The sequence below is a fragment of the Bufo gargarizans genome, chromosome 7, assembly GCF_014858855.1.
Source record: "Bufo gargarizans isolate SCDJY-AF-19 chromosome 7, ASM1485885v1, whole genome shotgun sequence".
Lineage (NCBI taxonomy): Eukaryota > Metazoa > Chordata > Amphibia > Anura > Bufonidae > Bufo > Bufo gargarizans.
Window position 1 is genome coordinate 164,667,269 of NC_058086.1, and position 72,089 is coordinate 164,739,357.

Consider the following 72,089-nt stretch of genomic DNA (forward strand, 5'->3'; position numbering starts at 1 on the left):
TGAAATGAGCAGCATAAGCGCAGGAGAGAAATCGCCAGGGACAACGTAAACCTGACACCGCCGACACCATTCACGGTACACTTGTGAGCCGCGTTGGGTGCATGTCCTGCTCATTACTTATTATCTCGGATTACCAGTGACTCTACTGAAAAAGTAAATATTTATGTCACTCACGGGCGCATTAACCCTTTGTTTATCGGTCAAACCAGTTTCTATATTCCACATACTGTATCTATTCAAAGCAAAACATACAGAGTAACATACAACGGATACAAAGTATCAGGCAAGAACTATAGAGGATCAAGTCAGCGTCACCTGCATATTCAGTTAGGAATGTCCTGCTCCTTTCTGGCCGGGTGACCACATTAGTCTGGGGGGGCAGGTCAGGCTGCAAGTTTGTCTTACGTATTTAATTAAAACTTCAGGAAAAGCAGATATATTGTGTAGGGTCCGAGAAGAGGTACAACACTAAAGACATGAGTCATGCTCTGTCCTCTCAGGCCCCACACTAAGCGTCTATCAGTTTTTCCTGGAGTGTTCCTTTAATTGTTCTCTTGACAATTAAATTCTCTATTTAAAGGGGGTTCTTTAAGACCTGAGAACTCCTTCTAAGGACTCGTTCACACATCCGTATGACTTTTTCAGTGTTTTGCGGGCCGTTTTTAACAGATCCGTTTTTCCGTTTCAGTACTGTTTCTGGTTCCGTTCCGTCTTTCCGTATGGCATATACAGTATACAGTAATTACGTAGAAAAAATTGGGCTGGCCATAAAATTTTCAATAGATGGTTCCGCAAAAAACGGAACAGATACGGAAGATATACGGAGTACATTCTGTTTATTTTTTTTTTGCAGACCTATTGACTTGAATGGAGCCACAGAACGTGATTTGCGGGCAATAATAGGACCTGTTCTATCTTTGAACGGAACGGAAAATGGAAACAGAATGCATACGGAGTACATTCAGTTTTTTTTTGTGGAATCATTGAAATTAATTCTCAAAAAACGGCCAGTAAACGGAACGCAAAAAACGTTTGCGTGAACGAGCCCTAATACTGTTAGGCAAGGTGCAGAAATAAAAAATAAAAATAAAATAAAAACGCCCAAAAAACTCACTCACCTGTCACCGATGATACGATTCCAGCGCTGGGCTCCTTCTCCTCCCAACTTATTTTTTTTTATCATGCATAAATTAGCCTTTGAAGACCAGGAAAAATGTAGCAATTGCATAACATGCAATTATGGAGCATTTAGGTTTAATTTGATTGAAGTTCTCTGACTGCCTGTAGAGTAGACTGTAGAGTAGTCACCGGGGAATACGTCTGAAACCCAATAAGGGCTGTGAAGTAGACTACGATTAACAAGTATACATTTTCACATGCCTCGTTGCATGGACTTAGTCAGATGGACTTTATTTCTGCTCTGATAATTCAGTCTCACACCACTGGAGCAGAAACTGACAGTACCAGGGAATGCTGGTCTAGAAATAGCTTTATTCCTGCACTCAACTATGGAAAACAGTACACAAGGCTGAGTAGGTTTATAGGTCCAGATAGGGCTGAATGCACTCATTCATTAAAGACCGCTGACAATGCCCCTACCTTTCCATGACTGCCTGATTTACAACAGGTAAAGGTCTGCAGTTCATGGGTATCATCCACCTACATACAATAAGACATGGTGGAATTTCAAGCTTCTATGTAAAAGAATTAAAATGAGGGTCAGTCTCCAGAAAATACAGATCTATGATTTGATAATAAGTGTGTTTAAAAGGGTTCTCTGAGAATAGGAACCCCTTTTAACCCCTTAACAGTTTTGCCCAAGCACTGTTTGATCTTTGAGAAAAGGACTCCACAGTTCAGCCTGAGCAGCAGGGTGAGGGGGGTAGAACTGCTTAAACCCCTAATATCTCAGGATGGGTAGCAGCTAGAAATATGATCTTCAGGCTTGTCTGAATCATAACAGCTGAAAGTAAAAGCAGGTTTCAGCTTCTTTCACTCCCAACCTGATTTCTAACAGTTATATCTTCCTATATAGTAGATATACTGGTATCATTTTAAAACTTAGATTGTCAGCTTTCAAACAAGACCATATCTGTAGCAGCTATGAAGAGATAAAGCAGCCCTCCTCCTTCAGCTGGCTTTGATCTCAGGCAGCCAAGAGGAGGAAGGGAGGGGGCAGTGGGTGAGCTGTAAGGCTGCAGGGAGAAGAGAAAAATTGTTTTAAAATAAAAAATTAATAATTTGGCAACATCATAATCATAATCGTAGTGTCCCACAGAATAAAGATATGTTATTTATACCACAGATTGAACACTGTAAACAAATAAAATAAATTAGAATGCTAAAATTGCAGGGGGGGGGGGTGTTCCCTCCTAAAAATAAAAGTTATTTAATACAGTATATTACAGTTATTTAATATAATACATTCACCCCAAAATGGTTCCTAAAAACACCTACAACTTCTCCCACAAAATTCAAGGTCTCATAAAACTAAATTAAAGAAAAAATAAAACAGGCGGGGTGGAGTGAATCGTTACTGGTCCTTAAGGCTACAAATTAGTTATGTCACTAAGGGGTTAAAATACGCTTGTGACCCCTGAGTTGTGTGCCAGCTATATTTACATAAATTACAAACCTACAATTAAAAAAGTGACATTTTTAGGATTCATCACCGCTGGCAGGCAATAAATGGCTTCAGTGGAGACATGTGCAGCACGTCACACTTCCAGTCCAGCGGAGACTGGAAGTGGTGGAAAAGGGAGTAGGCGCCATAGCGTCAGTGACAGTTGGACTATATATAAAAAAAAATAATAATTCCTGCCCCCTGCCTGGCAACAATATTACATGGGTGATCAGTAAGCATCATTTACATGCAACGATCATCCCCTCTTTATGGGAATAAGAGATCACTACTGCAATAGTTTGTCCCCATAATCACTTTTTGCTGCCGGCAGATCCCTGATGACACAGGGTGATATATTACCTTCAAAAAATAATTTTTACGTGCCACATTAAAGTTGGGATCCCCAGATGAACAATCATTTTCTATTAGATTTCCCTATCCAAATCTGTTCATGCATCTTCTGTCTCCGGACGCCTCTCCCATAAACATGCATGCTTGGCCTGTCTGCATGTCTTCTGCTGTCAGGTTCCTCTGACAGAGGCTTATCCTCATTCTTCTCTTCCCTGACATCTGAGTAAGGGCTCCTTAACACGACCGTATGTCTTTTTCAGTGTTTTGTGGGACGTTTTTCCCGGATCCAATTTTCCATTTTTTAAAGTAGTGTTTCCGGTTCCGTTCCGTTTTTCCGTATGGCATATACAGTATACATTAATTACATAGAAACAATTGGGCTGGGCATAACATTTTCAATAGATGGTTCTGCAAAAACGGAACGGAAACTGAATGCATACGGAGTACATTCCGGTTTATTTTTGTGGAACCATTGAAATGAATGGTTTCGTATACGGATCGTATACGGAACGCAGAAAAAAGGCCCATATACGGAATGCAAAAAAAGGTTTGTGTTAACGAGCCGTTAAAGTGTAAGGCCCCCTTCACAAGGGGGTCACGTTTTGGCTCCGGAGGCGTCCCGGGTGCAATGCGGCAAACCTGCGCGAGTAGGTACCCAATTACAGTTAGTTTTGACTGTGATTGCGTTCCGTTGTTCAGTTTTTATCGCGCGGGTGCAATGCGTTTTGCACGTGCGTGATAAAAAAACTGAATGTGGTACCCAGACCCGAACTTCTTCACAGAAATTCAGGTTTGGGTTCAAGGTTGTGTAGATTGTATTATTTTACCTTATAACATGGTTATAAGGGAAAATAATAGCATTCTGAATACAGAATGCATAGTACAATAGCGCTGGAGGGGTTAAAAAAAAAAATACAAATAATTTAACTCACATTAATCCACTTGCTCGCGCAGCCGGCATCTCCTTCTGTCTTCTTCTTTGAGGAATAGGACCTTTGATGACATCACTGCGCTCATCACATGGTCCATCACATGATCTTTTACCATTGTGATGGATCATGTGACGGATCATGTGATGAGCGTAGTGACGTCACCACAGGTCCTTTTCCTGTGCACAGAAGAGAAGCCGGGCTGCGCGAGCAGGTGGATTAAGGTGAGTTAAATTATTTTTTGTGTTTTTTTAACCCCTCCAGCCCTATTGTAATATGCATTCTGTATTCAGAATGCTATTATTTTCCCTTATAACCATGTTATAAGGGAAAATAATAATGATCGGGTCTCCATCCCGATCGTCTCCTAGCAACCGTGCACGAAAATCGCACCGCATCCGCACTTGCTTGTGGATGCTTGTGATTTTCACGCAGCCCCATTCACTTCTGGGGCCTGCGTTGCGTGGAAAACGCACAAAGAGGAGCATGCTGCTATTTTCACGCAACGCACAAGTGATGTGTGAAAATCGCTGCTCATGTGCACAGCCCCATAGAAATGAATGGGTCCGGATTCAGTGCGGGTGCAATGCGTTCACCCCACGCATTGCACCCGCGCGGAAATCTCGCCCGTGTGAAAGGGGCCTAACTGTCATATTTTTTTATTAGAGCTAGGCACCTGAGTTAGGCCTCATTCACACGACAGTATGGCTTTTTCAGTATTTTTCAGTGCGCAAAAAAAGGATCCGCCAAAAATATGGTTAAACATTTTTTTGCCCTTATTTTCCTCCTCAAAAACCTAGGTGCATCTTATGGGCCGGTGCGTCTTATAGGGGGAAAAATATGGTACTTTTTTTTCCATCTAAATTAATGGATCTCAGACAGAAATGGCAAAAACAGATGCAAAATGAGCATAACGGATGCTCTAAATAAACTATCTATTTTTTTGTTGTTTTCCTGACGGGTCAGAAGAATGGAAAACGAAACGCTGATGTGAACCCGGCCTTATCTGTACATCTGTGGCCGGCATTCGATTTTGCAATGCCAGCACTGAATCTGAATCTAAGGTAGATGCAAAGTTACACAGAGACAAAATGTTTCAAAGATCTGCCTTCTTTAGGTGTGAAACCTCATTTTTAGAGTATATAATATGTCTATTATTACGACATCTTTCAGCAAACAGAGTCCTGACAAAAGATTACATTGCAGGATTTTATCTTGTCAACTGTGAAAAACAGGCGTGAAGTATACAGTCTCCTGACCCTGTCACAGTGTCACAATTACAGCCGGACCAGCGGAGTCTGCCGCACCCTGTGATCTCTGGCCCGCAGTGCGCATCACGGGGTCTCCTGTATCAGAGAAGACAGCAGTAGATTGGTGCAATAACCTAACAGCAGTATGGCCACCTCTCTGCTTCAGTCTTATAGTCGGTGCCAGAGGATCACCAACTATGGTCCTAAACCCGACTCCAAGAAATTCCACAAAACTGAATATTTTTACTGATCAAAATGGCAAAAGTCTTATTATAATATCACCGCACAGCGGAAAAGGAGCCGGACATTTAGTCACAATTATAGCTAGTCAGTAAAAAATAGGGACAGCCATTAGAAGGCTGGACATTTACCTTATGGGTGGAAGTTCAAAGGGATATAAACACTGAAAAAAATAATACTTTGGTGTAATCGATAGACCCCCTAACATCACAGAGGAGATAGATGCTCAACTGTATAACCAAATAGAGCGGCTGAACAGGCTGATAGAGGTCATAATGGGAGATTTTAACTTCCCAGACATAGGGGTCATGGTTCTAGAAGATTCCTCAACTTGCATCAGGACCACTTTGTAGAAGCTCCCACTGGGGGTGATGCTCTGTTGGATCTGGTAATTTCTAATGATGCAAAGCTTGTTGGAAATGTTACTGTTCGAGAAACACTAGGTAATAGTGACTACAATATAATTATATTCCCCCTAAACTATAAGAAGCAAACTCTCGGGCAGAGCAAAGACACTGAATTATAAAAAGGCTAATTTCCCCGGCAGCATTTCAGGGCACAAACTGGGAGCAGCTACTGTCACATAAGGGCTCATGCACACGACCGTTGTTGTTTTACGGTCCGTTTTTCACAGATCCGTTGTTCCCTATCTGAGGTTTTTTTCTCTCTGATTTAAGTCCTCTTCCGTTATTCCACAAAACATATCCGTATGGTTTCCATATGCGATCGTTTTTTTGCGGATTGGAAACGGAAACAGTAACTTATTAATCACCAAACACATGAGCAATATGGTCTGGGCATAGAATTTCTACAGTATGGATCCGCAAAATACGGACAAAATACGGATGTGTTCCGTATTTTTTGCCTTGACTTGAATGAGGCCTCGGACCGTGATTTGTGGACGATAATTAGGACATGCACTACTTTTTGGTGGAACTGAAATACGGAAACGGAATTCACACCTGCCATTGTTTTTGCGGACCCATTGATGTGAATGGTTCCGCATACAGTAGCGGAAAGAAAATACGTTCATGCGCATGAGCCCTAATACTGAGGATAAATGGGAGTAATTGCACTAAAAAGTTTATTCCTTTAGGTAACAAGTATAAACGGCTAAAATTAAACCCCCCATGGCTTAAAGCTACTGTAAAAAGAGCAATAAAACCCCCAAAAAGGGCATATAAAAAATACAAATCTGAGGGCTCAGATGTAGCGTTTGAAGATTACAAAGGACTTAATAAAGTCTGTAAAAAGGAGATAAAATTAGCAAAAATACAAAACGAACAGCAGGTGGCAAAATAGAGCAAAACCAATCCCAAAAATGTCTTTAAATATATAAATCCTAAAAAACCAAGGTCCGAGCAGGTAGCTCCCCTAAATAATCGTAAAGGGGGGGTAGTCACTGAAGATAAGGAAAAGGCTTTCCTAAATAGGTTTTTTAGCTCTGTATATACAAAAGAAGAGAAAGGAGCTGATATCTGTGGTGCTGGGGCTGTTAGTACATCCAGTAATATACTCAACTGGATAACTGTAGATATGGTCCAAGAGAAGATAAATAAGGTAAATGTGAACAAGGCTCCGGGTCCAGATGGATTACACCCAAGAGTGCTTAAATAGCTCAGTTCAGTCATTGCTGTGTCCCTGTTTATAATTTTTTAAGATTCTCTCGGTACTGGTACAGCGCCAAGTGATTGGCGCAAGGCAAATGTGGTGCCCATATTCAAAAAAGGATCTAGGTCCTCCACATGTAATTATAGACCAGTTAGTTTAACTTCTGTAGTGGGAAAAATGTTTGAAGGACTCTTAGGCCCCTTTCACACGGGCGAGTATTCCGCGCGGATGTGATGTGCGAGTTGAACGCATTGCACCCGCACTGAATCCTGACCCATTCATTTCTATGGGGCTGTTCACATGAGCGGTGATTTTCACGCATCACTTATGCGTTGCGTGAAAATCGCAGCATGTTCTATATTCAGCGTTTTTCACGTAACGCAGGCCCCATAGAAATGAATGGGGTTGCGTGAAAATCGCAAGCATCCGCAAACAAGTGCGGATGCGGTGCGATTTCCACGCATGGGTTCTAGGTGACAGTCTATTCACTGTATTATTTTCCCTTATAACATGGTTATAAGGGAAAATAATAGCATTCTGAATACAGAATGCATAGTACAATAGGGCTGGAGGGGTTAAAAAAAATAAAAAAAGTTAACTCACCTTATCCCCATGATCGCCTAGTTCCCGGTCGGTCTGTTCTTTAGCTGTGGCTAAAGGACCTGTGGTGATGTCAGATCACATGCTCCATCACCATGGTGATGGACCATGTGATTGGAGCATGTGATCTGACATCACCAAAGGTCATTCAGCAGACAGCTAAAGAACAGACCGGGATCTACACGATCATGGGGATAAGGTGAGTTAACTTTTTTATTTTTTTAACCCTTCCAGCGCTATTATACTAAGCATTCTGTATTCAGAATGCTATTATTTTCCCTTATAACCATGTTATAAGGGAAAATAATACAATCTTCAGAACATCAATCCCAAGCCCGAACTTCTGTGAAGAAGTTCGGGTTTGGATACCAAACATGCGCGATTTTTCTCACGCGAGTGCAAAACGCATTACAATGTTTTGCACTCGCGCGGAAAAATCGCGGGTGTTTCCGCAACGCACCCGCACATTTTTCCGCAACGCCCGTGTGAAACCAGCCTTAAGCAGAATGGAGACTGAACTGATGCATTCTGAGCGGATCCTTTCCATTCAGAACGCAGGAAAATGAAAACTGATCCGTTTTGGACCGCGTGTGAGAGCCCTGAATGGATCTCACAAATGGAAAGCAAAAACGCGAGTGTGAAAGTAGACTAACCTGATTTGTTTTTATGAGGAGGTGAGTAGAAGCCTGGAGGGAGGGGCGGCTGTGGATGTAGGGTTTTTGGATTTTGCAAAGGCTTTCGATACCTTCCCTCATAGACGTTTAATAGGTAAGGTAAGGTCTATAGGCTTGGAAAGTATAGTTTATAATTGGATTGAAAACCGGCTGAAGGACCGAGTCCAGATTGTTGTAGTCAATGATTCCTATTCAGAATGGTCCAGTGTTATAAGTGGTGACCCCGAGGTTGAGTGCTGGGCCCTCTATTATTTAATCTATTTATTAATGATATTGAGGACGGGATTAATAGCACCATCTCTATTTTTGCAGATGACACTAAGCTGTGTAGAGCTGTACAGTCTATGGAAGATGTCCATAAACTACAAGCTGACTTGGACACTCTGAGTGATTGGGCATCAACTTGGCAAATGAGGTTCAATGTGGACAAATGTAAAGTTCTGCATCTCGGTAGTAATAATCTCCGTGCTTCATATGTCCTAGGTGATGTAACACTGGGGGAGTCACTTATAGCGAAGTATTTGGGTGTCCTTGTAGATGGAAGATTAAATAACAGCATACAATGTCAATCAGCTGCCTCTAAGGCCACCAGGATATAGTCATGCATTAAACGAGGCATGGACTCGCGGGGCAGGGATGTAATATTACCACTTTACAAAGCGCTGGTGCGGCCTCATCTGGAATATGCAGTCCAGTTCTGGGCACCAGTCCATAGAAAGGACGCACCGCAGCTAGAAAAAGTACAGAGGAGAGCGACTAAACTGATAAGGGGCATGGAGGGTCTTAGTTATGAAGAAAGATTAAAATAATTTAATTTATTTAGTCTTGAGAAGAGACGTCCAAGGGGGGACATGATTAATCTATACAAGTATATAAATGGGCCATACAAAAAATAAGGTGAAAAACTGTTCCATGTAAAATACCCTCAAAAGACAAGGGGGCGCTGCCTCCGACTGGAGAGGAAAATGTCTTTTTTCAACCGTATCAACTATGTAACATTATGGTCCTCCTGGATGTTTTCCTGTGGTTTCTGTGGCTGGAGCTGTAGTAATGCAGTCCCTGACCACCATGGGGTAAGATGGTGGCACAGCCCATAGCACTGCAGTCCTAGGTCCAAAACCAAGAAATGAAGCAATTACATAGAGTGTGCATGCTCTCCCTGTGTTTGTGTGGGGTACCTCCCAAAAAATACAGATAAATTAGAGTCCTTCAACACGGGAGGTAAAATGGAAAAATGATTGACAATATAAGTGAGTCATTAACATTTGCAAGACATGCATTTACATGGTCGAGTCCCATTATTCTGACCACTTCCCACTTTCGATGTCAGCAGCACGCAGCTCATGAAGAAAGTCATGTGTGCAGAGCTGGCTAAGTAGGTATATAAGTTGTGGTGAACTGGCTCTGTGGGTATAAAAGATGTGGTGAGCTGGCTTGATGGGTATATAAGATGTGGTGAGCTGGCTCAGAGGGTATATAAGTTGGGGTGAACTGGCTTAGTGGGTATATAAGATGTGGTGAGCTTTCTTGGTGGGTATATAAGATGTGGTGAGCTGGCTCGGTGGGTATATAAGATGTGGTGAGCTGGCTCAGTGGGTATATAAGTTGTGGTGAACTGGCTCGTGGGTATAAAAGATGTGGTGAGCTTTCTTGGTGGGTATAAAAGATGTGGTGAGCTTGCTTGGTGGGTATATAAGATGTGGTGAGCTGGCTCGGTGGGTATATAAGATGTGGTAAGCTGGCTCAGTGGGTATATAAGTTGTGGTGAACTGGCTCGGTGGGTATAAAAGATGTGGTGAGCTGGCTCGGTGGGTATATAAGATGTGGTGAGCTGGCTCAGTGAGTATATAAGATGTGGTGAGCTGGCTTGGTCGGTATATAAGATGTGCGATAGACTGTCTGCACACATATGCTTCGTTGTTGTCATGAGTAAAAGGAGCGATTTATCATATTTGCAAGAAGGTATAATTGGGTGGAGGTATTTCTGAACCTGCGGAATCTGAACAGTTTTCTGCGGCTGTGGTGAAAGTGTACAGTGAGTGGAAAAATGGCGCCATTGTGAATAAGCGAAGCGCAAACTGCAGAGCACCAGGTGCCATTGATGTCAGAAGTGAACATTGGCTATGAAGGTGCTCGAGGGCGGAGGACTACCTACAGTGGATCAGCTCACTGCCAAAATGAACCCAGGGGCACCAGACGTGCGTCTAACACAACAGTTCAGAGAACCTACTGCTTCTGGGGCTCCGGAGTAGACGGACGGTCACTTCTGCTAATGAAGTGGCATTGGCAGAAAAGGCTTCAATTTTTTCGGCAGTATTGCAGTTGGACCTCGGCTGATTGGCAAAGGGTTGTCTTCTCTGAGTCACGTTTTCTGCTTCATGGAACAGAAGGACGTTGGCATGTAAGGAGAGAAACATCAGAGAGGGAACGCCCTGCAGCCATTGCTGGAAGAACACAAGCTGGTGGTGGCAGCGTTCTGGTCGGGGGAAGGTTTTTGTGGCATTCTCTGGGCCACTCATCCATGTGGAGGGTACTCTCACCCAATTTGGGTATGACGCCATCCTTGCAGATCACGTACACCCCTACATGCTGATTGTCTTCCTTCGGGCGGATGGGATGTTTCAGCAAGACAATGCGACATGTCACACGGCTAGAAATGTTCAACATGACCAAGATATCCCAGTACTACCCTGCCCCCCTAATTCCCCAGAATTGAACCCAATTGATCATCTGTGGGACCACCTCGCTGGTCGTGTCCACTCTATGGATCCCCCTCCGGCAGCTGTGGGATGCTCTGCAGTCAGCATGGCTCCAGATACCTGTGACAACTGACCAGGACCTTATGGAGTCACTCCGGACCCGTCTACTGCTGTCCGTGCTGCACACGGCAGTTAGTCTGGATATTAGCTGCTGCTCAGAATAACAGGACTCGACTGTGTATATGTTCCCATAATCATGTTTTTGTTTTTTAGATCTCTGACCTTTCTTCCTGTGTGCTTGCAGATTCCTGTTAGGGGACATTAACTTTTAGATCATAAGAACACGGAACAGATGACTTCGATCGCTGCACATATCTACAATGGACAACATTTGGGAAGTTTTGCTCGATCTAAAGATTGTTCGGACAATAATCACCCTGTGTAAAAAGCCCTTTAGTGTGTGTGTCTGTGATAGGAAATGTAGATTGTGACCCCCAATCGGGAAGCGGGACTAATGGGAATGCCTATATTCTGTACACTGCTGTGGAATATGTTTGTGCTAAATAAGCACCATAAATAAGATAGTAAATGAATTTGAGGAGGGTCATGTAAACACGGATTGGACATCATCACTACTAGTCCAACAGAGACCAGGGTACAAGAGCCTCACACTGGAATACTGGTGCTTTCAATATTTCGTTTTTTACAGTTTCCTACTGGTCACATTTTTTTTTAGAGTTAGAGGTCAGAGGACCCCTTTATGTACATGCAAAGCTCAAGTTTTTATTTATCTTTGTGTAAGAAAAAAAATACATATTACTTGTCCAGCAGTGCCATGTGAGATATAGGATGGCGGTGACGTGCCATGTGAGATATAGGATGGCGCTGACGTGCCATGCGAGATATAGGATGGCGCTGACGTGCCATGCGAGATATAGGATGGCGCTGACGTGCCATGTGAGATATAGGATGGCGCTGACGTGCCATGCGAGATATAGGATGGCGCTGACGTGCCATGTGAGATATAGGATGGCGCTGACGTGCCATGTGAGATATAGGATGGCGGTGACGTGCCATGTGAGATATAGGATGGCGCTGACGTGCCATGTGAGATATAGGATGGCGCTGACGTGCCATGTGAGATATAGGATGGCGCTGACGTGCCATGCTGTAAAAGGAAAAGCATTTCTTTATTGAATGGGTTACTGCATGTAAAATCTCAGAAGGAAATGTGGAAGCCATTTCCACACTTAGTCATGCTGTATAAGTAACATAACATGACCCCTTTGCTCCATAATGTCTGCACTCAGCCGCCCGCCCCGCATCCTCTGCCGGCATTGTTCTCTTGTGTTGTCAATCCAAACAAACCGAGCCTTACCCCGCTCCCCGAACCCGCTCGGCATTCATCCCCATCTCCTATAAAATGAGTCTGTCAATTTTACACTAATCCGGTTCTAATGTAAACAGGATTAAGGCTTCCCTCGCCCCTCCTCTGCGCTTAAACTGTATCAAATTCATCAAAGCCCCAGTAAATGATATCACCTTTGGCCTCACGGAGTTCAGCAAAGGGCATTAACCACTCGCTGGTGGGACAGGCGCTGAAAGTCGATGACTCTCTGGGACAAGAAGAGGTTGTGTTACGAAAAAGCGGCGCAGCAAAGCATAACGTTCAGACTGGCACATGCCCGTAGATATAAAGGCTTTTTGGTAATCAGGCTCTCATCCTTGTGGTAGACTAGGACTTGTGCGGATAAATACTTACCACTCTGCCTCCTAGGCTCTAAGACACGGCAGGAATAACCCGGGCACTGAACCCAGGGTCTTATCTTCATTAGCTGTCTACTGCTCCCTGTTATCAGCCATTTCTGGAGTGTTCTTCAATGACACCATTAATAGTAAGTCCAGAAACTCAATGTCCCCCCCCCCCCCCCCATGAACATTGCTTCATGTTACATATCTCCAAAGCTGAGAACCCTTAAAGGGGGCGTTTCGGTTACGTAACGTTATCCTAAACAAATATTAGAATGGCGGGGTCCTACCACTTGATCCCCCACGGTCACAAAAATGGGGACCCTATAACCCGTGGAGCCCCCCCCCCCGGTCGGTCATACAATGTGTGGCTGCTCTATTCATTTCTATGCGAGTTACTAGTGGAGCGCTGTACTCGGCTACTCCCTTAAAAATAAATGGAGCGGATACACATGTCCGACAGGCTGCTCTGATCATTTGCAGGACCCCCACTGATGTAATAGTTATCCCCCTACCAAGTGGATAGGGAATAACGTTACATAACTGCCCTTTAAGCTGCAAACAGATATGGCTGGCAGTACATTCTAGATAGCCATAGCGTTTGACTGATAGCTACCTCGACCTCCCCCCTATACATGGTGTGCATGTATTTTCAATAGGAAGAGGGGAGAGAGTCTCTGCAAGACTCCTCCGGTGGCTGCTGATCTCCAAAGAACAAAAGGATTGGGCATGCCGAAATCCAACATGTCTGATCCTTTTCTTTACTAACATTTGCTGTGAGGCCTCCCATACATGAAATGATTGGTCACTCCTGCCCAAATCGGTGGGTTCCGCCGACATACATTAGACCATTGTGAGTGACAGAGACATTGCGAGAAAATCTGGGTGCTGTACTAACTTCTAGTACAATGTCTCCCTGTGTCACCCACAAAAGGACACTGGAAGTTCAGCTGCTTATTAAAACCTAGTAATCATAGGAACAATATAAAGGGACAATACACACAAAAATACCCCTGCACAAAAGGCACGCTGAATCAATACGCACTGGACGACACATAAAGGTCACGTATGATGTGCCAGCATGTAATGCCTATTTGTAAATGCCAGCGGACTAAGTTTAGGGACATCCTAGAAGTGGCCCACAGATCCTTTTCCTTAGGTGTTTTGTGTCTTACAAACAAGACTGAGGATGTCTGGTTTATAAACCCCATTTTTAATGACCCCATTAGGGGATTATGAGCCAATAAAGTAAGGACCCCCATCTATTAGAGCGGGGAGCAGCCACTATGGTGTGTTTGCTCTTGGAGGCCCCGGTATGTCCATGTTAGTACACATACACCATCCACTGATTTAAGGCAGGGGCTAAACGTCAACCATGGACGTGACAGGTGTTATGAGACCAAGTCACAAAGAGACTCACAAGTCGGCTGTTATAGCGACCGTAGAATTGCAAAAAATTCAGCAGTTTTTGTTTTTTTTTATATTCTAGGGTTGCAGTCGTGGCAAATGTGGGAGTCGTGCTGCGACCCCATTCATTTCTATGTGACAGAGATCATTGCATGTAAATGCAAAAATCTCCTTCCGTAAACGAGCAGCCGACTGCCGGGAAGAAACGCTTCCTTCCACCGCCCCATCTAACCCCGTCTTAAGGATTTTATCTGAATCCGTACACTTGTAGAGTGAAGAGAAGTGAAGGGGCCCCGCTGAGAGTTTCTGGCCCCTCGTTTAAGTGAGGGTCTCAGCACCAACACGTCAATCAAAACCTCGGACAGGTCACTGAGACAGGGCAGCAGTAATAGGTATCCTCTAATATTGTAAGGTGCAATGGGTGGGCTCTGGTTCTGTTCTACTGGCAGATGGATATTTCGGTAGGTGACATCCTCTATACTGTCCTGTGATTGTACAGCGCTGCAGAATATGCTGGTGCTATACCAATCAAGGTTATTATTAGGACTCACGAGTCCCTTACAATGTTTCCCTCTTGCAGTTGTACAGTATTCACCGTAGATCTAATATTCTATGCATTTTAGGGATCACTGCCGGCACTTTTATCATTTCAATGTTAACTTTGATGACTCTAGGCCATGAAAAGTCATTCGTCTCACCAGAACATAATCATTCCCTCCCTGGCCTACTTTCCTTTAATGGGAATAGTTTGGGTTTTTTGATCATCTGCGGGGAGGTTTTTGCAATACCAACCTTCCACCCTCCTGTACGAGAAAACGTCTGTTACAAAGAGTGACATAAAAAATAATAATATATCTATATCATAAAAAAAATCCTTTTTCCTGTTTGCCTAAATTCCTCATGTTTGGTTAGGTCAGAAAATACTATAAGCTGTGGTGTATATATCATATCATTTATATCATGTGTATGGCCAGCTTTAACGCTGGGTTCACACCTGAGCGTTTTACAGCGCGTTCCTACGCGCTGTAAAACGCACAACAGGTAAGAACCAATAATTCCCTATGGGAAGGGTTCACACCTGGGCGTTTTACAGCGCGTACGATCGCGCTGTAAAACGCCCGACGCTCAAACAAGTACAGGAGCTTTTTTTGGCGTGTTTGACGCGCGTTTGGGCCATAGACTCTTTGGACAACACTGCTGTCAATCACCCAAACGCGCGTCAAACGCGCGTTCACTATTAAAAAAAAACGCGCATAAAACGCGCGACAAAAACGCGCATAGAAACGCGCGTTTGAGAAACGCCTAGGTGTGAACCCAGCGTAAGGGAGTGTATCACCAGAAATTCACGGTTACACCAGACACACTGCCTTGTAGGGCTAGCTCAGCTTAATATAATGATACCTTTCTGTTGCTTCATTGTGGAGACAATGTTTATCTTTTAATCCAAATGCAAATGGGAGGTTAAGTGCAACGGGGGCGGGTCCAAGCCACTGTTGCTCCTCCTTCTTGATTGATCGAGCCAGGTTTCTGAAAGGTCAAGTAAAGTTAGTCCTGTCAATCAAAGAAAGGGAAGGGCTGGCAGAGGAAGCAGGGGGAACAAAGGTGCGCAGAGTATCTTGGGACTGCCCTCAGTGCACTTACCTGCTCAATTGCATATGGATTAAAGGGGTTTTCTGGGAATTAAATGTTGATGACTAGGGATGAGCGAATTGACTTCGGATGAAACATCCGAAGTCGATTTGCATAAAACTTTGTTCTAATATTGTACGGAGCAGGAGGTCCGTACGGTATTAGAATGTATTGGCTCAGATGAGCCGAAGTTATTGCTTCACGAAATCTCGCGAGACTTTGCGCAATAACTTCATAAATTAATTTGTACTGTAAAAAACCATTTCCAAGTGGTAACAATAACTTTGGCTCATCGCAGCCAATACATTCTAATACTGTACGGACCTCCTGCTCTGTACAGTATTAGAACAAGGTTTTATGTGAATTTTATGCGAAAAAGTCGATTCGCTCATCCCTATTGATGACCTACCCTAAGGATAGGATATCAATAGGAGATTGGTGGTGGTCTGACTCCCGGGACCCTGCCGATCAGCTCTACGAAGAGGCCACAGCGCTTAGGCTTCTTCCTAGGCCCTGTGAAATCACATTTATCAGTTACGTGGCCTAGGCGTAGGTCAGCCCTATTTAAGAGAATGAGGCTGAGCTGTGATACCAAGCACAGCCGCTATACAATGAACAGCGCTGAGCTCAGGTGAAGGCTGCGGCTTACTGAAACAGCAAATCGTCGGGGTTCCTGGTGATCTCATATCGATGATGTATCCTGAGGATAGGTCATCAATATGTAAATCCTGGAGAACCCCTTTAAAAATATTTTTTCTCCAGAATGAAGAAAGGCGTAGCTGAAGGTATCATTACACTCAGCTGAGCTAGCCCTTCAAGTGCCTGGAGTAAGGCTAGGTCTACACGACGACATTTGTTGCGCGACAGATAGGGCGCAACATTTGTCGCACAACATTTTGTTGCACTAATGTCGCGCGACAATTTTTATAATGGCAGTCTATGGTGTCGCACTGCAACATGCGACATGCTGCAACTGCGACGCAACAGTCGCAGAATAATCCATCTCAAATGGATTTTCAGCAAATGTTGCGTCGCAGTCGCAGCATGTTGCAGTGCGACACCATAGACTGCCATTATAAAAATTGTTGCGCGACAAATGTCGTCGTGTAGACCTAGCCTAACACTGAATTTTCAGTATATACAGGTATAGATTATCAAGTTGCCTAAACAATGATGGGACTCTTCTGCAAGGTGATGAAATCATGAATTCCTAGACCTCTTTTTTTTTGTAAGTCGACTCTGAATGTGATTTAGATCCTTTTTTTTTTGTTTTGCAAACCTTCCACTCACCAAAGACAGACTTCCTTCTGCAAACAGGATGCAGAAACTCCATGTGGAGGTCTCAGCGAGGAGACATTCACAGCAGCTATTTACACAACCGTGTCTGCACTATTATTAGTAGGTTTACTTACCACATACGTTGCAGTGGAGGTTTTCATTCTATACACGCACATTACGCTACATCTACATCGCAACCATTGCATTTGTGACATCAAGATAATCCCTGATATCGTCCTTCTCTAAATGCTACAATTCCTTCCTACACAACTGACTTTGACTACTACGCTTGCATCCCCAGCCCATGATAATGCAGGTGATGGAAATGGTAAAGCGTTTCTGACACAATGTGAAATAACAGTTGGGAGCACGATGAACGCCAAGGTTTTAGTGGAGAACACTCCTCCATAGCAACAGGCAGCATTTACGGCTTGGTCCTACGTTACATTCAGATGCTGCCAATATAAAGAGTCCACAACTCATCTAAGGGCTCCTCGGGGAACAGCAAAACCCCAAACTAAAGCATTAATCAAATGCATCATTTGTTCACTGTGAGAAAGGAAGCCAAAAAAGCATCTCTCAGTGTCTGGGGTCAATGAAATGTATCTCTCAAATCACTGAACATCGCTCTTATCACTGATGGCCTCATGATTTGGGCTTTACTTAAATGGAACACACAGATAACACGTTTTATTTCCCACACAGGACGGCCTCTGCTAAAAATCTCAGCTCCCACCTGTTGACGCTGATTCTCTGCATCAGGTGCAATGTCCGAATGAGAGCAGAAATGAGCTGGACTTTGGTCAAAAATAAAAAAAATTATAATACATCAAATCCTTATATTGGTACATCATGCAGAATTTATGATGGCCGATACAACCGCTGCACGTGGGGTTGTATCATCTAATACATTCTGCAGAATGGAGCCCGCAAAGTGAAGGAGGGCACACTGCACATTTCTATGGGAGTATCGAAAATAGCCGAGTTTGGGTATTTTTAGCAGTCCCATTGATATGAACAGGAAGCGCACCGCGCCAAACACGGCCATCACTCGATTTACTTCTATGGGGCTGCTGCCGGAAACCATTTTTGGCAGTCCCATATAAATTAATGGAGGGGACTGCGTGTGTGTGTGTGCGCCCTCCTGCACTGTGCGGACTCTGTTCTAAAGATAAGTGCAGGTCTCAGAGGTGGGACCAGCAACTTTCATACATTTGGGGCATATCCTAGCGATATGCCCCCAATGTATGAGGTGATACAACCCCTTTAAAGAGGTTTTCCGGGACTTTAGGATATGACATCAAACTTTGATCTGTGGAGTACCCTCATCAGTCAGCAATCTCTACATCTCCTCAATCCAATTCAAGGGGTTTATTTCACAGTTTTGTTATGGGGTTTTTAGGGGCTTAAAGGAGTTGTCTCATTATGGACAATGGGGGCATATCGCTAGGATATGCCCCCATTGTCTTAAAGGTGCAGGTCCCACCTATATTAAGAACGAAGTCCCGCAAGTGAAGGAGGGCGCACTGCCCATGTGCAGCAGCCCTCCATTCATTTTCTATAGGGCTGGCGAAAATAGCCAAGCACTGGCTCAGCTATTTCAATGAATGGGAGCGAGGGCCGCGCATGCACGGTACGCTCCCATTCACTTCTATGGGGAGCCGGCTTGGTGGTGGCCGGACTGGAGTCCTCCAGCCACCACCTTGCAGGGCTTTGTTCTTGATATAGGTGCGGGTCTTAGCGGTGGGAACCGCACCTATAAGACAATGGGGGCATATCCTAACGATATGCCCCCATTGTCCATGATGAGACAACCCCTTTAAACAGATTGCCCCTATCCATAGGACAGTTGTTCTATGTATGATCACTGGGGTTCTAAATGGTGGGACGTCCACCAATCATAAAACTTGGGGGTTCATTATTCCCCTGTGTAAATGGAGAGGCATTGACTACTTCTCCATTCACTGTTGTAGGGACTACTGAGTACAGTGCTCAACTATGTTCCGCAGTCCCACCCAAGTGACTAGAGCTATGACCACACATGAGAACTACTACTCCATTCACACAGGGCACTCAGGGTCTCAGCAGTTGGACCTGCAGCGATCATCCATTTATCACCTATCCACAGAATAGATGAAACATGCTGCTCTTGGGACAACTCCTTTAAGTACCGGAAAACCCTATAACAATTCATATGACATTGAATAGTCAAACTAGTTTATTTAGTAGTGGAAACGCTGAGTTTGCATCATGGTCACAGTCAATGTGCGGCCCTAACTCCTAATACAGAACTAAACAGGACAAGAGAGGAACAGCACAACACAGAGCCGTAAGAATGGATGCTCTATAAGCAAATAGTTACTAAAACAATCATGTCAAGATAGGTGACAGCCGCTCTTTAAAGGGGTTGTGCAATAATGGGAAGGTTATTTTGCACAAAACACACACACTTACTTTACCAGACCTGTAAAGGGAAGATGACCCACCTGTTTCCTGGCGCCAGCCTGCAATGCTCTGCTAGGCTCCCTTGATGGAAACATCCAGTTTGACATCGCTGCAGCCAATCACTGGCCAAGAATCCACTTACATCATGACAAATGGTCACATGACGCAAGAGGAAACAGTCAACGCTGCCACCAGTGATTGGCTGTGGCGATGTCAACCCGAATGTGAGGGAGCCCAGCGAAGCTTTGAAGACCGGGAGGAGAAGGAGCGGGGAGCCGGGAAGCTTCCCATTACAGATCCAGTATAGTGACCTACTCCCCCTTTATTCTTGCACTACCCCTTTAAGCTTCATGCTCTTCCAGTGTTCTCTTTTATAAATAAAACAAGGCCCCGTTCAATCAAGTTCAATTTTATTATTTTCCTGCCTATTGTCTTCTATATTTTCTTTCATGATGCAGATTTGCCTTTTTTAAGTATTTCACGTGTGATATGGATCTACTCTGTTATGTGTGGTTGATGGGAGAAACCACTCATTGTTTATCCTGTGGGTCCCTCTCCTTTGAAGTGGATGATAGGACTGATGACATCATCACACTGTTGAACAAGGATGTTAAGTGACATCACACAGTGATCAAAGTCAGAAAGACTTCCTGTCAGCGGTCGTCTTCCCTCATGTCCTACATAATGCTGCACTGAGCTTCGTGTTGGCCTGAACTATGAGAGGCCAAATGATATAATAGGAACAATATACACATCGCAGGGGAGATTTACAGAACTCTACAGTGACTTCCACACTCCCCTTGTAGAGCACATGCATGCTTGGCTGAATTGACTTAGAAGTATGGGGGAGGGGTTGCAACCAAACTTGCAACCATGGTAAGACATCAGACACGGTTGGATACCCGGAGATGGTTGCAATATTTCCACAGGAAAACATTTAAAGGGCATCTGTCAGCAGTTTTGTACCAATGACACCGGCTGACCTGTTACATGTGCACTTGGCAGCTGAAGACATCTGTGTTGGTCCCATGTGCCTGTATTGCTGAGAAAAATGAGGTTTTAATATATGCAAATGATCCTCTAGGAGCAACGGGGGCGTTGCCATTACACTTAGAGGCTCTGCTCTCTCTGCAACTGTCGTGTCCTCTGTCCTTTGATGTGTAAATGTTGCCACAATCAAAGTACAGAGGGCGCGGCAGTTACAGAGAGAGCAGAGCCTCCAGGTGTAACGGTAACGCCCACATTGCTCCTAGAGGCTCATTTGCATATATTAAAACTTAATTTTTATCAGCAATGAGGGCACATATGAACATAGGACCAACACAGATGCCTTCAGCTGCCAAGCGCACATGTAACAGGTCAGCCAATGTCATAGGTACAAAACTGCTGACAGATGCCCTTTAAATTGCAACATGGCCTCAGTGATCCTGCGGTTTTACTCTGATTCGTGGGTGACGTATTGCTGTGGGGCCCTAATATAGGCAGAAGAGCTGCAGAAGAGACCCCTAATGTAATGATATATCCTAGTGATATGCTCCTAGATTATATAACGTGAAGGAATACTTCTTTGATCACTACCGCTCAACGCGAATCACTATTGCACCTTGCAGGAGTGACATCACTACTCACCTATTACAAGCGTACATTAGCCGTTTATTTTTGGGATTACTTTCATTGTATTCCTGCAATTACTCTGGCTACAAACCTGATTATTTTACCATGGTGGCACATAAAGCAGCCACACAGTGAAATAGCTATTCACATGTAGATGGTTGGAAATGAGAACATGTTATATTGTTACAGGGATACAGATAAAGGGTTAGACCCTCCAAATCTCCCGGGCCCCCTAGGGAAGCTGTTCCGGTTTTAATAACTCTTTCCCATCCCTGTCAGGCATGGTTCCTCCCAGCAGCTTGGTAATCTCTCTGTGGCAGGCTCCCATGCTGGTCGCAGCCCGTAGGTAATGTGTGTGAAACATATTTATGATTCCCATTGTACAATGAAGGGGCGGGAGCGGTGGTCTTGATTGCTTTCTAACACAATGGGACCACCATCAAGATAATGGTTCTCAAGGCAGAATCACTGCAACCTGCAGATAACCAAGATCACATCCAGGGTCTGAGATGATGAAGATTAAGAGCTGGCTGAAGGCCCAAAGGAAAACTGATGGGGATTTTCATGAACACTACCTTCAAGATGACATCTAGATAACGGGATAACTAGCAGAAGTGACCTACTCAGCCGGGCTCTCAATGATGAGACAAAGATGTGTTTACCCACAAAGGTCTGCAAAGCGGGATAAATATGTTATAATGGTCACCACTTATCAGTAGAGTATATGCAAATGCCTCACTGACACACAATTATAGAACTATTCATTAGCCTAATCTGATACGTTATAAAGCCACTGATACCTTGGTCCAAAGAGAAAATGTCATGTCCTAGAGCAGCCAACATCCGCTCATCACTTACACTTTACTTACCCGATTTTGACGTTTTTATGTTTTGTTGCTGCCGCCATTTTTGCTACAGGAAAAAGAAGAAGTTCAACCACAACAGATGTCACCATTACTGTTGGCAAGACTGGAACTCTGTCATCACTAAGGCTACTTTCACACTGGCGTTTTGGCTTTCCGTTTGTGAGATCCGTTCGGGGCTCAGCGGTCCAAAACAGATCAGTTTGCATTCTAATGCATACTGAATGGAAAAGGATCCGCTCAGAATGCATCAGTTCCGTCTCCATTCCGCTTTGCCTGCAGCGTTTTGGTGTCTGATGAAACTGAGCCAAATGGATCCGTCCTGACACACAATGTATGCATTATCTGACGGATGACGGATCAGCACAAAATGCGAATGTGAAAGTAGCCTTAACTCTATAACACATTTATTATCAGTGTCTGGGAAGCTATTTCAAAGATAGACGGAGAGACAGGTACATGATAAATAGATATAAAGACAGATAGATAGAAGAAAGACGTGATGAATGGATGCTAGATGGACAGATAGATAGGGGAAATAACAATATGAGATAGATGATGATTGATAGATAGATAGATAGATAGAGACGGATGGATGAATAGATGGATGGATAGACAGACAGATATAGGATAAGATCAGAAGAAGAAAGCAGCACACCTTGTTGGGTGCCATCACTCCAAGACCCAAGGCCAATGTCTTGCTAGCAACTCTGCAAAAAATGAGGCAGGAATATAGATAGATATTAGATAGATAGATTGATACAGATAGATGATAAATAGATACATTGATACAGATAGATACAGACAGATCGATAAATAGATAGATAGATTCATTTTGAATAGTGAAAAGGGGTGATCTTAAGTACACTTGAGTATCACTGAAACCCCTGAGGATGAGGAGCTCTTCACACATCTCTTGCACTCTTATGTATACAGCATTAAAAAGCAAAGCTTGTCCTATGACACTGGTGTTGACTGCCGTTTGTAATGCTTTTGCTACTTATCAGCTTGGAAAGAGGACAAAAGACATTTTAGCAGGCACCGAGAGCAGACATAATTGTTGGTCAAGTGTAGTCAAGCCTGGGTGTAGATGGGGCAATGTGCAGACAATCAGCAGCCTGTCATATCATGTACATTGCCGGCTGCAGCAGCGTCTGGATCAGTTCACAATGTCATGTTACAATACTGTCTTTCAGTAGTGATGGTTTCCACATAACTAGGAGCTAACAATATTTATTTTTATTTCACTCACTTACGTATATAGCGCTGACATATTCCGCAGCGCTTTACAGACATTATCATTGCTTGCTGTCTCCAATGAAGCTCACAATCCATATTCCTTATCCGTATGTCTGGAGTATTGGAGGAAACTACACAAACACGGGCATAACATACAAACTCCATGCAGAACCTAGGACCCCAGCGCTGCACCAGTGCTAACCACTGAGCCACTGTGCGACCCTATCAGGTCTTTGAAAATCTCCTTATATCATATCCATATACAACACAGCGCCCTGGGAATAGTGCTGCCTGGACACAACACACCGTCTCGGCTCTGCGTGCCCTTTTATTGACTTTTTTATGCTTTCCGCTGTGATTCCTTATTGTATCCCTTGGAGACTGCATGGTTCTATAAACTGCCTCGGTTTTCCCTTACAGGAAGTGAGGGTTTTCCACATCTGCTTTTTAAGAGAGAAATAAAAACAGAGGTTTGCTAAATATTTATAAGACGACTTTGATTCCCTTTGTTTTCTCAAACACGTTTTTTTGGATGGATTTTGCCTTAATGTCTGTTCCTTCTTCCTGTTTCCTCGTTACTTCCCAAATTAAGTAGCCATCACATTCGCAGTGTAAACAGAGCCCAGCGTCAGGACTGACAGATATAAACGACCTCGCTGTGAACCTTCTCAGTTTACCCGTGGAAGCTTTTTCCTTCTATGTCTACTTGCCCTCTCCTGCGAGACAGACGTGGTTTTTATTATTCCCTAATAAAAGCCTTCCGTACATTCCATGTGTCCTGTCACATCCAATGCACTGATTTATTTTTATACCGAGGTAAAAAGGGAAATCCAAGAAAGATGAAGCTTTATTACGAATTATTGCTGCCCTTGGACAGAAAATGTTTCTTTTATGTCTCGCTTCCTTATCGTTGTGTTCAGATGTAAAGATGTCTGACACAACAGACTGTCACTGTTACAAGGGGCACACGTCGTCATCTCATCTATGGCCAGGTATACCAACCGAATGGCATACGTGCCGCATCCCCAATGCAAATTCTGTGGCAGGACTCTGTCTCATAATATGGATTTATTGGGGTGCAATGTAAGCTCTGCCCTTCCATTCCCAGGACCACCAAGAGAACGACATGGAAAGCTACCTCTCTGCAAACCCATATATAAAACAGTCCCACAAAACCAGGACTGTTGCGTGGTACTGATCAAGTGGTAGTGTTTCCATATAAACCCGTCTTGTACATGTCATGTATCCACTGCTATGATACCTCTGTCACTATTGGTCCCTTTTTCTTAAATTTTTCTACAATGACCTTCCTTTACGTGCTTTTTGCTGCTTTAATGCAATTTATGGAGACATTTTGAAGCCTATTTCCTACAAATGTGGGGTATTAGTGGGGGTCTCAGCGCTGAGACTCCCACTGGTCTCTAGATCGAGGGGAAATAAGCGCTCACTTACCGCGTTCTCTCTTCTCACGGCACGTGACAGACTTTCTATTGAGTCCGTCTCACTTTCTATCCTGCGGTGAGGAGAGAGAATGTGCTAAGCGAGTGCTTCTCTCCCCTCATTCTCGGGATCATGGGGGTCTCAGCACATTTGATATGTCCCTACGAACGTACAGTGCCACTTTAAAGAGACCCTGTCACCTCTCCTGACATGTCTGTTTTAGTAACTACTTGCATTCCCATTTATTTTTATGCTTTTATGTTGTACGGTTCCTTTATTATTCCTGCTAGAAGCTATGCAGCAATAACTAGCAGTTTGCAATGAAGGTCTATCTGCGTACTACCAGTTCGGGTTGCATAGTCTGCCACTGTCCAATCTTTGCTGCCAGTGTGAGACTCCACAGGGACACGCCTCCAACTGGTAACACCCAGCTGGACCCTCACTATAAACTGCTAGCAATTCATTCATACATTTCTAACTTCTAGAAGGAATAATAAAGTAATAATACAACATACAATTATAAGAATAGATGCTCCAGACCTGCTATTATATGAGGAATGCAAGTAATTATTCAAACAGACATGTCAGGAGAAGGGAGAGGTCCTCTTTAACTAGACCTTTAGGCCTATTTCAGACGGGTGTTGCGGGAAAATGTGCGGGTGCATTGCGGAAACACCCGCGATTTTTCCGCGCGAGTGCAAAACATTGTAATGCGTTTTTCACTCGCGTGAGAAAAATTGCGCATGTTTGGTACCCAAACCCGAACTTCTTCACAGAAGTTCGGGTCTGGGATCGGTGTTCTGTAGATTGTATTATTTTCCCTTATAACATGGTTATAAGGGAAAATAATAGCATTATGAATACAGAATGCATAGTAAAATAGCGCTGGAGGGGTTAAAAAAAAACAAAAAACTAATTTAACTCACCTTAGTCCACTTGATCGCGTAGCCGTCATCTCTTCTGTCTCCTTTGTTGAACAGGACCTGTGATGAGCATTCATTGCAGGAACAGGACCTGTGGTGACGTCACTCCGGCCATCACATGATCCATCACCATGGTAAAAGATCATGTGATGGAACATGTGATGACCGGAATGACGTCACCACAGGTCCTGTTCAGCAAAGGAGACAGACGAGATGCCGGGCAGCGCGATCAAGGTGAGTTAAATTATTATTTTTATTTTATTTTTTAACCCCTGCAGCGCTATTGTACTATGCATTCTATATTCAGAATGCTATTATTTTCCCTTATAACCATGTTATAAGGGAAAATAATAATGATCGGGTCTCCATCCCGATCGTCTCATAGCAACCATGTGTGGAAATCACACCGCATCTGCACTTGCTTGCGGATGCTTGCGATTTTCACGCAACCCCATTCATTTCTATGGGGCCTGCGTTACGCGAAAAACGCACAAAATAGAGCATGCTGCGATTTTCACGCAACGCACAAGTGATGCGTGAAAATCACCGCTCATGTGAACAGCCCCATAGAAATGAATGGGTCGGTATTCAGTGCGGGTGCAATGCGTTCCACTCACGTATCGCATCCGCGCAGAATACTCGCCCGTGTGAAAGGGGCCTTAGACTTTAAAGGGAACCTGTCATCTGTGTTGCCATCACAGGCAGCATGAAATCCCGGCATGCTCCCTCAATGTTTTACTATGAATTGCTGAGAATTGACGGATGTATTTCAGGTTTATGGGGGTACAAAAGCCAAGTGGCATTTTGTGCAAAACATTGCAACTTCTTCTTCTATTTTATGCCTCTCTCGACACTTTCATAAAAGCTGTGTGGGTCATAGCAGAGGTAAGGCCTCCCACAGCCGGACAGATTTACTATCATTTACACCAGAAATTGGCATAAATTACAGCGCAAATCAATGGCAGCTGCCATATATTTGCTTTTCTGGTGCGTGGTCTGCCAGAAAATGCGGTAAATTTATTAAGAGGCTTGAGCATATCTTACTCAAGCGCAGCTCTTATTAAGACTGGCACATGAAACGCCATCTTCATAAATTCCTTCAGTAGTTTTAAAAACAAGCCGGGTAAAAGGAGACGAGTAAAGGCACAGGAAAAAGAGTCCACTGTGCAGCTTGACTGACAGCTCTCTCTTTAATTGCATATAAGGAGAGACCTGTCAATCAAGCCAGACAGCACAGCAAACGCTTCTCCATGTGCCCGGCCAACATTCCTCCAAGATCTTCTCACAGGATTTCCCTTTTACATGTTGCCATGTCTGTTGAGCTGAGGGTTAGGCCTCCTGCACAAGAAGGTGTGCGCCCCGTGGTCGTGCTGCGGCCCGCAATGCACGAAAACCATCCGTGAGACAGCCACAGCGGATCCATTCACTTTAATAGGTCCGCGATCCGGCCGTTCCGCAAAAAGATAGGACAGGTTCTATCTTTTTGCAGAACGGAATTACGGGACGAAACCCCACGGAAGCACTCCGTAGTGCTTCCGTAGGGTTCCGTTCTGCACCATTCCGCATCTCCGGATTTGCAGACCCATTGAAGTGAATGGGTCCGCATCCGTGATGCGGAATGCACACAGAACGGTGCCCGGGTATTGCGGATCCGCAATATGGCAACGGGAATTACACGTTCGTGTGCAGCAGGCCTTAAAGGGGTTGTCTAATCTCAGACATTGGTGTCCGATAGGTGCGGGTCTCACCTCTGGGACCCGCACCTATACTTAGAATAGAGCTGGCAAAGTCCCAGAGGGCGCACTGCGATTGCGCAGCTACCCTCCATTCATTCCTATGGCAGCGATGAAAATAGCCAAGCGGCGCGCTCGGCTATTTTCAGAAGTCCCATTGAAATTAATGGGAGGTGCACTGGGCAAGCACAGCCTCCGCTCCATTCACTTCTACGGGGTTGTCGGAATAGCTTGCTCAACTATTTTCGGCATAGGAATGAATGGAGGGTGGCCGTACAAGCTCAGTGTGCGCCCTCTGGGACTTTGCTGGCTCCATTCTAAGTATTTTAAGTCTAGTGATATGCCCCCAATGTCTGAGATGGCACAGCGGCTCTGGAGATTCTTTTTGTGGTTGCATGAGCTTCATTTTTTTAATTTACGTGGCGATCCCTGCACCATGCTGCAGAATAAATTGGTGCTATATTACCAACATGAATGCAATTTTATAAGACAATACTACCTCTCCTGTAAGGAAGACCCAGCAGGAATTGTCATGCCTACATGTCTTCAGAGATTTACCTTAAAGTCATGACCTCTGAGGTCTACTCCAAACAAACAGCCCGGTGGCACCTCACTGGGAGGACGGCTCTGCTTGATGGCTCCGCTGACAGCTGAAATTGTGACAAGAAGTGTGGCTCTTGCTTATTTAAGAGCAATCAGAGTGTTTGATGCAGACCCCCTCCTAAGTTCCCTGCCATGCTCGAGATAAAAATATTTCAAGGCCTCCGCTGAAGAGGTCAGGGGACCGCCAATAAAACACCTCTGCAAGCAGTAGTTTACTGATAAGCAAAACTCAAAGGCATACAGCCTGTATTTGTTTTATGCCACCTATGGGAAAAACAAGAGCTGTGTGGCATTTATGCTTAAGGGAATTCACCAGCAACTGGTTGCAAGTCCTTATTTCAACAATTCATATGTTAATTCTAAGCATAATTCTACAAGCGACCTCCGATGGGGAAAGTCACCCACATGCTCCACTGATAAACTGAAGGACAACATCCGCTAACTGTACAATGATGGGTTTGAGATTTGGGAAGAGAAGGAAAAACTCTTTTGCAGGGATGCCCAACCTGCGGCCCTACAGCTGTTGCCAACAACTTCAACTCCCATTAAGCCCTGAGAGCTGTAGGCCGCAGGTTGGGCATCCCTGCTCTTGTGTATCTCTCCCCAAGGAGAGACAGTAGCCCCCAAATCCTGACTTCGGGTCCATTCACACGTCCGTATGTGTTTTGCGGATCCACAGAACACGGACCCCGGCAACGCGCGTTCCGTATTTTGCGGACCGCACATTGCCGGCACTCTCATAGAAAATGCCTTTTGCAGACAAGAATAGTACATGTTCTATTTTTTTTGCGGAACGGAAGTGCCGATCCGCAAATGCGGATGCGGACAGCACATTCCGGCCCCATTGTAAAGGAATGGGTCCACACCTGTTCTGCAAAATTGCAGAACGGATGCGGACCCATTTTGGGGATGTGTGAATGGACCCTTAGGCCTCTCACCCAGTAAAGCCAGTACTATCTGCTCTGCACTGATGAGGGGTAATCAAACGGAAACAGCTGTCTGCAGATGAGATGCTGGCTTATTTAATATCACTGAGTCATGTCCTATTTAAAGGATCGAACATTGACTTATAGGAGAGCTGCCTTACATCTGGTGGCATCCGAGGCAGAGCTTGTTAAGAGCTCATTTGCATCCCTTGTGTAATGAGCATTCAAGTAAACAAAATACAGTTTTTTAAAATATTTATTACTTACTTATATAGCGACGTCATATTCTGCAGCCATTAACATCACTTGCTGCCCCCAGTGGGGCTCACAATCTAATGTCTTTGGAGTGTGGAAGGAAACTCATGCAAACTCCACGAAGATGTTGCCCTTTGTTGGCTTTGAACCTAGAACTCTAGTACTGTAAGGCACAAGTGCTTACCACTGATCCACCATGCTGCTGTAAGGTCCCATTCACTTATGGCTGTTCTGATAATTGATTCAAAAGTTTTGACTTTGGACACAAAATGCAAAAAATGTTCAAATTAAAATTTTTTATCCTCTGTGTCCAGCTCAGGCAAAGAACCGGTCTGATGCAACCGATATATACATGAATATAGGCCACGTTCAGACAACAAAGTACAGTGCAAGACCTTAGGTTGTCCTGTGAAAGAGCAGTTATGCAGTATATGTGAGGTCACAGATTTTTCAGCGGATTCAGCAGAGATTCCCCGCTGTCTGTATGTGGCCAAAAGGGCTCCATATGGCAGATATTATCACAGACCATCCTTGTTGGTGGGACACGTGTGAGAGCTGTCAGCTAATGCAACTTCACCTCACTGCAGAGCAAGAGACCTCTTAGCTTCTGCTGGAGTAAAGGACAGGCCAAAAGGACTGGTCAATGTAGCTCTATGGACACATATAGTGTGTGTGACCAGAGCTTTCCCGGTATGCTCTATCACACCAGCAATATGGATTTCCGTTGATCTGCTCTGTTATAGGAGCAAAACAGCAAAAATAACGGAAGTGCTATACTATAATGGGATCCGTTCAGTTTCCATCTGGGAGAGCACTTTTTTACCAAAGAAAAAAGTCCTGCATGCAGGACTTTTTACTTTGCTGTTTTTGCCGAAATCTGTGACGGTGGCCCTGAACGAAGCCTCCAACATTGATGTTAACATGCCCTAAACGAGACGTGAACACAGCCTTAATGTGGCCATACATATTAGATACAGGGAGCAAAGCGCTGCCAGGCACCTCTGGCAGTCACTTATAATCCCAAAAACAAAAAGATTGGGCAAATGAAAACCAACAGCCTAATCCTTAACACCCCCAACATCTGTGGAGAGTCAGGAAGCCCCTATACACATTAGATGATAGGCCGATCATAGGCCGAGCTTTAGGTCATCCGCTCAAATTGGTGCGTTCATCCGACAATTTTCCGACGTGTATGGCGAGCTTTAGGCTATTGATATGGTGTAGAGCAGGCCTTCTTCAATGCTGTCCATGTTGTCAGTGGATTAGAGGAGGCTTTTGTTTCCTTCATCGCTGAGAGAGTCAAGGTAGGAGAACATAAGATAACGAGAAGGTTGGCTCAGACTTGCCTAGACTTATATGCATTTGGCTGCAACAATAAAAAATCCCCAGTTGCCTCCCGCGTAACGCACTGAGCTCAGTAAATAAAGCTCCTGCTGAATTTAATGCAGTTCCGCTCAAACATCAAGACGGTAACTTGGCCAATGCTCCCCCCACTAACTGAGATCGCAAGATAATAAGAACCATTAAGGTTGTTTTGAATCCTGATTGTTTCATATATTAGAAAAAAAATGTCTGTTATCTGAGCAGGATATTCTGTTAGGATGAGGGAATTAGAAAGTGCACTGCCTCCGTATCATCTCATTAGCAAAAATGTTGATAAAGCAGATACAATCGTATATGATTAGGATCCTTTTAAAAACCATTCCATTAATTAAAAAGACAGAGAGTAAACCTGCCGGGCCCCTTGCCACCGATTTCTTTCCCATAATCTCACCTCCATCAGTAGTGGGACACTTTGGAGGAGTCTCAGTAACAGATTACTATTGATTTCTGCCTTGTGACTTGGAGGTTTTGTATGGGATCTGAAAAGTGTTGCCTTCCATTTTTCTTGCCGAGGAGTTATCTTAATGACTGTGCTGATAAACCTGGGTTAGGTCACTAGTACTTTCTCTTCGGAGAACTCAGGTGGGGCCTGCAGCTCCTCGTCCTTCTTGTTTGTTCTCCAGATCTGATATACCAAAACATTTGTTATTTCAAAGGACGGGCTCTTTGGGATGCCTCCATAAGGCCTTTCTGACATGAGCTCTGGGGACACAAAGTAGAATGGGGCCTTGTCATCCAAATCATTGAGTTTAAACAAAGCCTATGCTGTTGTGTGCATTGTGCCGTGATGTAGTGGAAGATCTGCAAAGAACCTTGAAGGAGAACACTTTTTTATTGTCTGCGATCGCTGTGGTTCAGGGGAAAGTCACCTCTGTCTACCTATGCCGTAATATAATAGGTTCACCTCTATTAAAACTATACTAAGATTTTAGAATACAAATACTTAAAAGGGTTGTCTGGGTTCAGAGCTGAACCTGGACATAACCCCTTCTTCCCCCATTTAGCCCCTCTGAGTTTCATGCTCCGATGCTCTCCCCTGTATAGCACAGGGCAAGGGCTTTTTCTTAAGATCCAGTGATGTAGCGGGCTATGCTAGGTGGAGCCTTCTGCCTAGCAGTGAGAACGGGGACGTCATCGGCACTAAAGACCGCCTAGCAGTGTAAAAAGGTAAACAAACAGCCCTTGCCCTGCGCTGCTCCGATGCTCAACTCAGGGGGGCTGAATGAGGGAAGAAGAGGTTATGTCAAGGATCAACTCTGAAGCCAGACAACCCCTTTAAAAGGGTTGGCCCACCTTTCACTTTGGTGGCATATCCTAACAATAGGACGTCTGGAACCCGCACCTATCTCTAGAACGGGGCCTCCAAAGCAAAGGAGAGTGTACCCTGCATGTGTGGCCACCTCTCTATTCACCTCTATTGGAGTTCCGGAAATACCCAAGTCGACAATCAACTATTTTCGGCACTCCCATAGAAGGGAATGGAAAGTATGTCACAGTTGCAAGGTGCACCCTCGTTCTCTATTGGGAGCCCATTATAGAGATAAATGTAGGCCCTAGAAGTTCTCGTATGGGTCCTTGTGTGCTATATCACCTACACCATAGCAGAAGTCAACTGGACAGGTTCATTCCCTTTCCTAAGTTTATGATCAGCCATTAGGTCTCCCATATACTCTGCTCTCTACTAGTTTTGGGCAATTTATCAGCCTGTGTAAAAGGACCTAAATTTACCTTAGTTCCCTAGTTAATACTTTTGTATAGGTATTGAATTACTTAGTAACTGCAGCATGTTCTTTCCTCCCCAGGCATTTTAGTGGTGCGGCAAAAACAGCGTTGATAGGTGTCCTCCGTCTACTATATACAGAAGACGGAGGACGTAGTAGTGTGCAGTCCTGAAGGCTGCGCGCGTGCTCCCGTCGGACCAGGATAATGCCGATATTTGCAATAAAAATTCGCAATTAGAATATTTGCGATAAAAATTCACGATTAACTACTCAGGAGGAAGAGGGCGTGTTTAAGGCCTTGTATAGTGTATTACTGTAGTGCAGCGGCGGCATGAAGCGCACGGCGTCACAGCAACCAATGACGCTGTGCGCTCCTGCTCTCAACAGGAATCCAGGCCGGGTTACCACGGAACCGTTCTCGGCCGCGGAACACGGCCGGGTGCATGAGGCCTAAGTCTGAAGAAAGCCGATTGGTTGGGGTGAGGCTGCGTGTTCCCGAGATGAGCCGAATGAATTCTGGGTAGTTAGGGAGGGAGGTCTTAGCCTCAGGGTAAGGGCATCGGCGGCCATCTTGAGAAGATAGTCAGAAAGAAGTCTTGTGAGGAGCGGTTGCTATAGATGGAATCTTATTAAACAAGTGGTATGTGAACACAATAATTAGTGATTATGGATCATCAACACAGCAGCAGCAACATATATGAAAATTGCATTTTGAATGAAAATATGACAGTTATCCTTTAAAGGAGTTCAATTAAACAAAAGGCCACCATGGTGTAAAATAATAAAATAAGTCATACGTCACTGATTTCCCCCCCCCCCCACTCTCATTCCGATTGTCCATGAACACCCCACCCCCCCGCCCCCCCCCCCCCGGTCCTTTCCTGTGTGTCGGCAGTGACCAGGAGGCAGAATCTGGCGGGGGACAGTGTAGCAGTAGCGGACTGGTGAGACAAATATTAACATATTTTATTATTATTTTACAGCTTTTAAAAATGATTTAAAGGGATTATACAGGTAAAGATAATGATGATGTATCCTCAGGATCATTTTCACATCGGCAGGATCCGAAGTCCTGGCACTCCCTTTAACACGAAGGGGCAGTCTAAAAAAGGACCTATTCGCATTCCGTTTTTGCTGCTAGCTGAGTGCATTCATTTGAATATGGGAAAAAAAAAATTTCTATGTATTTCTCTGCATATTTTAATGGCACAAACATAGCCCAAATTATTATACTTTTTGTTGAACGTCCTTTGCACTGTTTTTGGAGGACAGAAAACCCCAGTTTATCACAGTTTATACTATTTCTCTTTTTTTGTTTAACTGCTTAAAGACACACAGTAATTTTTAGTTTTTGACTTTTTCTCTTTTTTTTTTACACCCTTCCCATTTTATTTTTTAGCTTACATAGGCGTATGAGGGCTTTATTTTTTTTGCAGGTCAAGTTGCACTTTCTAATGGCGCCACTTAATATTGCATACGATGTACTGGAGAACTGGAAAAAAAAAATTACAAATGGGGTTGAACTGGAAAAAAAACCGCAATTCCGCCACAGTTTTTTAGGTTTCGTTCTTACGGTGTTTCTAGGTGGTAAAAGGAACTCATTCATTTTCTTCTCCTGGTCAGTGCAATTACAACGATACCATATTTATATAGTTTTACCAGCCATTTAGATATTTTTTTTTCCCTTATGGCATTCAACATATGGGATGAATATGTTTATATTTTAGTAGTACAAACATTTTGTAATGCGGTGGTGCAAATTATCTATAATTTTTTTTTTATTATATGCGGAAAGGGGGTGATTTGATTTTTTTTTAAATCTTTTTTTAAAGTCTTGATTTTAACATACGTCTGATCGCTTCTCCCATACACTGCAATAAATTACCACTACAGCATATGTGAGTTTCCATAGGAATATAGCTGTGGCAGGCCTCCGAGAGCCCAAAGCTGCCACAGCAACCCAGTGGCTTGATTGATCGCTGCGTGGGGGAGTCACTCATAATTATGTTCATATACAGTTGCAAGAAAAAGTATGTGAACCCTTTGGAATATGAAATTCTGCACAAATTGTAGTTGCAGATCAGACGTGCACAACGGTCAGGAGTAATTCTTGACCATTCCTCTTTACAGAACTGTTTCAGTTCAGCAATATTCTTGGGATGTCTGGTGTGAATCGCTTTCTTGAGGTCATGCCACAGCATCTCAATCGGGTTGAGGTCAGGACTCTGACTGGGCCACTCCAGAAGGCGGATTTTCTTCTGTTTAAGCCATTCTGTTGTTGATTTACTTCTATGCTTTGGGTCATTGTCCTGTTGCAACACCCATCTTCTGTTGAGCTTCAGATGGTGGACAGATGGCCTTAAGTTATCCTGCAAAATGTCTTGATAAACTTGGAAAAAAAATATTTTCTTCGATGATAGCAACCCGTCCAGGCCCTGATGCAGCAAAGCAGCTCCAAACCATGATGCCCCCACCACCATATTTCACAGTCGGGATGAGGTTTTGATGTTGGTGTGCTGTGCCAAACAACTCAACTTTGGTTTCATCTGTCCACAGAATATTTTGCCAGTACTGCTGTGGAACATCCAGGTGCTCTTGTGCAAACTGTAAACGTGCAGCAATGGGTTTTTTGGACAGCAGTGGCTTCCTCTGTGGTTCCTCCCATGAAATCCATTCTTGTTTAGTGTTTTATGTATAGTAGATTCACTAACAGGGATGTTAGCATATGCCAGAGACTTTTGTAAGTCTTTAGCTGACACTCTAGGATTCTTCTTCACCTCATTGAGCAGTCTGCGCTGTGCTCTTGCAGTCATCTTTACAGGACGGCCACTCCTAGGGAGAGTAGCAGCAGTGCTGAACTTTCTCCATTTACAGACAATTTGTCTTACCGTGGACTGATGAACAGCAAGGCTTTTGGAGATACTTTTAAAACCCTTTCCAGTTTTATGCAAGTCAACAATTCTTAATCGTAGGTCTTCTGAGAGCTCTTTTGTGCGAGGCATCATTCACATCAGGCAATGCTTCTTGTGAAAAGAAAACCCAGAACTAGTGTGTGTTTTTTATAGGGCAGGGCAGCTGTAACCAACACCTCCAATCTCATCTCATTGATTGGACTCCAGTTGGCCGACACCTCACTCCAATTAGCTCTTGGAGATGTCATTAGTCTAGGGGGTTCACATACTTTTTCCACCTGCACTGTGAATGTTTACATGGTGTGTTCAATAAAAACATGGTAACATTTAATTCTATTTCACAGAGACAGGAAAAAAGTTGTCTATTTTTACGGACTGTCCAGAAATTTCTGGACGGTTGGCAACGCTGGTTGGTGCTAGATGAGCAAATAAACTACCGTAATTAAATATGTAACACACAGAGACGCCGCTGCAGCATTTTATTCCTGTGTGTCTGTATCGCACAGCAGAGGGCTCGGGATCCTTGGTGAGGACGGCCGAAGAAGGAGATTGAGCCGAAACAAGGAATGGGTGCATCAAGCTGTTCCAGTCAGTGCATGTGAGGGCAGAACTGTTCCTGTGGGGGCAACATTTGAGCTGTGTGCAGAGATGCCGCCAGCCATAAGAACAAGGGTAACCGCAGTACGCAACAACTGATGCAAAGGGTAGTACAGAAATTGTTGCTGAATCCAACTGTCTAGTCCCCAGCTTTACAAGTGAAATGTTCAAAACCAGTTACCGTATATGCAAGTGGGTGCTGTGCCTACTGCATACTTTGGTAATTGTCTCCTGTCTCCCTGCACCTTACAAATACACAGTATAATAACACTGAATACTGAATTAATATTAAGTTATGCATTTCAGCACATACTAGATGTTATGACAGCTACCAACGAGTGTTCAGTGCAATATGTTCCATGTGCTCCTCTTGGCAGTTAGCCCTGGTTGGAGAGGCTGCGGTTATGTGATGCGGTTAGTGGTTGTTTCAGTATCACACCATTGTTAATATCACCTCCTCTTCCTCAGTCAATCAGTCGGCAGTGGTTAATAATCAGCGTCACTCAAAACAAGCCCTGTCCAATCAACCAATTCAGTACTCAAACCTACGGATGATGCCACAAGGGCGGGTCAGGAACCTAAAAAGTGACACTGCATTAATACAAAGTGGACCATTTTTGAACATCATGCTTTGCAGGTACCTTTACTGAGTTTGCTTAAGGCCTCATGCACACGACCATGGTTTGGGTCCACATCCAAGACCATTCAACTTCAATGAGGCAGCAAAAGATGTGGACACCCCAGACCCCGCCGATAAGCTGTTTGAGAAGGCAGTGGCACTCCTGTCTGCTTTTCCTAGGCCAGTGACATCACGGTCATCGTTCACGCGTCCTAGGAGCAGATCAGCCCCATTAAAGTGAATGGGGCTGAGCGCGATACCAAGCACAACCGCTATACAATGTACGGCGCTATGCCTGGTGAGCTGAGAGAAGGCAGTGGCACTCACAGGAGCACTGCTGACTTCTCAAAACAGCTTATCGGCGGGGGTCCCGGGTGTCAGACCCCCACCGATCAGATACTGATGACAAAAAAAAAATCTGATATTTTCCCCATACAAGTTGACAGATACTAAAATGATACACGTGGAGACGTGCAGAAGACTGCATACGAGTATTTTTCTCCCCCTGCTGGCAAAAATGACTGATCTTGAGGTGAAAAATACATCACAGCTCACATGGTACCAGTACAGAACACCATACCAGAATATATGGAAAAATATTCAGCAGCACATGGAAGTGTCATATGGTTGTGTGCTGTGTAAAGCAAATAGACACATGCAATGGTGGAGAATTAATATTCGCCATATATTTTCCCAATAAAAATAGATTGAAATAGAAATATAATCAGCTTATGAAGCACAGTTTAAGATATAATACAGGAGACAAATAACTTCCCTGCGTCTACGTCGTCTCTATCTCCATCGCAGTTAATAGCATTCTGAGAAATAACAATGTGACCTTTGTATCGCTGAAATATGTTTTTCTCAATCATCTGCAAAGAACTTATAAATATCAAGTGTAAGACAGCTGAACAATAATGACATCTGCTAATAAAATCCAATTATGCTCAATATCTCTAAATCTTCACCAGGGAATGTCATCTGCATTGTTTTTTTAATTTTATCTCTTTTGCCACTGTTAGAAATGGTGTAATAGGATTTAATTCCCCAGCTTGCTGCCTGGTGAGCAACAGAAGAAGAAAATAATAACAGTAATCATCATCATAAGAAATACCATCATCGTTTAGAGAACACGTTTGGCCAATGCAATGGGAAGGTGCCCCTATGCGTATGCCAAATGTAGCCAGAGACCTTCTGGCCTCTACTGGGGTGGCATGTGCCGGTATACCACCATGACAGGTACCACACAGTAACATGGTATATAAGGCTGAAAAAAGACATTTGTCCATCCAGTTCAGCCTGTTATCCTGCAAATTAATCCAGAGGAAGGCAAAAAAAACAAAAAAAAAACTCAACTCTCAATTCCTTCCCAACTCCAATCAGGCATCAGAATGACTCCCTGGAGTCTCCCTGGAGCCCCTCTCTAGCTACTAGAGAGGGGCTTTAGTAGCTATAGCCTGTAATATTATTACACTCCAGAAATACATCCAGGCCCCTCTTGAACTCTTTTATTGCACTCACCATCACCACCTCCTCAGGCAGAGAGTTCCATAGTCTCACTGCTCTTACCGTAAAGAATCCTCTTCTATGTTTGTGTACAAGTCCTGGGGATAAATAGATGATGGGAGTGATCTCTGTACTGACCCCTGATATATTTATACATAGTAATTAGATCTCCTATCAGTCGTCTTTTTTCTAAAGTGAATAACCCTAATGTTGATAATCTTTCAGGGTACTGTAGTCCCCCATTCCAGTTAATACTTTAGTTGCCCTCCTCTGGACCCTCTCCAGCTCTGCTACGTCTGCCTTGTTAACGGGAGCCCAGAACTGTACACAGTCCTCCATATGTGGTCAGACCAGTGATTTGTAAAGTGGTAGGACTATGTTCTTATCACCGACATCTATGCCCCTTCTGATACAACCCATTATCTTATTGGCCTTGGAAGCAGCTGCCTGACACTGGTTTCTACAGCCTAGTTTGAAGTTCACTAAAATTCCTAGGTTCTTTTCCATGTCAGTGTTACCGAGTGTTTTACCATTTAGTATGTACGGGTGACTTGCATTATTCCTTCCCATGTGCATAACCTTACATTTGTCAGTGTTAAACCTCATCTGCCATTTCTCTGCCCAAGCCTCCAATCTATCCAGATCCCTCTGTAGCCCTATACTGTCCCCTGTAGTATATACACAGTATACTGTCCTATATAGTATATATACACAGTATACTGTCCTCTTCCATGTTAATTACTTTACACAGTTTAATGTCATCTGCAAAAATTGATATTTTACTGTGCAAGCCTTCTACAAGATCATTAATAAATATATTGAAGAGAATAGGGCCCAATACTGACCCCTTTGGTACCCCACCAGTGACAGTGACCCCTCCAGTACTGACCCCTGAGGTACTCCACTAGTGACAGTGACCCAATCTGAGTATTTACCATTAATAACCATCCTCTGTTTTCTATCACTCAGCCAGTTACTTACCTACATACAGACGTTTTCTCCCAGTCCGAGCATTCTCATTTTATATACTAACCTTTTATGTGGTACAGTGTCAAATGCTTTGGAGAAGTCCAGATACACGACATCCATTGATTCGCCGCTGTCAAGTCTAGAACTTACCTCCTCATAGAACCTGATTAAATGAGTCTGACATGACCGATCCCTCATGAAGCCATGCTGATATGGCGTTGTTTGCTTATTTTCATTGACGTACTCCAAGATAGCATCTCTTAGAAAACCTTCAAACAGTTTACCCACAACAGATGTTAAACTCACCGGCCTATAGTTTCCAAGCTCTGTTTTTGGACCCTATTTGAATATTGGCACCACATTTGCCATGCGCCAATCCTGTGGAAGATTCCCTTTCAGTATAGAGTCCTTAAATATCAGAAATAAGGGTCTGGCTATGACATACAAACTACAAAAAATGGCGTGGTGCCAAAAGGCAAGAAGTGCTTAACTCCATATGCAGTTGTGCATCTATACCCAGGGGAGCAGAACCTACACTTGTGGCCTATTGCTAATGGCGATCCCCAGCAAAAATGCATACAGTGGAGGATGCCCGCAGCGGACCACATGTACCACAAAATGACATCCTACACAAGATAGAAAAATGTGTGGATGTAAATAGCTATATGAAATAAACATTAAAGGGATTCTGTCACCTCTTTTTACCCTATAGAGATGCGGACATGCACGCCAGATCGCCGCTAGCATGTCCGCAATATGCCTGTCCCATATCTCTGAGCGGTTTTGAGTGTAAAAAATGATTTTATATATATGTAAATCAGCCTGGTAAGGAGCCCAAGGGGCTGCACTAACCATTTTGGAGCCCCCCTGTGAAGGAGCCCAGCACCGCCTGAGTCCTCCGAATCTCCTCCTTGCTCAGAAAGTCAGATCGCCGTAATCTTGCGATGTGTTCCTTCCCTGTGCTGGCATCAGCCTCAGGGAAGGAATTGCGCATGTGCGAGCTCGCGCACCACGAGATTACAACGATCTGACTTTGTGAGCAAGGAGGAGATTCGTGGATACAGGCGGTGCTGGGCTCCTTCACAGGGGGCATGGCTGGGCTCCAGAACGGTTAGTGCAGCCCCTTGGGCTCCTTACCAGGGTCATTTACATACAGGGTAAAAAGAGGTGACAGGATCCTTTTAATAAGGAAGGTGCACTACTGTGGATGCAAACAAACAAGTCTGACTAAACCCTCAAACTGATGTTAAAATTGAGAATTTAGCCAATTGATATTGGCTATATGAAGGACATATCTGAGCCTGAGCACCGCGCCAAGGTATCTCAAGTAACTCGGGGCCTAACGCTAACCTACCGGTGCCGTATGGGCAATACCAGGAGCCAGTGGGCAAATTACAGGAGCGTAAGGTCCGACTCACAGCAAACTCCCAGTTACCTCCAGCATGCAGCCATGCTTGCAATAGGAGGAGGCTGATTTATGTCTAACTTCAGCTTTGATTTGGTCATAAATCAGCTAAAAAGATGGTTCAGCAGAGGAAAGAGGGACTAGAGCCATCATACAAGGTCCAATTCTGCAGCCTGCTATATGCTGTGACACATACTAATAAAACTCATTGCAAAAGTGCTTTTTGGACCAAAATTGCACGCATTTAGGTAAAAAAGTATATTCTCATATATATGTAGTTTCTATACAATTAATATCACTGTGCATCTCTGTACGTTCTTCTGTTCCATAACTGACCTAGCAAATACTGATGACTATCTACAATGTTTCTGCCAGTCTTTTATTAGCATCTGGCAATACAGTCTTGACAAGTACTAATCCGAAGTGCTAAAAAATTCTGAGGATGGGGAAATCTCATGCTGAAAACACAAGAAAGAAAGTGACCTGTAGATCACTACAGATTAGAAGAAATCGGTATGACGCGACCCGCTGCCGGTTCCATTAAAGTGAACAGATAAGGGATCGGGTATGAGTGTTTGGGGGCAGCTTGTTTGTACAGATGAAGGCTGCTGTCTTATGGGCGCCTGCTACTTCCATCTTACTGGGAGAGGCACAATAATGATCTGTTTAGTAAATCAATACAGTTACACAATACAGTCTAAGCACACGGCTCCCCAGGAAATTAAAAACAGGCAGGTAACAAAACAAAAAAATACTATAAAGCCCCGGGGAACGAATCCTACTGGCAAAATGTAATATCTAACCATCCACTAGTGATTCTGTAGAAAATGCAATGTCCAAATATTCACTGAAGCTTGCTCAATATTCTCCAGGTTCTGCCTCCACTCTCTACAGGGGCCGACGACTGGGCAAACTTTGAGACTACTGCTCTTATGGCCATAGATCAGGACCTGGTGTCTGAAGAGCAGCGATATAGCTGTATTGTGAAACACACAAGAACACTGCATTATTTTTCTATTTTCTTCATGTAATTATTGGGGCAGATGCAGAGATTGGCTTTAGTGCAGAAGGTTCAACAGCACACTCAGCCATGATCTGTGGGCCATGCAGTAGTCACGGAGCAGAGAGGGGGAGGGGAAGCGGTCCCCATCACCTACTGTACTATCTTCCTCTTTCTTTATCATACTGGTGGTACTTTCTATTGTCACTGATTCCTGCTGCACAGAAGGAGCTGACAGTAAAGCTGACCATATACAACAGATCTGTGTCCACCCCCCATACACATGCACGCTCGGCTCGCAGGGAGTAGGTTGCTGCCAGCCACCTCTGGAGGATGCTTATTTCCCCTAGGAACATACGAACAAAAGGATTGGGCATGTTGAAATCCAATAGTTGGATCTTTATTCCTACCAACATCTGCTGTAGGAAGAGATTTGACATCACGGTATACACTAGATGGTCGTCTGTCCCACTGAAAATGGTTGGTTCAGCCAAACTTAAAGGGTTGTCTCATTACAGACAATAGGGGCATATCACTAGGTGGGACCGGCAGTGGGACCCGCACCTATATCGAGAACGCAGTGAGAGTGGTGAAGAGCACACTGCGCATGCGCTGCCGCCCTCCATTCGTTCTCTATGGGGCCGCCGAAAATTTCCATCGGGCCCATAAATGTGAAAGGGAGCGGTAGCCACTCATGCGCGGTGCGCTCCCATTCACTTTTATGGGGAGAGCGCTGGTGGTGGCCGGCCCGGAGTCTTCCAGCCAGCACTTTGCCGGGCTCCGTTCCCGATATAGGTGGGGGTCCCAGTGGTGGGAACCGCACCTATAAAACAATGCCCTAAATACTGTGTGACCAGAAGGGGACATCCTACCCTAAATACTGTGTGACCAGAAGGTGATAACCTACCCTAAATACTGTGTGACCAGAAGGGGACATCCTACCCTAAATACTGTGACCAGAAGGGGACATCCCACCATAAATACTGTGTGACCAGAAGGGGACATCCTCTTCTAAATGCTGTGTGATCAGAAGGGGACATCCCACCATAAATACTGTGTAAGCAGAGGGGGACATCCTGCCCTAAATACTGTGTAAACAGAGGGGGACATCCTGCCCTAAATACTGTGTGATCACAAGGGGACATCCTACCCGAAATACTGTGTGACCAGAAGGGGACATCCTACCCTAAATACTGTGTGATCAGAAGGGGACATCCCACCATAAATACTGTGTAAGCAGAGGGGGACATCCTGCCCTAAATACTGTGTAAACAGAGGGGGACATCCTGCCCTAAATACTGTGTGATCACAAGGGGACATCCTACCCGAAATACTGTGCGACCAGAAGGGGACATCCTCTCCTAAATACTGTGTGATCAGAAGGGGATATCCCACCATAAATACTGTGTAAGCAGAGGGGGACATCCTGCCCTAAATACTGTGTGACCAGAAGGGGACATTCCACCATAAATACTATGTAAGCATAGGGGGACAACCCGCCCTAAATACTGTGTGATCAGAAAAGGATATCCCACCATAAATACTGTGTAAGCAGAGGGGGACACCCTGCCCTAAATACTGTGTGACTAGAAGGGGACATCCCACCATAAATACTATGTAAGCAGAGGGGGACATCCTGCCCTAAATACATACTGTGTGACCAGAAGGGGACATCCTACCCTAAATACTGTGACCAGAAGGGGACATCCTACCCTAAATACTGTGTGACCAGAAGGGGACATCCTACCCTAAATACTGTGTGACCAGAAAGGGGACATCCTACCCTAAATACTGTGTGACCAGAAGGGGACATCCTACCATAAATACTGTGTGATCAGAAGGGGACATCCTACCATAAATACCGTGTGACCAGAAGGGGACATCCTACCCTAAATACTGTATGACTAGAAGGGGACATCCTACCCTAAATACTGTATGACTAGAAGGGGACATCCTACCCTAAATACTTTATCATACATAAGGGTCAAACCACCAATAAAAATTGTTTATAGTTAATTCCAGGCCACAATATGAACATTTTTTGTACTTATACTTACTAATTCCTTTCTGCTGCAGTGATTTTCTGTTTCTTTTATATTCTCTGCCTTCGGAATCATGCACACGAATGTATTTTATTTTCGTGTCCATTCCGTTTTTTGGTTTTTTTTTGCTGAACCATTCATTTTTAACGGGTCCGCAAAAAAAAAACACAGAAGTTACTCCATGTGCATTCCGTTTCCGTATGTCTGTTCCGCAAAGAATAGAACATGTCCTATTATTGTCCGCATTACAGACAAGGATAGGACTGTTCTATTAGGGGGCAGCTGTTACGTTCCGCAAAATACGGAATGCACACAGACGTCATCCATTTTTTTTTTTTTTTTTTGCGGATCCAGTTTTTGAGGACCGCAAAATACATACAGTCGTGTGCATGAGCCCTTCAGCTGTGACTCACATCCATTTTGGGGTGTGTACGATTTTTATTATATTCAATTTTTTGGGGAGATAAAGCAACAAATAAATGTAGAATCAACCATTTTGAAATTTTTTCCATCGCATCATTACGGACAAACACTTTCTTATTTTAATAGCATGGACGTTTAGGGACATGGCGATACCAATGATGTTACATTTTTTATTGTTAACTTATTATTTGTAAAATAGTGAAAGGGAGTGCTATTTTTTATATCTTTTTATTAAAAATAAACAACACTTTGTTTTTATGTTTATTTTTACTTCCCCTAGAGAACATGGTCATGCAATCGTCTGATCGCTTATCCCATAGACTGCAATGATTTACCATTGCAGTTTATGAAAGAATTACCACATTCCTATCAAGCCCTGCCACAGGGCCCGAGGCTGCCATAGAATCCGAACGGCTTATGTAATCCCGGTACAGGGAACAATTGCGGACAAGAATAGGACATAGTACATAAGTAACATAGTACATAAGGCCGAAAAAAGACATTTGTTCATCCAGTTCAGCCTGTCATCCTGCAAGTTGATCCAGAGGAAGGCAAAAAAAAACTGTGAGGTAGAAGCCAATTTTCCTCACTTTAGGCGAATAAAGAAAATCCTTCCCGACTCCAATCAGGCAATCAGAATAACTCCCTGGATCAACTATCCCTCTCTAGTAGCATGTTCTATGTTTTTGCGCAGAACGGAAGTATGGATGCGGACAGCACACAGTTTGCTGTCTGCATCTTTTGCGGCCCCATTGAAATAAATATGGACACAAACAGCCCTTGCTGTTAGACGACATTAGTAATCTGCTTTCTCGCTGTCTCCTTGGTGGCAAAAATATCAAAGCTCTAAAACCAGACAAAATAGTACCACACCGACCATTTCTTTTTGGTGCACGGACAAATCTTTTGTGCATGGACACAATTCTGTAGTAAATATGGCAGACAGGATTCATCATACAATACTCCAAATGTATGAAGGTTCATGAGTCAGAATAGTAAAACTGTCTAATGTGTGTCTGTCTAATGTCTAACAGTGCAAAGTACGACACTATTAGTAAATCTGTCCCAATGTTAGTATAGTGCCATCTGCTGTTTCTATTGGACAGGCTTTTTGTGTCTACTTCATTAAATATACCTGGGTGGACACACATGCTCAGTTTTGCCTATCTTTGGACTACTTTGAGTATGTGAAGGGATCCCAGCTTCTGAAGCTGCAGCATCTTCTTTCTTCAGAGGAAATGCTGAGCAAGTGAGAAGACAGTGAGACACAGTTACTGTAAGGGCTCCTTCACACTTGCGGCAGGACGGATCCGGCAGGCTGGTTTCCCTGTCGGATCCGTCCTTTTGCTGTTTCGCCGAGCCGCCGGACCGCCGCTCCGTCCCCATTGACTATAATGAGGACGGGGGCTGAGCTCCGGCGCAGCACGGCGAAAGCCGCCGGACTAAAAAATCCTGCATGTCCGACTTTTTAGTCCGGCGGCTTTCGCCGTGCTGTGCTGGAGCTCAGCCCCCGTTCCCATTATAGTCAATAGGGACGGAGCGGCGGTCCGGCGATACAGCGGAAGGACGGATACAACAGGGAGACCAGCCTGCCGGAGCCGTCCTGCCGCAAGTGTGAAGGAGCCCTAATTCAGTATTCTCAATATTTCCTCTGAGAAGCAAAGAAGACGCATCTGCTGCACCACAAAAGGGATCCCTCTGCATACCTAAGGCTACTTTCACACTAGCGTTTTTCTTTTCCGGCATAGAGTTCCGTCACAGGGGCTCAATACCAGAAAAGAACTGATCAGGCATATCCCCATGCATTCTGAATGGAGAGTAATCCGTTCAGGATGCATCAGGATGTCTTCCGTTTAGTCATTTTGACTGACCAGGCAAAAGAGAAAACCGTAGCATGCTACGGTTTTATCTCCGGCGAAAAAAACTGAAGACTTGCCTGAATGCCTGATGGAATTTTTTTCCTCAGGAATGTATTAGTGCCGGCTCCGTCCTTCCGGTTTGCGCAAGCGCAGACCTTTTTAAAAATGAGAAAAAAATAAATACCGGATCCGTTTTGCCTGATGACACCGGAAAAACGGATCCGGTATTGCAATGCATTTTTATGACTGATCAGGCATTTTTCTGAAAAATGTCTGATCAGTCAGAAAAAATGACATGCGTTTGCATACAGTTTGCCTGATCAGGCAGTCAGTTCAGGCAACGGAACTGCCTGCCGGAATCAAACAACGCAAGTGTGAAAGTACCCTAAAGCAGCATAGAATAAAGCAGTACTGAGCATGTGTGTCCACTTTGGCACATTTACTGAGATGGACACAGAAAAGCTATTCAATAGCAACAGCAGGTGGCGCTATATTAATATTATTCATGGAATATATGAGGATATAAGCATTTTTTTTAAAAATAAATGTAAATGCAAAAAAAAAAGTGTTGAATTATTGGCTGGATTGAGAGGTTTGCAGGATGAAACGTTTCATATCACATTTCCATTAGAAAGGGGGAATGTTTAAACTTTATATTCATGGAAAATGTATTTCCTGGTCCTATTATGCCAGTGAAAACTAAATACAAAGTATTACCTTAATCACAGGGAGATAAAAGTTTTCAACTGGAGAGCAAAGTAAACTTAGTTTTAGACTCTGCAGCACATGTAGGGTTTATAATCCTCTTAAGACGAGTAGGTGGCGGAATGGAATGATTGACAGGATGACAGCCATATTGTTCTCCTGAAAGGCCTGGATAAACATGCAAACAGAGGAGAAGTGCCATGGATAAGAGTAATGTGAGAAGCCCTGACAAGTCACACGACTGGGATAGCAAAGAGGAGGTATGGAGCTCCACCCCTCACTCTTCTCTGGTCTGTGTTTAAGGGGTTGTCTCAGTCCAGAAAATAGCATTTATCATGTAGAGAAAGGTAATACAAGGCACTTACTAATGTATTGTGATTCTCCATATTGTCTCCTTTGCTGTCTGGATTAATTTTCCAGCACATTATACACTGCTCGTTTCCATGGTTACAACCACCCTGCAATTCAGCAGTGGTGGCTGTGCTTGCACATTATAGGAAAAAGCTCCGCCTCTCCGGTGGCAGTTACCTTGACAGTGCGCAAAGACCGGCCCCTTTTTCTACAGTGTGCAAGCACGACCACAGCTGCTGTATCAGAAGGTGGTCGTAACCCCTGTATAATGTGATGGAAAAATGAATCAGCCCAGCAAAGGAAGCAATATGGAGAATCACAATACATTAGTAAGTGCCTTGTATTTACTTTGTCTACACAAATAATGCCATTTGCTGAAGTGAGACCACCCCTTTAAGTGAGACTCAATGCTGCGCTAAAGGTCCAGATAGAAAGGAGGTTAGAGACAGGACAGGAACTAGTATACACGGAGTGACGTAAAAAAAATGATATCCAGAAAACCATCCATTGATTAAAAAAATAAAAAAAATTTTTTTTTTTATTATTCACATACAGATTGTTAATATGTGATGTAAGTTTGATGAAAGTGGCCCTTTAAGGCTGCCATAAGATATTTGGAGCCCGTGTACAGTAGATAAATGTATTTGTATGGTACACTTTCAGCCAATCAGGGGCCAGGATGTCACACCGCAGCGTAAACAGAAGAGGTTTTTAGAACGCTACCAAGGCCGATTCCACCAAAGGTTCAAAGGAACGCACGCTTATAAAGCTCTTCAAAGGAACAGAGAAATAATTAGAACGAGCAGTCGCAGCCCGTGTGGATTGCTGTGGAATCATGAGATATTAAATTAGAAATGAATATAAGTCAATGCGCAAATGTATGATGAGTCTCATGATTACAATCAGGCTGATAAATGTCATTTGTGCGCCTCTCAAAGTACAGACAATGCCCTGTACAAACCATGCTATTCATCTGCCCTGGTGGGAGAAAGAACTTATGTTATACAAACTCTTCAAAGGAATATTTTGGGACAAAAAAAAAATATTTTGCTTACGTAACAAGTCACATTGTGCAGCTCTGCCATCCAGGGATCGGCGGGCCGTGCAGCAGTTAAAGGGGTTTTCTACCTTCAGATGACTTTTATTTGGGCTTCGTAGGGCGAATCTTCCACCACATGCACCCCTGAAAGTTTTTAAGTTTTTTTTTTTGTTCGCTAATGGTCAGCCATTCTTTCATCATGTAAAAATCACACGAACGTTGTGTGTACATGGGACCATCATGCAACTTCATATTAGGGGGGGGGGCTAATTCTGGGGCTTTACTAAATCACACAAAAATCCAACGTCTGGAAAAAGTCACAGGACAGTACACACAGATGTAGAAAACGTGGCCTTTAGCGCATTACATACCACAATGCAGAAAGTGGTATATTGTCATTTAATGCAACAAACCAATGAAAAGATCAAGTTAAGGCCTCTTTCACACTGGCGTGTGCGCCCCGTTGCCGTATTACGGCCCGCAAAATGCAGGCCGCAATACACGAGCACAGTCCGTTGGGCAGCCGCAGCGGATCGCAAAAAGTTAGGACATGTTCTATCTTTTTGTGGAACGGAAGTACGGGACGAAACCCCACGGAAGCACTCCGTAGTGCTTCCGTAGGGTTCCATTGTTCCATTCCGCACCTCCGGATATGCGGACCAATTCAAGTGAGTAGGTCGCACCCGTGATGCGGAATGCCCACGGAACGGCACCCGTGTATTGCGGATCCGCAAATGCGGTCCGCAAACGCCAGTCTGAAAGAGGCCTAACTTTTCCGGCATCGTTGTTCTTAATGCTTTAAAGGGCATCTGTCAGCAGTTTTGTACCTATGACACTGGCTGACCTGTTACATGTGCGCTTGGCAGCTGAAGACATCTGTGTTGGTCCCAGGTTCATATGTGCCCGCATTGCTGAGAAAAATGATGTTTTTATATATGCAAATGAGGCTCCAGGAGCAACGGGGGAGTTGCCATTACACTTAGAGGCTCAGCTCTCTCTGCAACTGCCGCGCCCTCTGCACTTGATAGGACCAGGCAGTGAAAAAGTAATCTCCCTTGGTCCTGTCAATCACAGTTCAGAGGGTGCGGCAGTTGCAGAGAGAGCAGAGCCTCTAGGTGTAACGGCAACGCCCCCATTGCTCCTAGAGGCTCATTTGCATATATTAAAACATCATTTTTCTCAGCAATGTGGACACATATGAACATGGGACCAACACAGATGCCGAGTGCACATGTAACAGGTCAGCCGGTGTCATAGGTGCAAATCTGCTGACAGATACACTTTAAAGGGAACCGGTCATGTTGAAAATGGTACCTCATGGCAGGAAGTTGTAGTACAGGAGGAGCTGAGCAGACTGATAGATTTGTGGGAAAAGATTCAGTATAACTTTTATTTTATTTACATCTGTGCCATTTTTCATGTTTCGGAGCCCAGTGGTCATCCTTCCCATATAACTGTGCATAAAGTTGCTCCCCCCTCTCCCATTCATTTCCATGGGGCCGAAGGAAATAGCCGAGCCATCTCGGCTCCTTTTGGCGACCCTACAGAAATGAATGGAGGGCAGCCACGTACGCACGGTGTGGCCTCCGGAACTTTGCCAACTCCATTTACGAGATAAGTGTGGGACCCACACCTGTCAGACAATGGGGGCATATCCTAACAATATGCCCCCATTGTCTGAGATGACACAACCTCTTTAAGTGAATTTAAAATACTTTTTTCCACAATCTGCTCAGTTCTGCCCACAGATCAGACTGCATGTACATGACAGGATCCTTTAAATGTAAAGTTAAAGCTTTCTACATCTGTACATATCACTTGCATGACTTATATGTATTCTTATAGACTGAGACTTGATCATATATTCCACTATTGTTGTAAGATTTACTTGTAGGAAAGATCCAGGAGTATATAGGCCAGTTCCACATGAAGGCTAGGCCCCCTATCTATCCCACTGTTTTGCATTACAAGAAGCAACGTGCATGTTCTCTGCGATCTCCAGCCCAGTGGGTAGGGTCAGCTACCTGGGTTTGCTCATTTCTGTCCTAATTTTAACCAGTTATACTGTATTATTTTCTATAAAACCATACATCAACCTTCCCAGATCCACCTGCTCTGTATCATGCAGTGTAAGGGCCCTTTTATGCAGACCTGATCTGTTACATGCAGCAATTATCTGTGATGTATGGGGATAAATGATCGTTACTATGATTGTTCATCCCCATGTAGTTTCCATGCTTGTCAGGAGCACACCCCTGTTTACACAAGATGATGAGATGCCAACAAAGTAGGATTTTTTTCGAGCGGATAAACAACATGCCTCCCAAGTGTCCCTCTTTTTGACTTATGTCCCTCTTTTTGATCTGGGGAATTAATGCACAAATGTGCCTTAATACATTTAGTAAATTGCTCCTTACTACAGCGTCTGGATGATTTCTAGCTGTATATTAGACCAGAACTTCATTATTTGGTGCAATTTGGAACTTGAAATATCTATAATCCGATGATTTATGAGCTAATATTTAATATTATATTGAAACGCAAGAATAAAATTGTCCCAGGGGCTTCACATGCTGTAAAAAAAATAAAGGAACTTACGATCACCTAGCCGATCCCCAGCTGATGCAGTTGTGATGGAGTCAGTAGTTGTGCTTTGGGCGGCGTTAGAGGTGTGGCCTAGTATGAAAAAAATTGCCACGATGCGCGCAGCACATATTTGCGAAAGTTGGGAGGAATGAAACAAACCGCATCTTTACATAGGCCAATAATTGATAAATTATTATTATAATAATGCTAAATTACTAATGTTTATCCCCGATAGTTGCCCCGATCCTTGGTCTGTGTAAAAGGGCCCTAATGTTCTCTCAATCTATATATATATGGTTGCAAAGAGCAAAACATTTAATCCAGCATCCAATACTCTGAAAATCCCATTAATGTGCACTTGTTTGTAGCACAGGGCTGCCCAATAAATTGCTATTTTTTTTTAACACTGAGTATAGCTTATTAGAGGACTGTACTATACCCAAAAATGATATGTTAAGCAGAAATATTATATATATATATATATATATATATAGACACACAGTATATATCATCTATATGGGAAGTAAAATGAGTGGGGGGACTGTGAATTTGCATTACATCCTGACTGCGAGTGTAATAATCCCAGCCTATTTACTTCGTCCCTCTCCAGAACAACTGATGTTATCACAGTCTGATTTAATTTCAAAGACGGATCGCGATTTGGCAGGGAGGGGGGAAAACGGCTAATCAGAAGTAACCATCTGCTCGGTTGCCATGGGAATATTACTCCCAAATAAATGTGCTTCTTAACCAAAATCTGAGATAACGGCGGCATAAAGGGAAGGAGGAGCGCTGATAATAGAGGAAAAAGGAATACTCCGAGGGGCAGAGGAAGTGGGAGAGAGCTGCACTTTTGGGGAGAGATGTGGAATGGGACCACGCGAGTCGTGCAGATACGAGACGAGGCTTTGTCAGAAAGAAAAATAACACTGGAACCGAGTCGGGGGCCGGGACTCTGGTGACGAAACTACAAAGAGCTGCGCTCGGAAGCCACCCCATTTTCTTAGTTCTGGGCCTTCATCTCTTCAGTTCCAGATGATGGAGGTCTAGTCACGGCCTATACAGCTATTTGGACTGTGTTATACAGGGCCTTACAGAGGATGAATCTGCTCTGTTCTAATTCCATGGCAGGTCATTTTGCACTAAGAAAAAAAGAATGTCACCAGGAGTTCTTATAATGAATGTGTCATTAACAAATAACCTACTGTTAAAAATCATGTTTTTATAGAAACATTTTTTTAAGAATTGTTGCTGATGTTAATATTCCAGTTGCTATCTATAATAAAAATCCACACTGACCACTGAGACTCACAATAGGATGACACAGGCAGGAATACAATAGCCGCTAAGGCCAGGTTCACATCGTTGTGAACTCCAGGACTGTATCTGGCGTACATGCCGGCTTTCAGCTGGACAAAAAATGCTACACGCAACATTTTCTGTCCGGCCGAAAGTCGACATATATGCCGGAAAGTGGACGGATTACTGCCGGATCCCAAAGCAGTGAATGGGGATCCGCCGCTGCGCCGTGGTATCTGGCTATGCTGGATACGGTGAACTCTAGGAGTCTATTTTTCTGCCTATAAGGCTAAAGCCTCATGCACACGACCGTGCTGTTTTTTTGCGGTCTGCAAACCGCGGATCCGCAAAAAACAGAAGCCGCCCGTGTGCCTTCCGCAAAACGGACAAGAATAGGACATGCTATATATTTTTTGCGGGATGGTGCAACGGATGCGGACAGCACACGGAGTGCTGTCCACATCTTTTGCGGCCCCATTGAAATGAATGGGTCTGCATCCGAGCCGCAAAAACGGCGGCTCGGATGCGGACCAAAACAACGGTCGTGTGCATGAGGCCTAAGGCTACTTTCACACTAGGGTTTTTTGCAGATCCGTCATGGATCTGCAAAAACGCTTCCGATACAATAATACAACTGCGTGCGTCTGTCATTAAGGGATCCGGTTGTATTAGGTCTTCTATAGCCATGACGGATCCGTCTTGAACACCACTGAAAGTCAATGCGGGACAGATCCGTTTTCTGTTGTGCCAGATTGTGTCAGAGAAAACAGATCGGTCCCCATTGACTTACATTGTGTGCCAGGACGGATCTGTTTGGCTCCGCTTCATCAGACGGACAGCAAAACGCTGCAGGCGGCCTCCAGAGCGGAATGGAGACTGAACGGAGGCAAACTGATGCATTCTGAGCGGATCCTTTTCCATTCAGAATGCATTAGGGCAAAACTGATCCATTTTGGACCGCTTGTGAGAGCCCTGAACGGATCTCACATACAGAAAGTCAAAACACCAGTGTGAAAGTAGCCTAAGCTGCAATGCCAAACAAAGCCTATAGACAGGAGTAGTGATATTTATGAAAAAAAAATTACAATTTTTTTTATTTTATTATTATTCTAGACCCCCACTTGAAGAATTACTAATAAATAATATTTGGGCTGTGTTGCCTTCGAAGCAGTGGCCCAACTATGCACCTAAATGTCAGACTCGCCATACAGACCTCCATATAGTGGAAGTGCAGGATTCATATTAATACACATTGATGGCACAGACGGACCAACTGCAGAGAGGGGCTGAGATTAACAGGATAGCTGCGCTACAATGTGTTTATCATACCTATGTACGTAGCCGTTCCATGACAACTTCTTGCAGTTCTGCTTTCTAATCAGGACTTTGGCCCACACTTAAAAAAACAACAACAGTCTGCACCTAGGTCACCAAGGGAGCTTGGCCTACCGGAAAAAGAAGTGGCATGGCAGCAAAGACGTGGCATTTTCCACCGAATTTGGCTCACAATTCTGTCACTAAATTCTGTATCAAATTAATCCAACCAACAATTGGAATAATCTTAGACAAAAGTGTTATACCATGCACCAAATTTATCATCCAGCCTGCGCCACCGTGAAGAATTTGGTGCAGGAGTTTACGCCACCTAGAAGATTAAATCTGCTCCATTGTGCAAATTCAGATCCCCATATAAACCAATTTTAACAGACTTGCTAGCTGGAGGAAAAGCAGATAAGACGTGGACATCGATGAGAATGGTGATTTGCGTGAACACAATGCTGACATGACGAGGCTGACACATGAGGGGGGAAAGGGATTTACCAAGCTCTGCACGCAAGTAGGGGCTTTGTGACTTTTTGGGGTCAATGTGTTCAAAAATGTTGCTACTTTTTGTGCACCGTGCCTTCCAGTGTCACCTACAGATTTGGAGTGAAAATTTGGTCAGATTTTTAGAGTAGATCACTTTTGTGACACATTTATGAAGTGCGACTTTTATAAAAGTCCCAACTTCGGGCCAAGAATTTCCCAGGTGTACGTTTACTGACATAGGGGCAACAACATTGCACTTGTGCTAAATGTATTATTACTATGCACCATTTTAATAAATTTGGTGCAGGTGCACATAGCAACTCCAATCTGAAAACTAACCTCAAATCCACCTACAATGATAAATTCCTGCAGTCTTTTATATATGTAGGAAGAGATATTAGGATTTTGTGTGCTCTATCTTCTGTAATGCCCATTTGTTGGGCAGATTATCGGAAATAAACATTCCTACGAAAGATCGTTCCCGATAACCTGCCCATCCCAAGGTTGCCGCAGATCACCCAACAAACAAGCGAAAGGATCTGAGGTGCAGACACCTCTGCTGCTCATCGTCGCAGTGTAAATGCACCTTAAAGGCGGGTTTAGACGGGCCGATGGAGCGGCCCATTATTGGTTTGTCTAAATGCACCTTTAGAGAGTCATTTGCAGGTATGTGCTTGAGGACGAGGATAAAGGAAGCTAATCACACAGCACAATGACACCAATTAGGTCTCTGATATTGGGATGGGCTGAGATAAAGTTCTAAAGCTCCGATGCTAGGGTAATGAAGGCAGTCATCCCATAGCTGCTTCTGAGGGCTAGCTGACCTCCTGCATGCAGGATTTATTGCTACGTTACCTACCGCAATCTGCTCGATGAGGGTGGGTCTGTGATGAGCTCTCCCATTTTTTGGCTAGGTTAGCACTGTTTAGATATCTGTACAGTGATAAACGGTGCTTTTCACGAGGATAGCGCTGGCCAGCACACCAGACGCTGTTTGTGAGGTCTTCCTCTGGGTATTGTGAGAACTCCACGGTCTGCTCCGCATGTCTCATGATTTAAAGTTTTCGTTTTATAACTACCAGGACATGTCCGTCTGAAATTCTTCTCAATCTGGAGTGGATTTGTTAAAACCTTTAACCTGAGACAATACTTTATACATGAAAACTCCTTTTTTTTTTTTTTTTTTTTTTACTTTTGTAAGAATTTGATTCTTTAAATGAAGACTCACGCAGATCTTCAAGATGCATAAGTACCTCACATATATGCTGGCTATACACATCAGATTAATGTTAGCCAATCTCGACGATTTTGGCAGGAATGACTGACCTTCTAATGTGTACAGGGGGAGGACAGATATTGGAATGGAATAGGGCTGATGAATTTTAGCATACCCAATCCTTTTCTTCTTGAGCCATAAGTTAGAGGTGTCCCTATTCAGAACACAGGCACGCTCAGCAGAGTAGAGCATGCATGTGTTGGGGGTTTCGGAGACAGCTACCTGAAGTGTACGACCAGCTAACTCCAGGTTCACATCTCTGGCACCTAACTCTGCTGGAACAGATTACCGTAGGGCATACTGCACACTGCCGGATCGTATGGCGTTCCGGCATGAGTACTGATCTTCAGCCGGGCAAGTGGCATTTGCTGTTAGGCTCCCGAATCCCTTTATAGTCGATGGGGATCTGGCTGTGCCTGGCGGGATTTGGCTAATGCGGATATGGTAACTCTGGTAGTACGTTCCTATGCCGGAACAGACTGTTGTAGTTTGTTGCTCCATAGAACTAAATGTTGACACCGGATAACAAAATGGTGTGAAAAAACTGTGACTTGGAACCAAACATCAAAAGTTGCCTCGTGCGTACTATGCACCCCTGTGTGCTGTCACATGCCTCATCTGTAATTCAATGAATAAGACTCTCTATGAATCAATATGAAATCAGAGGCACATGATTTCTGTGTACTCTGTATCAGTCGCATCAGGACGCACGTTTGACCGCCGCTCCATTCAAACTCCTCTTTGCTGCAGTCATGGAGTGAGGAGGAACCAGAGACTCAAGAACCTCATTGGTGGGGTCCCAGCGATGGGTCCCCCAGTGATTATGCATGTATCATCTACTCTGTGGAAACAAGATAAATGTCTTTTGTCCAGGATTTCCATATTGATGGCCCATCCGCATGATAGGTAAGAAAAGATCAATATGAGATCGGCAGGGGTCTGACTCCCAGCACCCCCACAGATCACGTTTGAGAAAGCCATGGTGCTCACTGGAGCTCAGGTGAGTGCCTCGACCTCCTCACAGCTCACCAAACACAGCGCCATTTGAATAGGGCTGAGTTGCGCCTAGGCCACGTGTCCGATGACTGTGACATCACAAGGCCTAGGAAGAGGCCTAAGCACTCAGGCAGCACTAAGGCCTCTTCGTAAAGCCGATTGGTGAGGGTGTCGGGAGTTGGACTCCTGCCAATCTGATATTGATTAATTATCCTAAGGGCTCATGCACACGACAGTATTTTGCGTTCAGTATACTGGACGTTTTTTTAGTTCAGTATGCGGTACATATACTGAACCATTCATTTCAATGGTTCAGCAAAAAATACTGAAGTGTCTCCGTGTGCATTCCGTTTCAGTATTTCCATGCCGTGAAAAGATAGAACATGTCCTATTCTTGTCCGCAAATCACGGTGCTTGGCTCCATTCAAGTCAATGGGTCCGCAAAAAAAACTGAACACATACGGAAATGCATCCGTATGTCTTCCGTATCAGTTCAGTTTTTGCTGAACCATCTATGAAAATGTTATGCCCAGCCCAATTTTTTCTATGTAATTACTGTATACTGTATATGGCAAGGAAACGGACACACAATGGAAACAAAAAACGGAACAACGGATCCGTAAAAAACGGACCGCAAAACACTGAAAAAGCAATACTGTCGTGTGCATGAGCCCTAAGAAGAGACCATGAATATATAAATCCAGAAAAAAAAACTTTAAGAAGAGTCAGGGCTCTCATTGTCCCAAACTAAAGGCAGACACACCATATGTGCAATCTGTGTTGCTGCTCTGGGCCCAGTAGGTTTCCTACTGTATTAAAGGGGTTGTCTCATCATACACAATGGGGGCATATCGCTAGGATATGCTCCCATTGTCTTAGAGCTGGGACCCGCACCTATATCGAGAACGGAGCCCTGAAAGTGAAAGAGAGTGCACTGCACATGCGCAAGCGCCCTCCATTCATTTTTAATGGGGCCGGCAAAAATTGCAGAGCGCTGGCTCGGCTATTTCCGTTGAGCCCCTGGAAGTAAATGGGAGCGGTGGCTGGTCATGCGCGTTGCGCTCCCATTCACTTCCATGGGGAGCCGGCTTGGTGGTGGCCGCACCGGAGTCCTTCAGCCACCACCTTGCGGGGCTCCGTTCTCGATATTGGTGCATGTTCCAGCTATAAGACAATGGGAGCATATCCTAGCGATATGCCCCCATTGTGTATGATGAGACAACCCCTTTAATACAGTAGGAAACAATTTTTAGCACCCCAATACACCGCAATACAATGGGGGCATATCCTAGCGATATTCCCACATTGTCTGTCATGAGACAACCCCTTTAAGGGACCCCAGCTACAGAATATCATTGCTCACAATTACTAATGGATCGAAGAGACATAAAAGGGTGCTCCGGTTCTGAGCTATCAGTGAGAAAGCAGGTCCATGTACACGTCATGCACAGGACACCCGCTGCATTCATTGTCTGCTATTAGCCCCAACTATACAGGTTGTAGATAAGCTATAACACTCAAAAAAATGAACAAAAATCTTATCGCTTTTGCACATTGACCAGGACAGCTATAGTGTACAGGTTATGTGAATGCACAAAAAATAGGGAACTATATCATTAGCAGGAGGAGTTTCTACATCTCTGCAAAATGAATGTCTGAACGAGATGATCACTCAGTGCAAACCAAATCTCAAAGGGTTTGACCAACGTGAAACTCAATCTCCAGCAATTTGGCTGTTTTCTCTGCCGTCCAATACAAATATCGGATAAATGACTGAAAACAAACAGAAAATTATCCCTCTAATCCACTCAATGTGCTCCTTAGTTCCTCACTACATAAACAATATTATCTGTCGCTGTATAACGAACCTCTAATGACTCGAGTAAGTGCTCACGAAATACACTTTTCCGTAACCGCACGGCCATTAAACCCCCGCAGAGCGGTCCGTGTCACGGAGCTGATGCAGTCTTTATTGAATTTATAGCCTGCGCTACGGTGGGAAATGTGAAGGACGGCTGACATTTATGATGAATCATCACTATTTCGTTCCCAAAGGCCCTGACAATAAACTGCAGGGACTTCAGTCACTTCTCTGTAAGTTAAACCAGTGTTTCGCTATAATTTTATCAATCAGTGTCAAGTTTCCGTGTTGCCAAACAATTAGGTTTAAGTGGCAGAATTCACAGGACTTGCAAGTGGATAATGCAGTCGGGTTATTTGTCACTGGCTAATGCATAGTTAAATGCTTGCTTTGCTCACGAACAAGGTCAGGGGTGAGGGTGCGATTGACCTCAGCTCCCAGTCGGTCCAGGCCTTGGATGTGTGATGTCATAATAGCTTCCTGTCATTATCACTGGGCTTTGGTGAGACTCTGCTTGATTTATGAATCGGGCACATTTCTTCCCATAGGACACCTGCAGAATACGAGGCTGCCTGTCGCAGGGGGTCAAGCTGCTGTTTGATGCAGGTTTGTCTACATCTTTTCCTGTTGTCTGAAAAGCTCCGTATTTAAGGACCAGGTTGTGTCGGTCTCATGTATATAAATATTATATAAACTATACATATATAGAGACCTATTAAATATTCTACACACCTGCATCTGAATACTTTTGTAATTGCATGTAATAACATTTTTTGTATAACCACCTGCAGAGCGCCACCTGCTGTTTGCATTTTTTTCCAATTTCTCTGTCCTGCTCACTGAGACGGAAGCACATGCTCAGTCCCATCCTTCAACTGTCACTAGCAGCAGCAGAAAGGACACACCCTGAAATAAATCTACCAAAACAATGAATGGGGAGATCTCTGGATCCATGTGAGGTCCAGGGCCGGTTCAAGGTTTGTTAAAAAGAAACTGCCACATACAATATGATATCAGGTTTTTATTTTTTACACTAATCACGGGCTCACCCCTTGAGTTGTGGCTTATGTTTGTAATTAGGGATGAGCGAATCGACTTCGGATGAAACATCTGAAGTCGATTTGCATAAAACTTCATTCTAATACTGTACGGAGCAGGAGCTACATACAGTATTAGAATGTATTGGCTCCGATGAGCTGAAGTTATTGAATCACGAGACTTTGCGCAATAACTTCATAAATTTATTTTTACTGTAAAAAAACATTTTCGGAACTCGGGTTCGGTTCCAAGTGGCACCTTGGAACCGAACCAGAGTTCTGGAAATGTTTTTTTACAGTACAGATTAATCTATGAAGTTATCGCGCAAAGTCTCGTGATTCAATAACTTCAGCTCATCGGAGCCAATACATTCTAATACTGTATGTAGCTCCTGCTCCGTACAGTATTAGAATGAAGTTTTATGCGAATCGACTTCAGATGTTTCATCCGAAGTCGATTCGCTCATCCCTATTTGTAATGTAAGCCCCAATGCAACATCCTAGGACCACTTATGGCAGACCAGCTCTACTGACTTAGGCCTCATTCACACTTCAGTGAATCACGTATATGTGCTCTCCGTGGTCTGTGTACGTATCTATTGACTTTTTTTCGCGGACTGTGGTGACCCCATGGTAGCATGTCCTGTTTTGTCCGTGATTAAGGATCCTTCAAGCACATTATAGTCTATGGGTCAGTGAAAGCGGACACAACACGGATGCCATCTGTGTTTGGTCTGTGCTTTTCACTTATCATCATACTAGTATGTGACAATATGATGTGAACAGCCATTTAAAGGGCAGACGAAATCATACAAGAGACACAGTACGAACCACAGCGATATTCAGTTACGTTTCAGAAGAAAGAACATTGTAGGGAAAGGTCCTTTCTCTAGAAAAATACAAAATAGAATTAATAATAGTTAAAGGGCGTTTCCCATTAACACCATTTATCACCTATTCACAGGGGTAGCTATCCACTGGGACCCCTGTCGATCTTGAGAATGGAGGTGCCTGGGTCCCCCGTATGAATGGAGCAGTAGTGCACATGTGGGACCACCACTCCACTCCTATAGGAGTTCCATAGGACTATTGAGTACTGCATACTGTACTAGCTACTGTATATCTATCAGTGCCACAGAAAGGAATGGAGCCGTGGTCACACATGCACACTACCACCTTTCTCTTGATGGGTGAGAGTCCCACAGATTTATTATCTATCCTGTAGACAAGTTGTAAAAGTTGGAGAAATCCTATTAAAGGACTTTTATACTGATGGCTTATCCTCAGGACTATCTTATTGGTGGGGGCAACGGATCTATACAGCTGTATGCAGTCTACTGTGTAGTGACTGGTTACTACGGGACTGCTCCACTTACTTCAATGCAAGGCGGTCTCCTGTCGATCAGATCGATACAGAAGTCCTATCCCACGATTGATGTAAAAAAAAAATGAAAAGCATACATAATCCAGTACATGACAATCTCCAACAAAGCTATAACCAGCCCTGCACCTCATATGAGTCCAGAGATCTCCCCATTCATTTCTCCAATTGTTATGCTAGATTTATATCAAGATGGCAGTTTTAGGGGAGTGTCCTTTCTGCTGCACTGCTCTCCCTGTAGCTCTCACAGTAGATAAGGCTGAAGGATGGAACTGAGCATGTGCAACCACCTCAGTAGACGGACGTGCTCATTCTACAGACTGAACACCAGGGGGCACCTTTTTAATGAAGTAAATACCTCACAATTGGAGCATTTTTGTAACAGAAAGCAAATTACAAAAATAACTAGTTTTTCATGCTAAATTTATATTTAATAGTGCAACAACCCCTTTAAAAGAGAATGTGTCACTGCAATTGTTTTCTGCCACTTAAAACCAGATAGCAACACGTACCCTTTTTTTTCTAATCTGCTTTCATTTAGTCATTACATATTTTTAAATTTTTTATTTAATGAACATGATTATGGGGAGCGGACGGCCATTTTGTCTAAGCTGTTGTTAACATCATTTAGAAATATATAGATATTGACATGGAAAATTAAAAATAAGATCGCCAAAAATGATTTAAAAATATGTTTAACATAAAAATGGGGTTTAAACAATAGGTAATTTGCTGATGACACATTCCCTTTAAGTCATATTTTGTACAGGTAAAAACTAGTGGAAAAATTTATTCTATTGCAGTAACAGGTACAGTTTAGCTCGAAACTCAAAATGTCTAAATAAATAAAATAATCACCCTGATAAGTGCAGCAATAGCTACAGGTCACACAACTGTTTCTGCAACCATTTTCACAGCGATATTGATGATGCCGTCACATGCAAGATACGACTGGGAACCGAACCCGAGTTCGGGAAATGTTTTTTTTACAGTATAAATCAATTTCTGAAGTTATTATGCAAAGTTTTGCGAGACTTCGCGGAGTAACAACTTCGGCTCATCGGAGCCAATACATTCTAATACTGTACGGAGCGCTCGCTCCGTACAGTATTGAAACAAAGTTTTATGCGAATGGACTTTGGATGATTCATCCGAAGTCGATTTGCTCATCCCTACCCATGATCCCAGAGCTGCAAGGCACAAGTGCTGACTATTGTGTCGCCCATCAGGTTATTATCTCTTGTATCGCCCAAATTGTGTGTGCATCTGCGGTGAATGATCTTAATATTCATTTATATTATTCATATGAGATGCTTTGTATAAATATAACAGTTTGTGTTAGAAATGGGAATTCAAACTGGTCATACGCGTCAAATGACACCGGACGAACAATCTTTCGGGGAACTTTAAAATGAAGACCCTTCTGTCGATGAAGAATCTTTCTTGGAATCACATCGGACAAATATTTAAACTTCGTTTCAGATGATGAGGGTCTGTCATTGGTCATCTGAAATAAGCACTTGTTTACTTTCACCTCAAGAACAATCGCTTTGATTGTAATGAACTGTTTAGAACTAATTACTGAACACCTTAAGATTGTAGCTTTCTTCACAAGTGTTATATTTGACTTTTAACTATATTGATCACACACATAAAATACAAACATTACTATGTTATAAAAAATAAATAAAAATAACATTATAATGATCAATATTTCTATTTATGTTGGATCCTTAGTAGGAAGCAATTAAAGGGATTGTCCGGCCTTGGAGCTGACAACCCCTAGGATCCTAACCTGTGTCCCTGAACACAAAAAAACTGGCATACCTGTCTGCAGTCCAGATGCTGCTCCATTCTTGGCTGCCTTGTCCTGTGACCACTGCAGCCAATCACAGGCCCCAGCAGTCACAGTAACTTGAGTCCTGTCACTGCAGTGATGTACTGTTCAAGTGGCTCTGACCACTGAGGCTTGTGATTGGCCACAGGGGTCACAGGGCTAAGCCGCTTCCTGGTCCTGTGGGGACAGGATCCGTCCAGGAACGGAGCAGAGGCGACACCGCTGACAGGCGAGTGGGGTTTTTGTGTTCAGGGGGAACTGTTAGGACTTCAGGGGTTGTGGGCTCCAAGGCCGGGTAGCCCCTTTAACTTCCTTGCTATACCTAGACCAGTGATGGCTAAACTCCAGCACTCCAGCTGGGGTGAAACTACGACTCCCAGCCAAACAAGTGTACATCTTGGGAGTTGTACTTTTACCACAGCTGGAGTGCCGGAGATTAGCCTTCACAGACCTAGACCAATGTCCCCATACCTGTCAATCTGTGGTTGCTGCAAAACGACAATCCCGAGCATAATGGGAGTTGAATTTTAGCAACAGATGTAGAGCCAAAAATTTGAGAAAACTGTTCCAGACCTTGCAATTTTGTCTTACTTATTAGATTATCACCAAAACTAAACATTGGGTTTAACTATTTGTATGGAATATATTACCCATCAAAAAGGAAATAGTAGAGCAATATCTAACATTCTTGCTGCATCTCTAGAGCATCTGTGAATGGCATTGAAGGCATCGGCTGTGTGATGTTACTCCATGTGGTGTCATACAACTCTCTATTAAAAGCTTTACGTGCAGAGATATCCCCCCCCAAAAGAACATTGTACGCCACCATATGAAACCAGGGGGTATACAGGGGTACAGTACAGGCCCCATGCGTTTGTAAAGTAGCTCGATTACGTCTCTGTATAAAAGTGTAATACAGCCGTGCTCATGAGGCCTTGGATGCGACTGGAAAATCATAAGGTAAGACATCTTTTTAGGTTGGCCTATAACATCCCCGATCTAACTCTTCTCCATTCCCCCCAACACATCTTCAGCATCATTCTTCTGAACCTGATCCATCAGCATCCACCTCACCCCATATTTCCGCTGGTGACGGCTCCTGCGGTTTTATATCTACTGCACTATTGTGTTAAGATGGCTGGACCATTTTACATAACAAGCACTTGTCGCCTTCTGTGTCACCACCATCTCCTTATAGATTGCAAGCTCTTGCGAACAGGGTTCTCATTCCTCTTGTTTAAATTGTTGAATTAGTTGCTGCGATGTTATTTATGACTCTGTACCCGAGTGTAAAGTGCTGCGGAATATGTTACATTTGCTATACTTAAAGGGGTATTCGAGTTGTTAGAAGTTTTCCCCTATCCATACGATAGGAGATAACTATTAGATCGGTGGGGACCCTACTGCTGGAACCCCCACCGATCACGAGAACAGGGGCTCCTTACCCCGTGCAGCCCCCGTTAAATGAACTAAGAGGCTGGTCGCACATGCCCGTTGCCGCTCCATTCATATCTAGGGGAATTCCAGACATAATGGAGCGCTGTACTCGGCTATGTCCCATAGAAATGAATGGAGAGGCCGCACGCATGCCCGACTGGCTGCTCTGTTTATTTCAGAGGGGGTACGGGACCCCCACCGATCTAATAGTCATCCCCTATCCTGTGGGCATAACTTCTAACAGTCATATATTGTAAATAGCTGCCGTTAAATACTCATTCTCTCTCTGACCTGTCCATACAAATGCACAATCTGCAGCTTATCTACCAGAGCACTAAAGGATCAGGCATGTTTAAGTCCAACGTGCCTGATCGTTCTCTCCCCAGATATCCGCTGTACTGGAAGAGTCAGGAAGCCGCCATACACATTAGATGGTTTGGACAGTCCTGCCAAAATCGGTAGCTCTGGTCCACATTGATCTAATATGTATGCCCAGATGCCTTTTGAAGGCAGAATTAATATTTTCATCCCTAATAGCCCAGCAAGGTCAAGTTATCCAGTAAAAATACCGCCAAGTAACTCCCTGACATACTTGCCAGTTAAACAGGATGAAGACACAGTCAAACACAAGCTGCTAGGAAAGCCTTATGTGATGCACAAGCCAAATAACACAACAATATTCCAATATAAGTGCTTTCCTGGCAGATACTCAAAGGAACCAAGAGTTCATATCAGTCACATTTATAAGATAACACCAGCAAGAGCAAAATATACATAACATGCTTCGGGGATAAACATTACCCAGCAAATTAAAGGGGGTGTCTGACTCTCTGCACTGCTTCAGATTAGCAATGTGATTAAGACTAAGCTTTGTTGTTTGTGCTAAAAATCACAACTGCTACGCAGGAAAAAAAAAACTAAGACTTGGGTGGATGAAACTGGAATGTATGACATCACGAAATGTGTAATATCTGTGCGAGAGCTGCCAAATAAATCACTGATCGCAGGGAAAGACCGGAGTAGGAGGAAGGCTCATTTCCTGTCAAAATGTTTCTGAACTTGCATCAACCCTTTGTAACATTAGCAGAAAATGCCATTTACATGTATTTTATCATTTATTATTAACACGACAATAAAACCCTTAAAGAGAAGGTGTCATCAGAAAATGGCCTTTGTTTAAATCCAATGTTTTACATTAAACATATTTTTTAGTATTTTTGTTTTACTTTTCATATCACTGCCTATATTTACAAAAAAATCCCTGAAATCTTGCAGTTTTTACTCTGACCACTGAGCCTCACAATAGGCTGACACTTCCTGTTCTTAATATTTTTTTACCAATTTTTTTCCATATCACTATCTGTATTTAAGAAAAATCCAGAAATCATACAATAGGCTGATACTCCATGTCTTTCCGCCGAGATCACTTCTCAACAGTCATCTCATTATCATCGGAGGCAGGAACACCTACACATAGATAAGGCCAGAACTGCCTGCCGGATCTGGCAATCCAGACGCAAACTGATGGCATTTGTCAGACGGATCCAGATGCGGAGCCATCTGACAAATATATTGGAATACCGGATCTATCTCTCCGGTGTCATCCGGAAAAACTGATCCAGTATAAATATTTTTGGGGGGCATTTTTAAAGGTCTGCGCATGCACTCCGGCAAGTGTTCAGTATTTTTGTCCGGAGATAAAACTGCAGCATGCTGCGGTATTTTCTCCGTCCCAAAAAAACGGTAAGGCCTCTTTCACACGGGCGTCGCGTGTGAGGGCCGGATAGGATGCGGGTGCATTGCGGGAAAATCATGCGATTTTGCCTGTGCGTGGGGTGAGTTTTGTATGCGATTGCGTTGCGTTCTTCAGTTTTTTCCGCGTGAGTGCAATGCATTTTGCACGCGCGTGTGATTAAAAACTTAATGTGGTACCAACACACAAACCCGGACTTCTTCACTGAATTTCGGGTTTGGGTTAGGTATTCTGTAGATTTTAATATTTTCCCTTATAACATGGTTATAAGGGAAAATAATAGCATTCTTAATAAAGAATGCTTAGTAAATTTGGGATGGAGGGGTTAAAAAAAATTAAACTCACCTCATCCACTTGTTCGCACTACCCGGCTCGTCTTCTTTGAGGACCTGGGAGGAAAAGGACCTTTGGTGACGTCACTGCGCTCATCACACGGTCCATCACCATGGTCCACACAGCATTATGGGTCCCATGCTACATTTGTGGATTATTGGGCTTGTAAACTGTGAGCCAAATAATCATTTGGTCAATAGCTATTGTATGCCATGAAGCAGGTCGGGGTTCAGAGAAAGAAAATGAGAAAAGCCTAAATAACTGTTCTATAAGGCCTCATGCACACGGCCGTTGGGCGGCCGTGGCCGTATTGCGGCCCGCAAACGGCAGGTCAGCAATCCACAGCCGCGTACACCAGGCATCACGGATTCACTTGAATGGGTCCGAAATTCCGTAGATGCGGAACGGAGTCACGGAACGGAACACCGCAAGCACTACGGAGGGCTTCGGTGGTGTTTCTTTCCGTTGTTCCGCACCGCAAATAAATATGACGTAATATTTTTTTTTGCGGTGCGGACAGACCACGGACCCATTCAAGTTTAATGGATCCGGCCCGCTGCACGGATGTTGCCCGTGCATTGGGGACCGCAATTGCGGTCCCCAATGCACGGAACGGCCACACAACGGCCGTATGCATGAGGCCAAAGTGGCACAAAACCACTACAAGTGATAATAAGCAAAGGTGGACACAGGAGATGAACTGTTATAATTCCATAAATTGTGAGTTACTTATGGGAAGATACAGGGAGTGCAGAATTATTAGGCAAATGAGTATTTTGACCACATCATCCTCTTTATGCATGTTGTCTTACTCCAAGCTGTATAGGCTCGAAAGCCTACTACCAATTAAGCATATTAGGTGATGTGCATCTCTGTAATGAGAAGGGGTGTGGTCTAATGACATCAACACCCTATATCAGGTGTGCATAATTATTAGGCAACTTCCTTTCCTTTGGCAAAATGGGTCAAAAGAAGGACTTGACAGGCCCAGAAAAGTCAAAAATAGTGAGATATCTTGCAGAGGGATGCAGCACTCTTAAAATTGCAAAGCTTCTGAAGCGTGATCATCGAACAATCAAGCGTTTCATTCAAAATAGTCAACAGGGTCGCAAGAAGCGTGTGGAAAAACCAAGGCGCAAAATAACTCAAGCGTGCAGCTGCCAAGATGCCACTTGCCACCAGTTTGGCCATATTTCAGAGCTGCAACATCACTGGAGTGCCCAAAAGCACAAGGTGTGCAATACTCAGAGACATGGCCAAGGTAAGAAAGGCTGAAAGACGACCACCACTGAACAAGACACACAAGCTGAAACGTCAAGACTGGGCCAAGAAATATCTCAAGACTGATTTTTCTAAGGTTTTATGGACTGATGAAATGAGAGTGAGTCTTGATGGGCCAGATGGATGGGCCCGTGGCTGGATTGGTAAATGGCAGAGAGCTCCAGTCCGACTCAGACGCCAGCAAGGTGGAGGTGGAGTACTGGTTTGGGCTGGTATCATCAAAGATGAGCTTGTGGGGCCTTTTCGGGTTGAGGATGGAGTCAAGCTCAACTCCCAGTCCTACTGCCAGTTTCTGGAAGACACCTTCTTCAAGCAGTGGTACAGGAAGAAGTCTGCATCCTTCAAGAAAAACATGATTTTCATGCAGGACAATGCTCCATCACACGCGTCCAAGTACTCCACAGCGTGGCTGGCAAGAAAGGGTATAAAAGAAGAAAATCTAATGACATGGCCTCCTTGTTCACCTGATCTGAACCCCATTGAGAACCTGTGGTCCATCATCAAATGTGAGATTTACAAGGAGGGAAAACAGTCCACCTCTCTGAACAGTGTCTGGGAGGCTGTGGTTGCTGCTGCACGCAATGTTGATGGTGAACAGATCAAAACACTGACAGAATCCATGGATGGCAGGCTTTTGAGTGTCCTTGCAAAGAAAGGTGGCTATATTGGTCACTGATTTGTTTTTGTTTTGTTTTTGAATGTCAGAAATGTATATTTGTGAATGTTGAGATGTTATATTGGTTTCACTGGTAAAAATAAATAATTGAAATGGGTATATATTTGTTTTTTGTTAAGTTGCCTAATAATTATGCACAGTAATAGTCACCTGCACACACAGATATCCCCCTAAGGGCCCTTTCACACTTGCGTTGGCCGGTTCCGGCATAGAGTTCCGTCATCGGGGCTCTATGCCGGAACAATCCTGATCAGGATTATCCTAATGCATTCTGAATGGAGAGAAATCCGTTCAGGATGCATCAGGATGTCTTCCGTTCCGGAACGGAACGTTTTTTGGCCGGAGAAAATACCGCAGCATGCAGTACTTTTTGCTCCGGCCAAAAATTCTGAAGACTTGCCGCAAGGCCGGATCCGGAATGAATGCCCATTGAAAGGCATTGATCCGGATCCGGCCTTAAGCTAAACGTCGTTTTGGCGCATTGCCGGATCCGACGTTTAGCTTTTTCTGAATGGTTACCATGGCTGCCGGGACGCTAAAGTCCTGGCAGCCATGGTAAAGTGTAGCGGGGAGCGGGGGAGCAGCATACTTACCGTCCGTGCGGCTCCCGGGGCGCTCCAGAGTGACGTCAGGGCGCCCCAGGCGCAAGGATGACGTGATCGCATGTACACGTCATCCATGCGCCTGGGGCGCTCTGACGTCATTCTGGAGCGCCCCGGGAGACGCACGTCCTGGCTGCCATAGTAACACTGAAAGCATTTTGAAGACGGATCAGTCTTCAAATGCTTTCCGTACACTTGCGTTTTTCCGGATCCGGCGTGTACCTCCGGCAAGTGGAGGACACGCCGGATCCGGACAACGCAAGTGTGAAAGGGCCCTAAAATAGCTAAAACTAAAAACTACTTCCAAAAATATTCAGCTTTGATATTAATGAGTCTTTTGGGTTCATTGAGAACATGGTTGTTGTTCAATAATAAAATTAATCCTCAAAAATACAACTTGCCTAATAATTCTGCACTCCCTGTACATTTAAAGAGGACCTTTCATCGGTCCAAACATTGTAAACTAAGTATCATGACATATACTGCGGCGCCCAGGGATCTCACTTTTTCTCCCAGGCTGTGAGCTCTGCGATGCGATTGGCCAGCGCTACAGCCTAGGAGGAGGAGACGCCCAGCAGAACAAGGGCAGACTCCGCCTACTATAACCAAGTCCCCGAACATACCGGAGGACATAACGGGAGAACGGAGCGGCGCCCAGGGATAATAGTAAGTGCAGTGAGATCCCTGGGCGCCGCTGTATATGTCATGATACTTAGTTCACAATGTTTGGACCGATGAAAGGTCCTCTTTAATAGTAAAACACTATTTTACATGGCATGCCTTAAAAACCTATAGGCTACTTTCACATCTGTGTTTTTGATGTACAGTTTTGAGATCTGGAAGGGAATCTCAAAACCACAGCTGCACCCGTTCAGAATGGATCTGGTTGAAATATAATGAAAATGAAGAAACCGGAAATGCCACTAAAACCATTGTAAGTCAATGGGCGCCGGATCCAGCACCATTCACTGACACTACTCACAAACAGTTAGGGATATTTGGCTTGTGGGTGAACCTAAATGCCCTCTAACCTTTACAGGTGAACTTAATGTTACCTTCTCTAAACTTTTGGATGCCCATGTCCAACTGTTCAGTGTTTCAGGACTTTTTGCACAACTTGCTGTTCTCTAACAAGGAGCTTAACGGCAAAATTCACAATAGGTGTTTGATCAATGAATCGCTCGATAAATTTCCTGGTTCAATTAGAATTGGTTTTAATCAGTCCTCCTCATCATGCTGTTCACATTTTGACATCATGAGACCAAGACGACACCTAACAATTGATAAACAGTACCTCGCCATTGCGAGGCTTCAAGCAGGAAGTTCTCAGACGGACGTGGCCACTGACGTGTCACAGAGTGTCACCAGCAGGTTGAATCAGGAGATACAGGAAGAGTCACAGAAAGGCAGAGAAATGATGATGACTGCTTCATTGTGAACAATGCCCTGCAGAACCGGATGATGAATCTCCACCAATGTCTTTAAAGTGGCCAAATGTTAAGCTTTCCGTGGATACCTTTAAAAGGGTTGTGCAAGAATGTGGTGGTGGGGGGGGGAGGAGGGATGATCGGTTGGCAAATCCCCCCCCCCCCCCCCCCCCAATTGACCGGACCTCTAAAATTACCTGCTTCCTGGCGCTGGCTCCCCGTTCCCTCTCGTCCAGGCCTGCAATGATCTTCTGGGTTCCCTAGCTGATAACATTCGATTTGACGCCACCTGCAGCCAATCACTGGCTGCGACGGCCTCCCTTTACATCATGACAATTGGATCCAAAATATATGCAATTACCTGATATGAACTGAATTTCTCATATAAGAAGTCAATGTGCAGAAGGCTGTACTGTAGCCACGGGGACCGCACTTGCAGCTGGACCATGCTCCAGTGGGTGCTGCATGTGGGAGATATTCTCCCCTAGAATCTAGGCTACGGGTAAGGCCTCCTGCACACGACAGTATTTTTTAACGTCCCGCAAAACGTGGTTCCGTTGTACCGTGATCCGTGCCCGTTTTTTCTTCTGTGGGTCTGCCGTGATTTTTGGAGGATCCACGGACATGAAAAATGAAAAAAAAAATCTAAGTCACGTTTGCCATTGAATTGATAGGAAAAAACGGACACGGATCACGGACACGGATCACGGACACGGATGCCAATCTTGTGTGCATCCGTGATTTTCACGGACCCATTGACTTGAATGGGTCCGTGAACCGTTGGCCGTGAAAAAAATAGGACAGGTCATATTTTTTTCACGGCCAGGAAACACGGATCACGGACGCGGCTGCCAAACGGTGCAGTTTCCGATTTTTCCACGGACCCATTGACAGTCAATGGGACCGCAGAAAAACACGTTAAACGGGACAACGGCCACGGGTGCACACAACGGTCGTGTGCAGGAGGCCTAAGGAGAACATACAGATTTCGGTTGATCTGGTTGGATGAATCCATGGCACAAGTGCACCAAGGTGGTAGTAGTTTTTGCTACTGGGCCACCAAGTAGCAATGACTCCTCAAGCAAGTATCAATTCTAAATCCTGATCTCCTTTACTAAGGAGAAGTTTATGATGAACACTGCGCCTGGAACCCCTTTGAAATCCGCTCTCCCATCTCCGGTACAGTCTCCCTTACACAAAACCTACCCAATCCCTTTGACGCCCAAAGGGTTACTCTTCAAGCTGATAATACCAAGCAGATAAAACCGCAAACGAGGAAAAGGTAGCATAACATTAAATGCAAGTGACACATTACCACACTTGTCTTAAATTGATATTTAATTAAAAAGTTAATTATTAATTAAGTTTATCAATTTCGGAATCAGTTGTTCAATAGAAAAGAGCTCATTCATTTAATTATCTGTGTGCGGCTGATAGGATATGCTTTTTAGCCAGTAAAGGTTATCCCTGAATCTCTGTCAATTTAAATCAGTTTAGCGTCTAATTTATCCAGAGTGCTTCCTCTGCCAGCCTTTTGATTTGATCTATAAATGTTTGCTTACAGAGCTGCTAAGTATTAAAGCCTGATCAAATAAAGAGATGGCCTGAATTACATTACATTTACTTAACAAGTCCTTGATGTTTATGTTTCTTCTCTGCGTTTCCTCCCTAATGTCTGAGCTTTGGATCTGTTAATTAAAGCAGCATTTCATGTTTAGCGGAGAGGGGAAAAAAAATGCTAAATTTTCATCCTTTTTACCATAGTTCAACACGTAGGACATTTGTATGCAAAGTATTTGCCACGGTGCAAGAACCACATGATGTGGCAGAGGTGGTGTACAATGGTATGGCGGAATCCTGGGCTGTCGCACATACGCCAATATCAGGCCTTACCTCTGAGCTCTGCAGAACCGTAATACGGACCCACATGAGGCTGACCAAAAGAAACTGTGATGTCTTGGAGGTCTGGGAAGAATGTCTCCATACAGCGGCACGTGTACCAGGTAGTGAGGAGCCACGGAGACTCAGGGGGGAATTTATCTTGAGGGGAATATCTGAAGTCCGTTTGGCTTCAGTCTGTGTTGGTGTAATTTATGCCACATTTATCAAGTGTCGCACGGTGTTTGATAAATTTGTCTCATCCTTAAAGGGGTTGTCTGGGTTCAGAGCTGAACCGGGACATACCCATAATTTCACCCAGGCAGCCCCCCTGATGTTAGCATCGGAGCATGCGCTCCCTTGCCCTGCGCTGGCAGCACAGGGCACGGGCTCTTTTATTTACAATAACACACTGCCCGGCGGAGGCTTCCACCCGGCAGTGTGTTCGGTGACGTCACCGGCTCTGATGGACGGGCATCAGAGCTGCCCTAGCCGTTTTACAGGCTAGGGCAGCGCTATAGCCCGCCCATCAGTGCCGGTGACGTCACCAGGCTTCCTGGCAGCCCCATGGAGAGCCCAGTTCGTCACCGCAACTCCAGAAAATGCCTTTTCCCTGATTTAGCACAGGACAAAGAAGAACATCGGAGCAAGTCAGGGGGGCTGCCTGGGTGAAAATTGAGGTATGTATGGCAGTGATGGTTAGTTCACATTTTTCACCCGCGAACATATGCGGGCTGCCATTTTTTTTCACAAGTCCGGCGAGGCACAGGTAAGTCCTTACCTGTGCCTGTGCGCGAGCCGGTCTGAAAACAAGTGCGGTCAGCGGGAGCAGGCAGTAGCGAAAACAGCCACCGGGTGCCTTCATCGGGCTGTTCTCGGAACTGCCTGATCCCGGTGATTGCACGCATCGTTTTCAGACCGGCTCGCGCACAGGCACAGGTAAGGGCTTACCTGTGCCTCGCCGGACTTGTGAAAAAAGATGGCAGCCCGCATATTTTCGCGGGCGAA